The following is a 70,576-nucleotide window of genomic DNA, read 5'->3' on the forward strand; positions in this document are numbered from 1 at the left end:
AGAAACAGCCAAAAATGTTTTCCAGAGTGGTTGTACCAGTTTGCACCCCACCAGCAATGAAGAAGCGCTCCCCTTGCTCCACATCCTCACCAGCATCTGCTGTCACTTGAGTTTTTGATCGTAGCTATTCTGACTGGTGTAAGAGAGAATCTCAGCCAGGCAGTGGTGGCACATGCCTTTAATCCCAGCACTTGGGAGGCAGAGGCAGGCAGATTTCTGAGTTTGAGGCCAGCCTGGTCTACAGAGTGAGTTCCAGGACAGCCAGGCCTATACAGAGAAACCCTGTCTTGGAAAGAGAGAGAGAGGGAGAGGGAGAGGGAGAGGGAGAGGGAGAGGGAGAGGGAGAGGGAGAGGGAGAGGGAGAGGGAGAGGGAGAGGGAGAGGGAGAGGGAGAGGGAGAGGGAGAGGGAGAGGGAGAGGGAGAGGGAGAGGGAGAGGGAGAGGGAGAGAGGGAGAGGGAGAGAGGGAGAGAATCTCAGAGTAATTTTGATTTGCATTTCCCTGTTGAGAATTTTATTTAGCTTTGTACCCCATTTTTAAATTGGGTTATTTGAGTTGTTGGTGTCTAACTTAAGTAAGTTCTTTATATATTTTGGATATTAGCCCTCTGTCAAATTCAGGGTTGGTGAAGATCTTTACCATTCTCTAGACTGCCATTTTTGTCCTAGTGACAGTGTCCTTCGCCTTACAGAAGCTTTTCAGTTTCTTGAGGTCCCATTTATCAATTGTGCCTGAGCTATGGGTGTTCTGTTCAGGAAGTTGTCTCCTAGACCAATGACTTCAAGACAATTCCCCACTTTCAATTCTATAAGATTTATTGTATTTGGTTGAGGTCTTTGATCCACTTGGACTTGAGTTTTGTGCAGGGTGATAGATGTGAATCTATTTGCATTTTTCTACATGCAGACGTCCAGTTTGACCAGCACCATTTGTTGAAGATGTTTTCTTTTTTTTCCATTGTAGCTCAGCCATTTTAGAGCTGGGCTCACAACCAAAAATATAAGAATGTGTGTGTCCTTTATCCTTTCTTCAAGCACAAGAAATACTAAAAATTCAAACACAGAAAGCTTTGGCCTAAAGTGGCACTGGGGAAAGTGTTTCTATCAGCAAAGACATCTCCTCTTGAGCAGGGACTGTCTCTAACTCTATTTCCTGTCTTTGGGACCCTTTCCTCTTTCTGAGCTGCCTCATCTCACCTTAATAGGAGAGCATACATCTAGTCTTACTGCATCTTGATATGCCAGGGCTGGTTGACATCCACGGGGGGCCACCCCTTTTCAAAATGAGAAAAAGAGGAGGAGTGAATGGGGAGAGGAGAGGTGGGGAGGAAGGACTGGAAAGAAAGAGGGAGGTGAAACTGCGCTCGGGATGTAAAGTAAATAAACAAATGATAATAATAATATAGTAATATGTTACTATGAATAAAGTAAATAAATATAAAATAGTAATAATGTATAAATAGTAAATAAATTAATAAAAACAACTAAATATATAAAGTAAATTTTAATTACTTCAGTCTCACTCTGCTAGTTAGCTCCAAAATTAGAAAACAGTAGCCTTTCATGTCCGCATGCCCAGATTCTCCTTTTTCTTGGGCTGTGCATCCATTTCAGCCTTGAGCCCTAACGAGCAACTTAGAGTCCACTTTTATGTGCAAGAGAACATGATGTACCCAGGAGACATGATTTCATGAGATGAATGCTGCTGCTGCTATTGGAATTTGACAAACTATCCACAGCAAACATTTTTTATAATTAAAACTACTCTTCTAAAATAACAGTAAGCATTACAGCATAAGTACATTAACCAGTAGCATACTCGTCTATATCAGTATAGATAGTGTGCACTATGTGTAATTGTGTGTTCTGTACTCTCTGGTGATTCCTATTATAGCACCAAGCATTTATTAATCCTGATTCTGTACTTTCAGAGGCTCTACGTTTCTTAGAAACAAGGCGGTTCTAGCTTTGTGAACTGCATCAGAGGTTGTTCTTGAGTGTCCAGCCTGCTCCATGGCACAAGCAGGGACTCGTCAGCCTTCATAACCAGATGATCACCTGAGCTAGTTCCGTATTTCAAACACACACACACACACACACACACACACACACACACACACATTGGTTCTGTTTATCTGGAGAACCCTGACTAACACACAACACCAAAATCTCAGCCATTTATAAAGATTGAGTAAAATACGTTCAGACATATAAGGTCTTCAATATACTTTTCTCAAGAAGCTATTCAAGAATGTGTTCCACCAGAAAAGATAAAGCACTAAATGGGAAGATAGTTAAAAGACAGGAATCTAGTCTATGACCCAGGGTGAGGGGCCTGTAGGACTCTGAAAGCAGACACACAGGTAAGGCAAACCAGCCTTGGCACTCCAGAAACAGGTCTCTGTGGGGCTCTGTTCTCCAGACCCTGCTGCCTTCTACAGAGCCTGCTGTCTGGGGTGATCAACTTGAAGTCCAGTGCCCCAGGCAGCCCAGCCCCCAGCCTTCTCACTGTAAGCATGCGCTCACTCAGCTCCTCCCCTCGCTCTGCCCCACTGATGGACTTGCTGAGGGTCCCACTCTACCCACACAGCACTCTGCCCTCATCACCTCTAGGAGGGAATCAAAGAGAGCCCTGGGAAGCAGCAAACATGAAACGAGCCTCTCCTCTACTGCTCTTCCCAACCACATGTCTGGTCCCTTGTTACACTGGAACCTTGCCTGGTTTACCCAGAAAGGGCTAGCAAAACCCTGAATTTACTGTGTGAGTTTTCCCTCACACAGAAGCAAGCATGCCCCTTTTTGTAGAAGGCTGAGTTTGCAACCCTTACTTCATTTCTCAATGGAACAATTCATTTACGTTGATCTTTTTGCAGGTGGTAGAGCCATGAAAGGAATCAAGAACAGGTTATTATTCTCCCTTGGCTGCAATACGAATGACACTAAGTTAACAGCTTAAAACAATCCCCAACTATTATCTCATAGTTCTATACGTGAGACGTCTGAGTAAGAGTGGTTGAGGGCTAGGAAATAAAGGAGGGACGAGAGAGAGAGAGAGAGAGAGAGAGAGAGAGAGAGAGAGAGAGAGAGAGAGAGAGAGAGAGAGAGAGAGAGAGAGAGAAGAAGGAGGAGGAGGAGGAGGAGGAGGAGGAGGAGGAGGAGGAGGAGGAGGAGGAGAATGAGGAGGAGGAGGAGGAGGAGGAAAGAGAGAGGGGGAGGGAGGGCAAGCTCATTTAGACTTTTGGCGGAACTCGGGTTCTCTTGTTGGTAGTCTGTGGTCTTTGATGACTGTTCCAAGGGCCAGTCTCTGCTCCTCGTGGTTGCACTTTGGCATGTAGAATCCTTTCCATTCAGTAAATATGGTTCCTCACCTAATCACACCAGATTCAACTGGATAATCTTAAGGTCAAGCACCACAGGGCTTTAATGACCTGGGAAAGAGCACTTCATAATACCTGGGCGCTGTTGGCTCCCAGGCGGGCAGGGAATCATGGGACTCTGCCCAGAAGTAACTCCTACAAAAGTCAGTAGTCATCACTCTCAAAGAAATAGAAGGAAGTCTATTTCAGGAGGGAGATGAGGCGTTCCCAAAGTCCTGGAGTGAGGAGGCAGAGCAAGATGGAGGTTTCATCATGTACTGGAAAATTCTAGTTTATAGTTTTCATCCTGAGTAAGGCACACATAATGTGATTTTTATTTTTTCTCAAACAGTATATATTTGCTATTCTTCTTAAGTTATAATTGCATGTGTTTACTTAATGTGTATATAGGTCCAGGTTTGTGTCACTGCACATGTATACCACATGTAAGGTCAGGGAATGGCTTGCAGGACTTCAGTTCTCTCCTACCATGTGAGCCCTGGGGCTCAAACTCAGGTCATCAGGTTTGGCAGGCTTGGTGGCAAGTGTCAAGAATCATGGTCAGATTTACTTATGGCCCTTCTAACACCCTTTATGCCTGGACTGTGGCAGGAGCTTGCAATTTCTGGGGTTGGGTCCAGGAACCCTTGAGGTGTCTTGCTTCTGTAAAGTACTGAGCTCTTGAATTTGCAAATAGCCGAGCATCTGAAGCCACAAGGATTTCCCTTTTGCAATGTGTGGGTCTCACAATCTCCCCAGATTAGTATAGTATTAGTATAGTATAGACACTGTGTGTCTGTGCTGAGAGTTCTTATCAGCCTCTATTGCAACAGGGCCAGGATGACCCTTCTTCTCCAGTGCTTGTCAACAACTCGGGCAGAAACAAAGTATTTCTGGAGGGATTTCAGAATAATTGGATCATGGGGATGTGGTCCCAGGAGGACAGAAACTTTCTTAACTTTGTCACTTCAGTTTTGTAACTTCAAATCACGTCAGGGACTGGATTAATCCCAAAAGCAAAGTGGGTTTAAATGACTTTGTGTATGTCTCCAAAGGTCCTTTGTGGTTTTATCCAAACAGAGAGCAAAACAAGAAAACAAAACGTGAGCTAAGGGTCCCACTCCTTGGCTGATGCCTAAGCCAGATGAGCTATTTCTGACTGAAGGGTTATTTCCAGACCTTAAATAAGCGATTTTTATCAGCATACTTATCAAAAAGGTAAGATAGCACAGTGTGTGTGTGTGTGTGTGTGTGTGTGTGTGTGTCTGTTTGTCTGTGTGTAGCCCAAGTCCAAAGGCAATCACTCTACCACTGAGTTAGCTCCCTAGACCTTAAGAAACACTTTTTAAAGTTACATTTGTATTTGTGTGGGGGCGTGTGCACACCAAGGCACGCTCAGGGAGGTCAGAGGATGATTGTGGAAGTCAGTTTTCTCTTGCTACCATGTAGATCCTGGGGAGTCAAACTGACGTTGCCAAGCGAACACTTTTAAAAGAATAAAGAAACTCTTGTGGGCCAGCCACATTCCTGGCTTCCTTCCTCATGTTAAGTGCCATGGGGAATCCAACAGTGAGAGGAAAGAGCAGAGCAGGGATGTGTACAGAAGCCACAGAGAGCAATTCACAGCATCCAGAATTCCTCACGTGGATGAGTGACTCAGTAACTGAGGTCCAAGGTGAGCGTCTCCACAGAGGAGGAAGGGCTTAGCAATTCCCATACCCTGGCCAATGACAGGGATTGTCAGTGACAGTTCTTTTAATGCACGTTCCAGAAGAACTTGGTATTTGTGTGAATATACTAATGGACAAGCAAGTGGCCCAGGACCGTGTACATCATGAAGTCGCAAAAGGAAAGAAGAAGAAGAAGGCAGCCCACAGAAGTACTCACATGGGGGATGCACAGGAATTGAGGACAAACAGTAGCAGGGCTTTCAACCAAACAGAGGCTTCCTGGGTGAAATTTTTCAAGTAAAATATAATATTTCTTGCCACAGCTGAGTCAAATGAACTGCCCACACGTGGTCCAACCTCGGCTAAATGTGTGATACCTGTTTTAAATGTGATGAACAAAATTAAATTTACTCAGGTGACATTTCAAACATCTCTGCAAGGGTTAGATACCACCAAGCAGGTGTTGTTCATTCAGGGTCCCTGCCTTTGACTCAGAACAACACGGACGACCGATTCCCACAGATCATCAGAGCTCTGAGCCAATTGCTCCTCAAGGAGTTCTTTCTCACAGGTTCCCTTGGCATTATAGGCATCAGAGAAGCCTGAAAGTGACCTTCTGAGTTTCTGCAACATAGGAGGAAACATGGAAAGATCCAACAAGACCGCCCCTGTGTCCAGCTTCATTCTCCTGGGCCTCTCTGCCCACCCAAGGCTGGAGAAAACCTTCTTTGTGCTCGTCCTGCTGATGTACCTGGTGATCCTGCTGGGCAACGGCATCCTCATCCTGGTGAGCATCCTCGACTCCCACCTGCACACGCCCATGTACTTCTTCCTGGGGAACCTCTCCTTCCTGGACATCTGCTACACCACCTCTTCCGTCCCCCTCCTTCTGGACAGCTTCCTGACCCCCAGGAAGACCATCTCCTTCTCAGGCTGTGCCGTGCAGATGTTTCTCTCCTTCGCCATGGGAGCCACAGAATGTGTGCTCCTGGGCATGATGGCGTTTGATCGTTATGTGGCCATCTGCAACCCCCTTAGATACCCTGTGGTCATGAGCAAGGCTGCCTATGTGCCCATGGCTGCCGGCTCCTGGGTATCTGGAAGCATCACTGCCACAGTTCAGATATCTTTAGCAATGACACTGCCCTTCTGTGGGGACAATGTCATCAATCACTTTACCTGTGAGATCCTGGCAGTCCTGAAACTGGCCTGCGCTGACATCTCCATCAATGTCATTAGCATGGCAGTGGCTAATGCAATGTTTTTGGGGGTCCCTGTCCTCTTCATCTTTGTCTCCTACATCTTCATACTCTCCACCATCCTGAGGATCCCCTCTGCTGAGGGGAGGAAGAAGGCCTTCTCCACCTGCTCTGCCCACCTCACCGTGGTGATCGTCTTCTATGGGACCATCCTCTTCATGTACGGGAAGCCCAAGTCCAAGGACCCACTGGGGGCAGACAAGCAGGACCTTGCAGACAAGCTCATCTCCCTCTTCTATGGGGTGTTGACTCCCATGCTGAACCCCATCATCTACAGCCTGAGGAACAAGGACGTGAGGGCCGCTGTGACAAACCTGGTGGGCCAGAAACACTTCAAGTGGTGATGTTGCATGGACCTTCATGGTCTTTGTTTCCCTGTATAATATTTATTAAAGATTATACAATAAATCTCAATGCTCAGAAGAGCTCTGTATGAATAGGTAATTCTCCTACCTCATTCTAGAAGGAATTCCTCAAATTTTCATAGTCATTTCATTGAACACTCTGGATCTTATACATTGTTTTTAAAGACTTTTTAAAAAATTATTGATGTGTTTCTGTGTGAGTTCATGTGTACCATATGAATGCAGGGATCTATAGAGGCCAGCAGAGGGCATCAGGTCCCCCAGAAGTTACAGGAGTCACAGGTGGCTATGACTGCCCTGTGGGTGCTGGGAACTGAAGCGGGTGCTCTACAAGTTAACCACTGAATTTCTCTCCAGCCCCGGGTCTCACACTTGTTCATGGATACTCACCTCACAGGCCAAGAAATAATGGCCAGGGAGAAGCTATGGCTCAGGTCTTCCCTTCACTGGCGCCTCAGGTTTTCTACAAACATTCAACCATAGTTAATGAGTAGCCACTCTCCTCTCCCTCCCTCCTTCCCTCCCTCCCTCCCTCCCTCCCTCCCTCCCTCCCTCCCTCCCTCCCTCCCTCCCTCCCTCCCTCCCTCCTTCCCTTCCTCCTTCCTAGGGAACAGGGTCTCAGTGTGAAGCTGAGGCTAGCCTCAGACTCAGGATCCTCCTGCCTCTACCTGTCTCTATTTTTACATTAAGGTGTACTTTGATATACCATATAGCTCAGTATCTGGTAATATTTACCTTTTCCCATGTCTAATGCAAATGCTTAATACATGTCTTCGGCATTGCTCTCTTCCTGTGTGTTCATAACCAGTCTCTGGTCCTATATCAAGATCCTTGCCAGAAGTCATTGAGCCATTTGTTTCCTCAGTGCGTGAAGGAGAGTGAGAAAATTCTGACAAAACCAATGCCCAGTTAACATACTCATTCTTTTTCCTCTTTCAAGCCTTTTACTCATTCCTAGTTTTGTCCCTAGATGGCAGTGAGCATCCATTATGAGTCACTAAAATAATATGTAAACTGAGATAATCGGAATATTGACATCAACCCAAACAGGAAGGAACTAACAACCAAATAATTGTTCTACAGGAGAGGTGTGTGCACACACGTGGACACCCACACAGAGACACAGAGACAGACAGAGACAGATAAACATGCACACACAGAGAGACAGACAGACAGACAGAGACACAGACAGACAGACAAATAGAAAGAGAATTTGAGGAATAAAGAGGCTATGACTTAAGATCAGTCTATAGGAAGAGTGGCGGAATTTAGGTGTGGGACACAGGCCTGTAATTCCAGCTCTCAGGAGACAGAGACGGAAGGAACACAGCAAGGTTAAAGTCAAGGTCAGCCTGGGCTACTTAGCAAGACTCTGTTAACAACTAGAAAATAACAAAAAAAGCCTACAAGGATATAGGAATGGACACTGTGAGCATTTACCTGGAAGTAAAAGGGCCTTATTTACCAAATGAAAGCCTATAGTACTCTGTAGAAAAGTAGAGAGGACAATACCGAGATAAATTCTTGTTTTTGTAACAAAGTGTTCCTCATTTCAGAACCCCAACCCCCCAGAACTGGAGTTCCAGGTGGTTGTGAGCCACCCAAGGAAGGAGCTGGGAGCTGAACTCCTCTACAATAACAGCAAGCTCTCCTAACCACTGAGCCACCCCTCTAGCCCAATAATCCTTAAATTTAAGCTGCCAGCTAGACTACATGTGTGTGGAGTTCCTCCTGTTTGTAGTCAAAATGAAAAGACTGCAAACATGCTAGTTCTAGCAACCGCTCTGCTTAGGGGCCTTTCTTCTCTGAAAGGTCAAAGAGATCCCAGACTAAATGAGTGTTGTATGCATTTGCTTTAGCAGGATCCCCGGGGGAGGCATCTTTCTTGGTTTGTCTTGTGCTGGTGACCCTTTCCTGCATGTGGCAGGAACAGTGTCCTCCTATGCATGTGACATTTGTTCACTCCCTCGCTGTCAGACAACTGAAGGTAATTAATGAGCAGAGCTGCCTATGTGCTCAGGTCTGCTGAGCTCTATGCTCCTGCTGCCACTTATCCATTAACAACTACTGCATCTGTAAGACCCGGACATCAGCCGACATCTCCATCAATGTGATCAGCATGGGGGGAGCTGGGAGTTCCAGTCCTTTTCATCTTTATCTCCTACATCTTCATACTCTCCACCATCCTGAGGATCCCCTCTGCCGAGGGGAGGAAGAAGGCCTTCTCCACCTGCTCTGCCCACCTCACCGTGGTGATCATTTTGTATGGGACCATCCTGTTCATGTACGGAAAGCCCAAGTCCAAGGACCCACTTGGGGCAGACAAGCAGGACCTTGCAGACCAGCTCATCTCCCTCTTCTATGGGGTGGTGACCCCCATGCTGAACCTCAGGACAACAGTGAGGGACTTCATATTTAGGAAATATTTCTCCCAGTGATGGTGGCAAGGTATGTTATGACTGTCACCCACAGAACAGAAAAGATCACACCATCTGCCATTCAAATGCCAAGACAGGCTAGTCAGAATTATTTCTCACCCTTACGTCAATGTTTAACTTTTCAAGGGTAATCTTCTGAGTCTTAGATGTTTAACAACTTAATCGGGTGTCAGACTTAAAAAAAAATACCCTAATTTAATTCACTAAAGGTATTCTAAATCTACACTAAAGCCATTTAGACAGCAGCCATTAGAGAGATCTGAGTGGCCCCAATTGTTCTTAAGCTATAAACCTATTAGGGGGAGTGAGATGGCTCTCCTAGCCACAAGCTCATCCCTACTCACACAAGGAACGAGAAGAACCAGAGGACACAGAAATTCCCCTAGGACTCTCACCTGCCAGGTCTTATTTTCCTGAAGAGCTAAGAAGAGAAAGAGAGAAGCCTCTACCCAGAGGTCTTCTGGGTAAAGATAGTCTAACAACTTAATGTCATTTTAACGCGGCTAAACTAAGCTACTCTTTGACAATTTATGGCAGCTTATGGAATTAATTATACTAATAAATTAATTAATTATATTAATAAATTATATTAATTATACTAATAAATTAAAGTTAAGTCAAGTGTGGTAGTGCACACCTGGAATCCCTGTACTCTGGAGGCTGAGGCAGGAGGATTGCAATCTGGAGCCAGCCTGGGCTCATAGTGGGACTCTATCTTAAAACAACAAGAAGCTGAGGTGGGCAGATCAGAGGGAAAACCAACCAACATACAAACATGAAGACTGCAATTTGGATCCCCAGAACCCCAGGATGTCAGGTGGCTGTGGTGGTCTAGGAGACAGAGGGTCCCTAGTAAATCGATGTGCTCTAGGTTTGAGTGAGAGATCCTGACTCAAGTGGAAGATGGTGAGGAAGATGCGGGGGGAGGGGGCAGTTGAAGAAGACTCCCGGTGTCAACTTCTGGACTCACATACATGGATGCACAGATGTACACACATGCACATGCATGCACACCACACACATATACATGCAAGAAAAATAAAAAGAGAATATAGAATTTGGATTTGATATTGCCTGTATTCCAATAAATACTATGTTCTGAAAAAAGATTGATGAATGAGGAAGAAGAAAGGGGCAGAGAGAGAGAAAGGAAAAGGGAAGAGGGATGGAGAGAAGGATAGAGAGAGGACGGGAGGAGGGAGGAGAGCAGAATGGGTTGTGACTGAGTATGTCTGAGTGCTTTTCAGTGACACTTCTACAAGTTCTTTTTCAGAAATTCTCAGGATCTTTTGATAAGAGTCCACTGTGAATGTCCAAGAAGGTAAAAGCCAGTAACCGCCGTGGGTGCCGCCATTCAGCACTACCGACTCTGGAAAGCAACTTCTCACTGAGGGGCATGAGCAGATAGCTTGATCCCTCTCGGTTCATTTCTCCACATATACCATTACCCAGTGTCATAGTTGCTGTTCTGTTGCCGTGATAAAACACCACAACCAAGGCAACTTATAAAAGGAAGCGTTTAATTGGAGGTTTGCTTACAGTTTCAGAGAGAGAGTCCTTGAGTGTCATGGCAGGGAGTGTGGCAGCAGGCAGACATGGTGCTGGAGTAGCTGAGAGCTTATGTCCTGATCCACAGGCAGCAGGAAGAGACAGAGCAAGGGTGGGCAGGCTTTCTGAAACCTCAAAGCTCAAAACTCCGATATCGGTGACACAGCTCCTCCAACAAGGCCACACCTCCTAATCCTTCCCAAACAGTTCCACTAACTGGGGACCAAACCTATGATCCTATGGAGGCCACAGTCATTGGAATCACCCACACCTAGGCTACTATAAGTAGCTACATAAGTCGATCAGCTACTGTAAACAAGTGCGTGGCAGATAGCACAGCAGAACCAGGGATGTTACTAATGATGTAATTGTGTTGCTGCTAAGTGCCTCATGATCTGCAAAAGGGAGCGAGAATAGTCCCTGCCTATAACAGTAGACACAAGATGGATAAGAGGGTCTGAGATGCTGATGGGGGATATGTTAAATTCTGAGAATATCAGAAGAAGACACACACACACAAAAATTTAGAAAGTAAATCCAGTTGTAAGAATATATATTAAAATTTTTATTAAAATTATATTTAAATCCTCTGAAGTGTTGTAAGAATGAATTGCCTACAATAAGCATATGTACACACACACACACACACAGAGACACACAGACACACAGACACACTCACACACACACAGACACACACACAGACACACAGAGACACACACACAGAGACACACACACACACACTCACACTCACACAGAGAGAGTTTAGAGACAGGACTCATTGTAACCCAAAACTAGTTAAGGATACTTCAAAGCCCTGATCCTTCTGCTGACACCCCCAGAGTGTCATTATTATGGACATGTAACACCTGGGTCAGTTTTAGAATGTTCTCTCTCTCTCTCTCTCTCTCTCTCTCTCTCTCTCTCTCTCTCTCTCTCTCTCTCTTCTCTCTCCCTCCCTCCCTCCCTCCCTCCCTCCCTCCCTCCCTCCCTCCCTCCCTCCCTCCCTCCCTCCCTCCCTCCCTTCCTCCCTTCCTTCCACCTTATGTAGCCCTGGATAGTCTAGAATGTAAACCAGTCTAGCTTTGAACTTACAGAGATTTGCCTGCCTCTGCCTCCAAAGTTCTGGGATTGCCTGGGCTAGGATACATGCTTTTAAAGTAGAACTTCATTTTCTTAACATTAGTTTATTAAGCTCTGAGTTGTAGAGTCAGCCTATTAAACAATGTACCACAGCAGATGCACAAGCCTGACATCTAGTGGCCATTCTAGCCAAATTCAGGCATTTACAGAGTCCTGGCGTGAAATTCAGCAGAGTTCATGTATGTAACTAACTCATTAGAACTCTTTCCAACGGCCCTGACCTGCTCACCCTGCATCGCTTCACACCTCCAGCAAAGGGCAACTCAGTGTTTCTAAATTATAGCTGCTTCATTTACGCCACCCAGCAAATCTTCCTGGAGTTGTAAAGACGTGCTCTCCGGTAGCTCCAGCTTCCAGTCCTTAGGGGTCAGCTTTGTGCCTCTACACAGTAAACTCCGGATCTCTTTCCTTCTGCATATGAAGGCAGTCCCGCTGATTGCAAGTCTCTCCCTCTAGAGCCCCAGCACCTCCATCTGTGCTAAAATCTCCCGGTATCTGCTTAATGCCAGATGATAAACAGGACACACCAAAACCAACAAATACCTCCAATCAGGGTCAGTGGGTTTGTTTGTGTTGTTGTTTTCTCAGGGTGTTTCCTTGTTTTGTTTTTTCCTAGAAGCCAGTCTCCAGAGAAATGTTTTATGAACAATTCCAAATTTAAAGTTTCTCTCCTTTGGTTGAAACATGCAGTGCAGGGGCTGGGGACAGAATTTGGGGGTTTGGGGAGGTTCTCTGCTCAGCTGAGCCTTCATGCTCACCCCAGGTCTCTGTTTCACTACCAACCTCTAGTTAGGTACAAGTCACCACTGCAAAGGAAAAATTGAGAAGTTTTGTAAAAATAGTTGAGACATAAAATAGAAACTTTGGGAGAGCATAGTCTAGCAATAAGAACACGTCTAGTTAGCCAGTAAAGACATATGCCCTAAAAACTCAAATTAACTGAAAAGAAATTGAAAGTTTTTCCGAGTTCCCCATCTCAAGATATTCTAACTTCAGATGTTTCTACAGATTAACATCAATGGGGGAGGGGGGCATTCAGGGAGCAAAAAGCTTTAAGATTGTCCAAATTAGTTTAGAACACACAAAAAGGTGTCTTCCAAACTCCTTTAACCAAGTCAGCAGAGCACAGATACCAAACATGATAAAGAACGAACAAGAAAGGAAAGCCTGGGGACCTTCAGGAGTGTGTGCCCTAATGTGTGTGGCATGTCAATGAGGACACAGACAGGGTAGAATTCAGCAGCTCATTAAAAGAATAAAAACACTTATCCATGTTTGTGTGAGTGTGCGTGCATGCGTGTGTGTGTGTGTGTGTGTGTGTGTGTGTGTGTGTGTGTGTGTTGAAAGCACATGCAGGGCAGGTGTATGCAGAATCCAGAAGAGGATCAGGACATTGGGTGTCTACAGTTTCCCCTTGGGACTTCGGCTCTCACGGACGCTGGAGTTCACCTTTTTGCCTCAGTTGGCTGGCCAGAAATCTTCCAAGCTCTGCCTGTCTCTGTCCCACAACACTGGAGTCACAGGCTCCGGCAGCACGGCCCAACCTTTTCCATGGATGCTGGAGATTCAAACTTCCGGCTTCGTGTCTGTGGGGGCAGGTTCTCCTACTCAGCGAGCTTCTCCCTACCCTCCATTTATTTTCAGTGTAAAGTGCAGCTATTAAGGTCATCCGTGGCATAATTCTCTCCCAGGCAAAGGGAAGGAAGTCACCTCAATAGACTCCCAACGTTACTTGAAAAGATTAAAATCAACTTTTGAATTTTAGTTTTCATAAAATATTGATAATTTTAATAGAAATAACTGGATGTCTCTAATATGCTAGGTTAGGAATTATAGCCAGTGCTTGCTCAGAAAGTAAATCAGATTCATTAGAACTTAACAATAATGTGGCCACGTCTGCTGGTACAGCCCGGGGGTCTTGAAATGATCCCATCTTGACTGGGTTCATATTCTCTGAAGTTAAAGAATTAAAAGGCAGGAAAAAATCTGAGTCAGAACAGGTGACTGTGGAGAAACCAAGCATGCACGTAAGCACCCACACACGTGCACGCGCACAGACACACAAAAAGACAAAAAGACCCTCCGAGAAGCAGACAGCAGACCCCAAAAGTGGAAAAACCCAGTTTCTTCTCCAAGTCTGGAGCCTTAACGTCTCTGCAGTTTTCCTCCCTATTCTAGCCTTGGTTAGTTTGAAAGCAGATAGGATGGTTGATAGACCCAGAGATGCTGTGTGACTTGCCCTGGCCCAGCTTTGAACTTGTTGAGCCAGCTTGGCAGCATGCTGCTGGGATTTTTGTCTCAAGTCTGGAGGCTGAGGAAGAAGTTGGCCATCTCTGAAATTCCCCATCTTTATTACCTAGCCACGCCCCCTCCTTATCCAGCTGCCTACCTTGGAGTCCTTCTAACTCTTAATCTCTCATTTGAGGGCTCGCCCAGGACAACCAACACATTACAGACTGAAACCCAAACTAAAGAATAATTTTAATATTGATAGCTTACATATTAATGTGTTTATACTCAGTTAAAACTGGAAATAAGCCAAAAAAGAAAATTTTTATTTTATTTTTAATTATGTGTCTACTTGTCTGTCTGAGTGTGGGTTTGTCCATGAGTACAGTGCCTGATGAGGCCAAGAGAGGGCATCAGATCCCTTGGAGCTGGAGCAGAGTGGTGTGAGCCTAAAGTGTGGGCTGGGAACTGAACTTCTCTCCTTCGGAAGGTGATGTGTGCTCTTTGCTGCTAGGCTCTTTCTCCAGTCATTGCTCTGTGTTGTTTTTAAAGACAGTCTTATATAGCTCAGGCTAGCCTTAAACTTGCTATGTAGACAACGCTGTCTTTGAAGTCATTGTCCTGCCTTTACCCACAAAGCACTAGAATTACAAGTGTGCACTCCCACCTGTACCCCAAGCTTTCAAAAAGAGTTTTGTTTTGTTTTGTTGGATTGGGGATTGTTTTGTTTTTGTTTTTGTTTTTGTTTTTGTTTTTTCAAGACAGGGTTTCTCTGTGTAGCCCTGGCTGTCCTGGAACTCACTCTGTAGATCAGGCTGGCCTCGAACTCAGAAATCCGCCTGCCTCTTTTTCTCCGTATAGCCCCAAGTATCCCAGAACTCACTCTGTAGATCAGGCTGGCCTCAAACTCAGAGATTCACCTGTCTCTGCCTGCCAAGTGTTGGGGTTAAAGGTGAATGCTACCACAACCCCGACTCAAAAAGGGATTTTAAAAAGCCGCAGGGAACTGACAAGATGGCTCAGCAGGTAGAGGCTGCCACCCACCAACCTCAGCATCCGAGTTCAGTCCCAGGCACTGCACGGTGGAAGGAGAGAACCAACTCTTGAGAGTTGTTCTCTTACTTGCATTTGTGGACGTTGCATGCACACGCATGCTCTCACGCGCGCGCACGCGTACACACACATACACGCACACACTTAAAAATAAATCTTACAGAAAAAAAAAAAAGATTGAGGTCAAGAAAATGAAGAAATGAATTAATACGTGTAATCTGGGAGCCAGATGGGACTATCTTGCCACTGGGGGACAGGTTTGTGGCGCCCCCTAGTGTCAGAATTGTTGGAAGAGCTTTAGGCGCATGGCTCTCCTGTCTTCTAGAAGGAGCTGGGAACTCTGTGTCCCCATGAAAGGAATGCCTAGGCTTGCTTTACCAGCCTTTGCTGGTATTAAAGGACCCAAACTGGGTAGTGGCTCACATCCCAGTTCCCACTGGGCAGAGTTCAGGACCTGTCCCTGTCCCAGGATGACAGCTGACCAAAGAAACCACGCAGCAAAGACCCAGTGGTAAGACAGAACAGCAAACAGAACCCCAAGAAAGAAGCCTCCTGAAGAACACCCAAGGAGACTGAAGTCCAGCACAAAAATGCCTTTGGGATAAAATCGTGGGTTGAACATCTGCACACAGTTAGCTAAACAGAGAAAGCCTGCTTCGACCGACGCCTTCCCCGGGGAATACAAGGTCAGAAGGTTCTGTGGTTTCCTTCCCATGGAGGGTGGATAATAAAAAAGACCCAACGTGTTTAGAAAAGGAAGTGCGGGGATTTGAACCAGCTCCGTCTCGCCTCACAGCTCTCAGCTCCAGTAGTATTTGCTCTGCTACAGCCTCTGTGACTAAGAACAAAACCAAACCGTCTCTCAAGAGATTTTAGAACAAAGTGGGAGAGGTGGTGTGAGCAGGGACTGGTGAATTCCCCCATTCTTCCTCCCGGCAGTGGCGGCGGTGGCAGCGGCAGCGAGCCTTTGACCACCAGCAAGACTTAGTTCTTCAACCAAACAAAACTATGTGTGCCCAGGCTGGCTGAAGCATGCCAAGTCCTGTCTCTTTAAAAGTCGCCAAGTGTTTGGAAACTCCCACCCTGCTTCCCAGAAACACTAAAACTCACAGGCCTCACACAGGCCAGGTCTGGTTGAAGGAAAACAGAGCGCTTGGAAGTGTGAGGGCCCTGGCAGAGGCTGTGTGAGCCAGAGGTTGGTCCGCAGCCTCCTGGCTTGACCACAGTTGAGCGCACTGGAGAACCTGGAGAAAGAGTTGGAGCTGCCTCTTGCTCAGCTCTCTCCAGTTACATACTTACCTGCAGGTCAGCAAGCCCGTCAAGAACCCCCATCACTCCAGCCTCGGCAGCTTCTCCCACTTTGCACACAACGACACCCCCACCCCTAGCTATCGTAACGATGTTTTAACTCAAGGAAAGATCCTACACAAAGTAACAGTTCAACTTTATATTCCAGACAAAGATATATTTATGAGCTGACTTTGGGGCACACCATAGTCTAGAAGGAGGCTGTCCTAAGGAACAAATGGGGTTGCTTGTCACAGAGGAATGAGTCTGGAACATATTGCCAAGCCGGACTGATAGACACACAGACTAGCTGTGTCTTCTGAAAACTTCCATGGGTTCTGCACATGTGTCCCTTTAAAAAACAAACAAACCAAAAATAACATGTTTGAGACGCTCATGTGTCTTGTATATATTTGTCCCTAAAAGCACTTCCTGTGGTTGCATTCTTTTAGTGAACGATCACCTTTACTGGCCTGACGTGTGGGAAAACTGTTGAAGAAAACCCTGTAAAGGAGTCTGCTTCTTAGGGGCCAGAGAACTGGCTCACTGGGAGAAGGTGACTGCCAATACCTCTGGTGACATGAGTGTGGTCCCTGGGAACTCAGTCGGTAGGTAGAAAGATAGAACCAAACCCTGCAGGCTGTCCTCTGATTCCCACACAGACATCAGGACTCATGGACATCAAGACACACGGACATCAGGACACGCACATGGCTGCCCAACCCCTACACAGTAAATAGACAGTTTTTTAAAGAAGGGTGCTCTTTAAAAAGAGTGGGTTCCTCAGAGCCCTTCTTCAGAGCTCTCCACAGTAAGTAATGGACGCGATGCCTTGCTCTCTACGTACAAATGTGATCGACTTTCTAACGTTTCTTATGCATTGTGTCCGGGCCATTCGGAGGCTGTGCTTTCCTACTCGTGTCACTGAGACCTCATGGGTCAGAATAACATGTGTAACTTTCCCCATTAAAATAAATGTGTTTGATGCTGGTGATATAGCTCAATTGATAAGAGTGCTTGCCTAACATGCAGAAAACTGGGGGGTTCAGTCTCTGAACGCTGTACAATAACCAACTACGATGGCAAGTGCCTATAGTCTCCAAACTAAGAGGGTAGAGGCAGGAGAATCAGGAGTTCAAGGTCACACTTAGCTACAGAGCAAGCTTTTATCCAGCTTGTAACAACAGGAGGCCCTGTCTCAGGGGCGGGTGTGTGTGTGTCTGTGTGTGTGTGTATCTGCGTGTGTGTGTCTGTCTGTGTGTGTGTGTCTGTGTGTGTGTGTCTCTGTGTGTGTGTCTCTGTGTGTGTCTGTGTGTGTGTGAAGGGCCTGGATTTTTAAAGCCAGTCATACATGGTAGTATATACCTGCCATCTCGGCACTTAACAGGCAAAGGCCCGAATATCACAAGTCTGAGGGCCAGCCAGGGCTACACTGTGAGACACTTTCTAAAACAAAGAGGCAGAGAGGGCTGAAGAGATGGCTCAGTGGTTAAGAGCACTGGAGGCTCTTCCAGAGGACTGGAATTTGATTTCCAGCACACACATGGTGGCTCACAACCATCGATGCTCCAGTCCCAGGATATCTGGTGCTCTCTTCTGGCCTCTCTGGGTACCAGGCAGGCACATATACATACAGAACAACCATATATTGCTATGAGGTTCAGATGCCCATCACAGGCACCAGTTGTGGCTTGTGCCTCTGACCAATAGTCTACATATGCAGTAGTTCCCATGACCCTTTTGTCAGTTTGCAGCTGCAAGACCTACCCAGCACTGCAGCCAACAGCCTGGGGTAGGAAGAGCTCCCATATATGGAAATTAGAGGTTGTGCAAGCTCTGAGTTGTGAGTGGAGAGTGGGAAATATTTGACTTTCCTAGATCCTTACAGTGTGCCACCCATTTTCTGTCAGAATCTCCAGGGATACTATAAGCTTTACCAGAAGAGACTGCAGAAAGTAGGTCCTCAAAGTGGATCCCAATCCTGGGATTGGTTGCTTTTATATATGAGTACACAGATAATCTCTCTGTGTGGAGAGAGAGGATCCAGGACATCAGGAGGTTGCACAATTGTCATAGTCACTCAGAACATCACTAGTGACACACACAGGATGGGACTTGACACCAGGATCTCAGTTGGACACTTTCCCTTCTACCTGGTCCGCGTACTCTCTCTTGAAGTCCCAGGAGACACAGACAGAGAATAGCGGATAGGCAGAGGTTATTACCAAGTAGAGTATAGGCTCAATGGGGAGAGCAGACTGTGGCCAAAGACACTGTTGCTCCTATCTATGTTCTAGGCAGATCTTACACTATTTTCTAAGGTCTCTGTAATAAACTAGCTTTCCTAAGGGCCTTGGCCCTATCTGCATGACTGAAAGACCTGCTTGGTTCTTTATCAGAAAGCCTCTTGCCATCTTAAAAGGTTTAGGGTTTCTAGAGCCTGGTTTGGATATTTTTCCATTGGCAATCTTTTAATCAGCTCAGGAGGTCACATCTTGTCCTAGGGCCAGAGCTATGACTTTGTCTAGTTCTTCTCAATGACACCTAAAGTCCTGCTATCTCGGTCCTTGGTTTCATGGACTATAAAGAAAGAAGCAGACTGAATGGGGCTGTAGAGATGGCTTCCTGGTCAAGAGTGCATGCTGCCGTTGCAGAGGACCTGGTTTTGGTTCCCTGTAAACACACAGGGAGGCTCACAACCACCAGTAACCTAAGCTCCAGGGGAACTGATGCCCTCTTCTGGCCTCTGAAGCACACACACACACACACACACACACACACACACACACACACACACACACAAACAAGCGGGGAAAAAAAAACAAGCAAAAAAACAAGCAAAAACCAAAAACCAAGCCTGACAAAATCCAAACAAATCAAGTCAAACCAAACAGCTCTTTGCCCCAGGACCCTGGTAGGAAACTTGGACTGTAGTTCCCCAGTGACAATGTGACCTAAGGGTGTTGTCTATATTACAGCACCACCCCTAAATGGATGTGCTCACGACATGCACATGTGAGAGAACAGGCCTTAGATGTTTTGGAAGTCAAGGAGGAAAGCACAGGAAGGTAGCTTAGCCTTTAATTTGTTAGGTTTGCTTTTTTCTTTGATCTCAAGCTTCATGGAGACATTCTCTAGGGTTGAAAAAATAGGGGAAGTGAATGGTCTTCATTTTCAGGTGGGCCTCTTAAGATATACCGGCACCGGAAGGAACTGGCTGCCTCCAGCTGCAGGAGCAGCCTTCGGGATGATGAAGACGTGAAGTCCTTTCAATGCGTAGAATTTTCAGGCAGCACATTTAGTGTCTACTTTGTCTAGCAGAGAAGGCCCAGAGTTTGAAGCTATGCTAGTTTATGCGCAGTGGCTGGCTGCCCTCACCTCTGTAAAAGGTGCAGCCATACGTCCCTTCTTACTAAGCCTTTTTGAGTTTGCCTTTGCCTCTTGCCAAGGCCCTAGTCACACAACAGTATAGTGCAAAGCTCATGTGACTTTCAAGTATTTCGTTACCCTCTGCCTTGAGTGCCTGTTGGGAATGATCCCAAGAATCAGCAGGAAAGAGTGCAATAATGAGGAAACAGTGTACCGGGAGGGCATCTGTGTCACATCTGCATCACACTCATTAGTGAGTATGGATTGAGTCCTCCTCTATGCCCGGCTGTCCCCAACACTGGGGGACAGTAGCTAACAAAGCAGAAACTTCCTGTTGTTGCAGAGTTTCTATTTCAGTGAAGGAGACAGACAGTAAGCAAACAACAAAATCTACAGTCAGATGGCAACAACTGCCACAAAGAAAAATAGAGAAGTCAAGAGTGGGTAACAGGAGGGATGGCCCAGCAGTTAAGAGCACTTGCTGTTCTCCCAGAGGACCAGAAGTCTGGGCCCAACACATGCATCAGGTGGCTTACAACTGCCTATAACTCCAGCTCCGGGGGCTCTGACTCCCTCTTCTGGCTTCCCTAGGTAACTTCACATGCATGCACATACACATATGCAGACATTCAAATAAAACTTTAAATTATTTTTAAAAAGAAGGCAAGAGGCAAGATGTGGTGACACATGCTTTTAATCCCAGCACTTTAATCCCAGTAGGAAGAGCCAAGGGTACCTAGTTCCTGGGCAGCCAGGGCTGCATGGTGAGACCTCATTCCCCATCCCCTCAAAGGCAAAAGTGGTAGGGATGCAAGGTGTGTGTTATTTTAAATCAGGCAGTCAGAGGAGTCTTTAGTGATATAAAAACAGAGAGTTGACACAAAGAAAGGAAGATTAAAAAGAGAGAGAGAGAAAGAGAGAGAGAGAGAGAGAGAGAGAGGAAGAAAGAAAGAGCCACACAGAGACCTGAGAGAAACATTCTTGTTAGAAAACAACAGATTCGAAGGCCAAGAAGCAAGAATGTGAGGAACAGCCTAGAGTCCAAAAGAGCAGAGCATAGGACACAGACAATAAGAAATGACAGTGCACGTCTGTCAGCCACTGTAGGTGTCTACTTCACTGAGTGTCTTGAGCCCTTAGCCGGACGAGCAGAACGCTGACATATCTGAATTAATGTTTAAAAGATTCCATATAGCTGTTAAATGTAGACTAAACCAAAGGAGTGTGGTGCAAGGAGTTGTGGATGAAGGCTATTGCAGTAATTCAGAGGACACAGGCAGTGTTTGGAGCTACTGAGACGTGTTCAGATCTGGAAAGATTGTAGAGCCAGTGGACTGGGGCTCAGCAGAGGATGTGAGAGAAAGCAGAGGCAAGAAGAAGTCAGTGGATGGGACAGTTATCAAGATGTGGAGGGCTGGAAGAAAGTGGGTTTGTGGGGGTCCAGGAGCTCAGTTCTGATTGGTTGCATTGAAGCTGCACCCTGGATACATAAATGGGAATGTTAAGTAGGTAGCTGGCATGCCTGGAGCTCAGGGGAAAGATGCTATCTGAAGATACATATTTGGAAGCGTACGGGTGGTATTTAAGGCCTGAAGACAATGAGATCACTAAGAGAGGGAGCGTAGGTAGAAGAGGTCCTAAGTTCCAAGTCTTGAGCCTTGCCAACATTAGAAGACCAGGGGTGGGGGGAGCTCGTGAGATGATGCAGCTGGGAAAGTGCTTGCTGTACCCGCACAAAGACATATGTTTGCACACCCCGCTCCCACGCAAAAGCCAGGTACGGTGCCGTAGGCCCAGCACTGGGAAGGCAGAGACAGGTGAATCCTCTTGTGCTTGCTAGCTAGTCAGCCTAGCCTAGTCAGTAAATTGCAGGGTTAGTGGGAGATCCTGTTTTAGAAAATAAGATGGTAGCTTAATGGTTATGAACGTTTGCTGCTGATATAGAGGACTGGAGTTCAGTTCTCAGCACTCACATTAGTTGGATCACAACTGTCTGTAACTCCAGATCTGGGGTACCTGACAGCCTCTTCTAGCTTCCCCGAGTCCTTACACACTCTGTCTCTGTCTCTGTTTCTCTGTCTCTCTGTCTCTCTTACACACACACACACACACACACACACACAATTGGCTTCTGGCTTCCACACACACATATACAAGTGACACACACCCACATACACATGTGCAAATGCCCACATACAATTAGAGAGGTAAAGAGGAATCAGGGAAGGAGGGAGCGAGTAGGGGTGAGAAGAAACTGACCACTGTTGTCAGAGAGGGAAAGGACACAGGCACTGTGAGTGACAGTTCATATTGACTGGATGTGGAATCTACTTTGAGATAAGCCTCTGTGTATACCTATGAGAGGTTTTCTTGGTCAGACCTATCGAACCGAAAAGACCCACTCTACCTGTGGGCAGGATGGCGTCTTCTGTCGGTGGGCCAGATCTGAAGAGGACCACTTGCCTATGTGACACACTGCTGGGTTATCTGTCTTATTGCTGCCATATTTTCCTGTGGCCAAATAACTCAGCTTCTTCAGGCGTCCTCCAGTATGGCGGCTCTCTAGGAATCCCCCACCCCTCATTGCCAGCCAGAGGCTGCAGAAGCACCCAACCTGGTCCACTGAGCAGCCGGCTGGTTTTCAGTCTCCCCAGTGTGAAGACAGTATTGGTGGCCTCCCCCGATGATCTTATGCAAACCGATCTAAAGATTCTTCTTCTAACATATTAGCTGCTTTCAGTCATCCACATCCAGCCATTGGTTTAGATTTCACTTAGAGCAAGGGCGTGGGTGGGGCGGGGTGGGGGGTGGGGGTGGAGGTCGGCAGATCAGGTAGGTTTGAAATGTTTCCGATTCTCTGCGTGGAGCCTGTGGACTGCCACCTCACTCAGTTCAGATTCGGCTAAGCCAAGTTGCCTTTGTAAGGCATCCTGGTTCAGGATGAGTCCTGGGAAGATTGTCCCAGGTTAGGATTCCTCAGCGGGGTTTAGCTCAGCTTGGCTTCCTACTCACCAAGGAACCTGCATCGTCTTCATGCATCCTAGTCTGACCAAATCCTTGTACCAGAACAGGGAGAATTGAAAGAGGGGCCCTTTGCATTTGGGATAAGGAACTCTCCACTCATACTTGAGTCTGGGAAGTCAATAATGTTTGTCGTGGAACTAGGGATGCAAGGGAGTGAACGGGAGAGGATGCAGGCTGGATGTTTGAATGAGTGCATGTCCTGGAGTTGTGACACTGTGTGCTCTTAGGTCTTCGCGGGGTGGTTTAAGTTGGCTGATGTAAACAACGTCTCTACTCTCCGGCCTGCAGGGGGCGCGCCGAGCCTGGAGAGGATGGCTTTAGACTTCTGGGTCCAGGCGGATTAGCTCTGAGGCTGCGCAGGCATTAGCATCTGGAATCACCAAGTCTCCAAAGTCATCTGTCGCCTTCCAGCTCCTCACCAAGGGCTCACTGAACGCAGAGGACTGGAAGAGGGTGAAGCAGGGGGTGGGGCTCGCATGCGTGGGCTCCTGTCCCGAAAGTCCTAGTGCCAGATCCCCCATCCAGGCCTTTGAGTCTACCGGTACTCAACTAGGCGAGAGCTTGGCGGTGAATAGAAGGCGTTTGCCTCCATGGTACCCATCCAAACACCCTGATGTTCCCGAATCCATGGCACCAAATTTTGACGACACGAAATAACTAATATTTGACTTAAAGGCTGAAGGAAGTTCACATCACTTCTAGCGTCCTCAATTACTTAGCAGCAGAACCCACTCTAAGCAAAAGTCTCTTTATTCCCTAGAGGCTTCTCGAGAGACGAAATGCTGTTCTGTGCCTGATGAAAGGCTTGAAACTGACGAGCGGAAAAGAAATTTGTTCTATTCTTAAATGGGGACAAATAAATGATAAATATCTTTTCTAACACGATACACAATTAATAAAAACAAATCCGTTTCACAAAGATGAGGCACGCAAGCCAGGGCTGTTTCTTTAGTTGACATAGGACCGCGGCGATGCTGCTGCCCCCTGGTGGCGGAGCCAGTGGCGCGTCCCTCCTCTCGCCCGTGGCAGGGAGTGTCAAGATAGAAACCAATAGCTCTGTATGATTTTGAACCATACGGAGGTTCAAAGGAGGTATGTCTGCTTAGTCTCTTAGTATTGAATTGATTTATGTTATTGCGCTATTATCACAACCAATGTATCTAAAGCAAAAATTAACAGCACCAACAGAGTTCCGGGGTGTTCCAGTTTGCCACTAGATCCTAGTAACAAAGCTGGGCACCTCATGTGTATCTGCGACCCCAGCTCTAAGGGAGAGGGAGGCAGGAATTTGTTGGGGGTGGCTTCCAGCCTGGCCAAGAAAACATGCGCGCCAGGTACAGGGAGAAACCTTACCTCAAAGAAACAAGTGGAGATTGATTAAAAAAACAAAACCAAAAATGGACACTTGATGTCCCGTTTCTTCCCTCACTGAGGCTCATGCACCTGTTGTGTACACACACACACACACACACAGGTACTCACTCAAATTAATTTAAAAAATAAAAAAAGCATTAGACGTCTTCTTCAGCTAAGTATGGTGACTCATGCCTATTATCCTAACGAACAGGCAGAAGACTGTATCAGTGGGGTGGTAGGGAGCTTACGGCCAGCTTAGACTTCGTGCTGAGTTTAAGCCCAGTCTGTGCTACATAGGCAAATCTCGGCTAAAATTAACAGCAACAAATGGGCCTGCAGGACGGACCATTAGGGAAAGGGTTTTACTGTCAACCTTGGTGACCTGGGTTTGACACCTGCAACCTGTGTAGCAGAGAGAACTTTCTGTCCTTCACATCCATGTCATGGTATCCATATTCAAGTGCATGTGTGTGCACATGCACACACGCGCGCGCGCACACACACACACAATGTATAAATAAACCAACAAATAAGGTAGTTTAATACTTCAGAGCTAAAAGGAAAACACAAGATTCCAGAGATGTTCTCATGGAATTCTGTAAAGTTTAGAATTGTTTAGCAATTGTTTTAGCAATTGTTTAGCAATTGTTTTCCCTTTTACAGTTTCTGTTGCCCATTAGCACAGTGTTCAGTGAAGTACATACAGTGGTTGTGTACAGGTAGAAGCCATGAGAAGTTCTTCAGACTTATAATTTCCGTTCATTGTTGGTGAGTAGGTCTTTGCTGAAGTGTTTCCTTTTCTAACCAGCCGTTTAGTGTTACCCGTAAAAATAACTTTTATTCTCTTGGATAATAACTGTCCTCTCTGAGGCTTACTGCCTCCATCTGCTAGCCTAGCCTTAGCCCTGGAAGTGTCTAGCCTCTGTACAATCTAATCTAGACCTAAATGGTTTCAGCCTCTGAGACTTACTGCTGAGTAAGCTCACCCTTTCCTAGTTCTTTCTGAACTCTAACTGGCTGGTTCAACTCAGCTGTTCTGGCTCAAACTCCTCTCCAAGCTGGCTGACTCAGTCTGGCTTCTCTCTCAGCCTCTCTTGAATTGCTCTGCTTGGCCTCAAACTAACTCTAGCAATCTGTTCTAATCTTCCCTCTCTTTCTCATCTCTGGTTCATTTCTATCTTTACCTGTGTCTAGCCTGTTCTCTCTCTACACCCTCTCTCTGTATAACCATCCCAGTAAAACTGCCTCTTCACCCCTCTCTGTGCTGTTCTACTCTCTCTCTCTCAACTCTACTGCATGGTCTCCACGAATATGCTCTTTCTGTACTGTCTGTTTCTCCCTTAAGTAGCTTCCCTTTCCTCTCTCTTCTCCTGAAAGTTGGGTGTATCCTGTTCTGTCAGATCTTTCTCTGATTCATCACTTTGTCTGCCACTCAATTAGACAACACTTTCAAACATGGCTGCTTCCTTCTACAAACTAACATTACCTTCATTGTTTGTAACTAAAGGTGTGTGCTAAGAGTGTGTCTGTATTCCAGCCAGAGGGATGAAAGGTGTATGCTAAGGGCTGAGCCACACCACAACTAGAAACAGGTTCAAATATTCTGTAACACTTATCTTTTTTTGTTTGTTTGTTTTTGTTTTTTTGTTTTTTTTTCGAGACGGGGCTTCTCTTTATAGCCCTGGCTGTCCTGGAACTCACTTTGTAGACCAGTCTGGCCTCGAACTTGGAAATCCGCCTGCCTCTGCCTCCTGAGTGCTGGTATTAAAGGCGTGTGCCACTACTGCCTAGTGAAGATTTATTTTTTAATGCGTGTGTGTGTGTGTGTGTGTGTGTGTGTGTGAGTGTGTGAGTTATGCCTCACATGTGCCACCCATGGAGGCAGGAAGAGGGCTGGAAGAAGCTCACAACTGCCTGTAACTTCAGCTCAGGGGATCTAGTGCCCTCTTTTGGCCTCTGTATGCGTGTACACAAATGCACACACTAAATTGAAAAAAAAATTAAATCTTTTTAAAATGAGTACACACACACTGCAGCTGTCTTCAGACATACCATAAGAGGGCATCAGATCCCATTACAGATGGTTGTGAGCCACCATGTGGTTGTTGGGAATTGAACTCAGGACCTCTGGAAGAACAGTCAGTGCTCTTAACCTCTAAGCCATCTCTCCAGCCCCCCAAATTTAAATCTTAAGTAAAAGAAAAACAAAAAGCCAGAAGTGGGGCATGAAAGTATTTCACTAGAGCCCTTGGCCAGCATGTCTGAGGTCCTAGTTCAATCCCCAAAAGAGCTTAAAGAGAAGTCAAGAAAAGGGGAAAACTGAGCAACAGAGGAGGGGTAAGAAGTGTGCACACGTCACTCTGTGTTCCTCAGTGAACGGACGTCTGCACAATTCTGGTAATATAAATGGAGCATGGTGTGATACAGGAACTGTGGGCATTGCATGCAGAAGGCGGCATGGCAGGGGAAGTGGTGAGAGAGCTAAATCCTCACTTTTTATAGCAAGAGGTCTTCTATTGATGGCACTCAGCACGCTCAGTAGTTACAGGGATTTGCACATCTGCAGCAGAGCTCAGAAGAAATATCTTAGGAGTTAAAGGTCAGGGTGGGGGTGCTGCTGCGTAGAACAAAATTCTGGCACTTTCTTGCAAGAAAAAACAAACCATTAAACATTCTTTTTAAAGCCATGAATATGTTTGTGTGATTGAAGAAATATTTTATGAGAATAAGGAAGAACCGGACAAATTTGTTAAAGAAATGGACAAGTGGTCCCTCATTCACTGAAGACAAAAAGAAAAAGAGAAAAGGATTGCATGTTAACTGAGAGCAGGGCTTGAGGCAAGCGCTGGTCACATAGCCACAGTGAGATGTTTAGTGAACTTTTCTCCTTTGCTACTGGTTATTAAGTCCGGGGCCTCTCACATTCTAAACACGCATTCTACAACTCAGCTTTATCCTCAGCCACATTTTTTACCTAAAAGAATTCTTTTCAAAAGTTGGGCAGTGTTTCCTAGGCTAACCCTGAACTTCTCTTGCAGCCAGGCAGGCTGTTACTGTGTCATCCTCCTGTCTCAGTCTCCCAAGTAGCTGGGATTACAGTCCTGGACCAGCAGGCCTGGCTAGGCATTGCTTCTGCCTGATTTTCCTCTCACTTTAGAGCAGACTTGAGTTTGGGCAGGGCTGGGAATAGAGGGTTCTAGCTATGAAAGACTCCTTTGCCTTTTGTAAATGTCTGACTCTAAAGTAACAATGGGGAAGAGGGAGTGTGACCTGGAGGGCCAGGAGAGGGAGGGAGGGAGGGGCTTCTCCAGTCTGTGGAGGTGACTGTCCTGCAGATCCAGCTGTGGACACTGGGCTGTAATGCCTGGCAGTGAGGGAAGTGACAGGCAGATGGCTCCAAGGGTGTGGGGAGGCACTCAGGTCAAAAGTTCAGTGGCTCTAGTGTCAGAATTCCCACATCTCAAATTTGGCATGCATCTGAAGAGACGCAACCTGTGGGGATCCCAGGGGTCAGAGGTTTTTTTGGCTGCATCCCAAGATAGCATGGCTGTGGGGGTCAACAGGGGCAGGTAGAAGGTCTCACCTGGGGTCCAGTGTTCTCAGAACTGCACAGCCTTTGAGAAAGGGATTCCCTTATGAGTGAGAATCTGATGGCAAGTTTTTTTGCTAGCATTCTGGTATAGCGGCTTGGAGGAGGAACCACAGTAATTAAAAAGACACTTTATAATGTACAGCATCTTATAATGTGCTGTGCACATCTCAGTGTGTAGGCTAAGACCACCCCTGATTGACCAAAGACTAGGGTCACTTGTCTTCACCAGCCCATGAGAAGGGAGGGGCACGTGCAGATGCCTTGGTGATTTTGTAAGTGGTAAATGCTGCGGCCAGCTTGGGCTCTGTGCAAACTGCTACAGCCATCACTGGTTCCCTAGGTCCCTGCCTTTCTCGTCCATCCTCCATGATCTGTCCCCTGCTTTCCCACATAGTCATGGTTCCTCAGTGGTTTTCTTTACCCATGCCTGGGGATAGGCAGGTCTCCTCTCTAAGAAGAGGTAGAGGGGAGCCTGGCTGGAGCCCTCTTGAAGGAAAGATGGATTTATGTGTGAATCTTGAGCTTTCAAAGACCTGTCCTGAGAAACTTGTTCCTTGGCTTCAAGAAACTAGAAGAGAGGGTTGAGGGGATGATTAGGGATTCGAGCACTTGCTATGAAATCAAAAGAACCCGGGTTTGAACCCCCAAACACTCATGTAAAAGCCAAGCCTGGCTGCATGTTCCTGTAACCCTAGGATTGCAGGGTGGCAATGGGTGGACCCTAGCAGGTTACCCGGCTTATCGAGCTGTGTTTCAAAGGAGGGAAGTGGAGCTATAGGGGAAGACACCTGATGTCCTCCTCTGGCCTCGTCATGTCCCCCACAAGTGTGAATATAGAACCCACATGCACACAATACACATACACACAAATGAACACATGCGTGCGCACACACACACACATGCACACACACATACACACACATGCACACAAACATAAACACATACACACATGCACACAAACACACATACATACACATATACACATGCACACATATATACACACACATACACAAACATGCACATACACACATGCACACATACACTCATAAACACACACACAGACACAAACATGCACATACACACATGCACACATACACTCATAAACACACACACACAGACACACACACACACACACACATAAACACACATACAGACACACACATATATACACACAACCAGGAATTGAGGAATTCGGCCTGAGGCTGGATCACCTTTTTATTCAGTTAGGTATGAATCATAGGTGCAAGGACAAGGGGAGGGCGCCATGGAGAGCAGGTTCAGGTCTTGGGACCTGAGTGACCGCCTAGAGGGGACAGTCCTGCTGTCTCCTTCCTCATTCCCTGGGAAACACTCTTTCTTCTGACTCTCTAGGTCTACCCCAGGGAAGGCAGCTCCGCCAGGTAAGAAAGGGATGGCCATGCAGATGTGATGGTTGAAGCAGGGCAAGGGTGTGACGGAGGCCAGCATGAGGTGGCTGCTCTGGGCTCCTGAGTCTGTTTTCTAGCTCCCTCTTTGCCTGTGAGTTGGACTGTGAATCACCCAGCTTGAAGTTCGTGGGGGATCTCCTGGGCTCCAGGCTGGTTACTGGGCTATCCTCTTGAGGTCTGTGTCTGTTCAGTTCTGGCAGGGCAGAAAAGAAGTGTGAGAGGCAGGTGGAGGGAGGCTCCTCTTTGTTCCCCTTCCATCCCTTCAGCAGCCTCACCTCTTGCAGCCCTTGGAGCCCTTTCCTTTCTTTCCAGACTTAGAGGTTCCCCGGTTCGTCCTGCAGCTGGGGCTTTGTTTCCCTGGGACTGGAGGCTGGTCCAGGCGGCGCATCAGGTTCTGCACCCAGCCTTCCCGAGGGTTTGCACATAGCTCAGGCTTAGAGTGCTTCCGGGGTGAGAACCTGAGGGTTGGAGGGCAGCAAGCTTTCTTAGTCTGGCCCATCACACCTTCCCAACCCAACCACCAGCCTGTACCCACCCGATCAGCGCACTCACAGGATTGCCGGGATGGGACAGCCTAAACTTGGTTCTTGCTTCCTATAGCCTCGTACAATACTGTAGGGAATTTTCTTCTGGCTGTACTTAAGGCAGCAGTCCTGAGCCCCTCCATCACTGCCTGCAAGGTAGGTGCACAGACCCAGCTGCGGCTTATAAGGTGTCTCTATGGCCCCCTTCCCCAGCTAAAGCCTCTCCCTCCTTGGTACCTTGGGTCCAGGGGATGCAGAGAGCCAGGACCAGGCTAAGGAGGCTCAGAGTCATCATCTGAGCCATGATTGTGGTTGAGTTGAGGATGAGACCAGAGCTGTAGGTGAGATGGACAGCCGCAAGTTGGGGTCTGTGTGTGTGGGCTGCGACTGGCTTGCTGCCTATTTATGCAGTCTGAGACTTTCGCTTCCCTCGCTCCCCCTCCTTTTCCTGTGAGTTGGATCAGATGGCATTAGTGTGAGCATACGGTCAGCTCCTAGCTGTTCAGCTCCTCATCTCTCCCTGGTCCTTCCAGCCACTGTCCCCAAAGCACGATTGCTTCCTCCCTGCCCTTCAAGCCCCACACATCTCCTCTCCTTTCGGCAAGTAATAATCTATCTAATGACTAGGAGTTCTTTATAGATCCCTGACAATAGGCCTTATTTTAGACATATGATATACAAATGCATCCTCTCATTCTATATAGGCTTCCTGATAGTAGCGCACAAAATTTAAAAGTTTTGTGAAACCCAACTCCCCCCGTCTCCCCCTGCTAGATGTGATGTTATTAACACAACATCACATTGAACCGATCATTAACAGATCCAAGTCCATGAAACATTCCTCTGCTTTTTAAAACAATGTGTATTTCTGTGTGGCTGTGGGTGGAAGTGGTAGGTGAGGGTGCAGGGAACTGGACTCAGGTCCTCTAAGAGCAACACCCTTCCATCAGTGCTGAGCCATCTTTCTGCCCCTCCCTTATGTTTTATTTATTATTATTTCTTTTAGCTTTTGGGAATATACTATAATTACACAACTGTCCCCTTTCCATCCCTCTCTAGGGATTCTACTAGATATTGTACTAAATCTGAGGACCCCTTACGTTGTTATCACTGTCTTTGTAAAATTAGAATTCAATCCATGAATAAGGGGTAGCTTTTTATTCATTCAGGCCTCCTTTAATTAGAATGCTTTGTATTTTTCACAGTATAAGTCTTATACCTACTGGATTAAATTTATCTATAAATATTCTGTTTGGTGCTGTTATAAGTATAATTGTGTTCTTTATTTCCTTTTGGAATTTTGTTGTTGTTGTTGTTATTGTTGTTACTTTTTTGAGACACAATGTCACATGTAGCCTTGGCTGTTCTGGGATTCATAGACCAGGTTGGCCTTGAACTCACAGAGATCTACCTGCCTCTGCCTCTGAGTGGTGGAATTATTAATTGCTAATAGTTCTCTCTTTCTCTCTCTCTCTCTCTCTCTCTCTCTCTCTCTCTCTCTCTGTCTCTCTGTCTCTATCTCTCTCTCTCTGTCTCTCTCTCTCTTGCCCTCCCTCTCTCCACTATAGCTTGCACTGTTGGGTTGAAGTGAGCATCTTGTATGTTCCTGATCTGAAGAGAGCTCAGTCTTTCCTTATTGACGACAAGGTAGGATTCTCATAGTCCTTTATTATGTTGGGATGTTTCTTGCCATTTTCAGTTAATGGGCTATTATTTTCTCCTCCTGAAAGGGCACTGGATTCATTTTATTTTTAATAATGCGGTAAGATTGTATGGGTTTCCCCTTCATGTTAATGTGGTCTTGTTTTAACCTGAGAGCAGACCCCACTTAGTCGTAGTACATAATACTTCACTGTGCTGCTGAGTTTGTTTTTTTTTTTTTAAATATTTTGTGTTTTCATGTATAAGGGATGGGGGTTGGTCTGCTGTTTTCCTGTAGGCTCGTTTTCCAGCCTCAGGATCAGGTAACGCTGACCTCAGAGAATGTGTTAGGGAATGCCAGCTCTTCAGACTTTTGGAAACTTTGAGAACAATGGATGTTAAAACTGTTGTGATGTTGAAGAGAATTCCCACTGAAGCCATTGGACCTGGTATTTTATTAGTTTGGGTATTTTGCAATTGTTATTCCTTATTCAGTGTTCTCACGTGGTGCGAACCCACTCGGAAGGAAGGTGCGTTTCTTCTGTAGCTGATTTTGGTAGTTTTTGTGATTTTGGAATTTATCCGTTTCACCTAGGTTGGAACAGAGTCATACATAGCACACCCTTTTTGTTTGTTTTTTGTTTTGAGACAGGGTTTCTCTGTGTAGCCCTGGCTATCCTAGAACTTGCTCTGTAGAGCAGGCTGGCTTTGAACTCAGAGATCCACTTCCCTCTGCCTCCCGAGTCTGGGATTAAAAGCAAGCACCACCACACCCAGTTTATTGGATCTTTTTTATTTATGTCAAATTATACTGATGTCCCTACTTTCACTTTTGACTTCAATGACTTGATCTTTTAAATTAAAAAAAATGATTTTATTTCATGTGTGTGGATGTTCTTTCCTACATGTGTATATATATATATATACATACATTTATATGTGCGTGTGTATGTGTATATATATATATATATATATATATATATATATATATATATATAGCTTCTGTGCACGTGTGCGCATGCACTTGGGGGCAGAAGAGGGCATCCGGTCCCTCAGAACTGCAGTTACAGATGGTTGTGAGCCACCATGTAGGTTTCGATAACTGAGGCTGGATCCTCTGGAAGAGAAGCCAGTGCTTTTAACCACTAAGCTGTCTCCCTTGACATTTTATATATATATATAATATTCAAAGCCAGCCTAGTCCAGGGCATCCAGGGTGACATTCAATGACCCTTTATCTTATTTTATATATGATATCTATCTATATCTATCTATCTATCTATCTATCTATCTATCTATCTATCTATCTATCTATATATATATATATATACACACACACAAGATCCACCAACCTCTGCCTTCTAATGATTTTTATTTTTATCATCTTTTGATTCTTTATTTATTTCTGCTTTCATCTGTATCATTTCCTTGTGTGTACTGATTTTTTTTGTTTGCTCCTCTTCTTTTGTCCTCTTAAGAACCTTACAGTCTGTCCTGACAGCTGAGACAGACCTGAGTCCCATCCTCACCCCTGGGTGCTTGTCTTACCTGGCATCTCCTTGCAGAATTTGGGCTCAGCCTCTTTCTGTAGTGCAGACTGACCTTGAGCTCGGATGGTCCTGCCTCTGCCTCCTAAATAGTGCATCAAGGCTGTGAGATGCTGCTTCTGCCTGTCCTCCGCAGTTCCATACACTGCTTTCTAAACCTCCTCTTCTCACGGATGTACAGTTCCCAGATTTCCTTTACTTTTCTGCCCAGAGTTCCCTTCAGCCACCTGAAGGTTGTTAAGTAACAATAACATAACTTTTGGTAGTGTGCCGGATGTCTGGGCTTTCTCAGTAATGTTTCTCCTCTCAGTGTTTGTTTGTTTGTTGTTTTTCTGTTGAGTGAGCTATATTTTGAGTATTTGTAGCTTCTTGACGACTACTGGAAACTCAGACCATCTAGTGTGGGATCTTTGGACATCAGTTCTTATGCTTCTCAGAGGCTGATAACACTCTTAGCTTCAAACTTAGATGTAACCATCCTCTGTCTCCTGAGGCCTGAGGTTAAAGGAGTATGCCACTATGCCTGGCTGACGGCCCTTATTGAGGACAGTGCCATCATCTACTTGTGACTTCCCCAAAGAGATGTTTCTAAGTGTGTTGTCTTTGCTGTACAGGGTGGTATTTGGGGTTCCTTCTGTGGGGGAAACGGGTACTGTTGGGATGGTTCACAGGGAAGAAGAATTGGTCACAAGGGCTGGGGAACTGAGGTTGCTAGCAGGCTGAGACACTATGCAGGGCAGGGAGCATCCTTGCTAGCAAGAAGGTGGTTTTCCTGGAAAATGGCTGGGAAAAATAAGAGATAATATGTCCTGAAGCAGAAGACATAAACTTGTAATCCCAGCGCTCGGGTGGCAGAGGCAATTCGATCTCTGTGAGTTTGAGGCCGGCCTGGTCTACAAATGGAGTTCTATGACAGCCAGTGAGACATTGTCTCAAATAAAACAACACAAGATGTCTTAGATTTTTTTTTTTTTTACCTAGATCTTGGCACTAGAAAAATTTAAATTTCCATCTATTTTTCTCCTCTGTGGAGGTGACACAGAAGGTAGTGAGTAGCTCTGGTTATTATCTTTTCTTTCTTCCTTCCTTCCTTTTCTTTTCTTTTCTTTTCTTTTCTTTTCTTTTCTTTTCTTTTCTTTTCTTTTCTTTTCTTTTCTTTTCTTTCTTTCTTTCTTTCTTTCTTTCTTTCTTTCTTTCTTTCTTTCTTTCTTTCTTTCTTTCCTTCCTTCTTTCCTTCCTTCCTTCCTTCCTTCTTTCTTTCTTTCTTTCCTTCTTTCTTTCTTTCTTTCTTTCTTTCTTTCTTTCTTTCTTTCTTTCTTTCTTTCTTTCTTCTCTCTTTCTCTTCCTTTTAAAACAGAGTCTCACAATGTAGGGTTGGCCTGGTCTGTAACTCATTACGTAGATCAGGCAGGCTGGCCTCAAACTCACAGAGATCCGCTTGTCTCTGCCTCCTGAGTGCTAGGACTAAAGGTGTGTACAGCCACGTTGGAGCTGTGTTTTATTTGTTGTGTGTATGGATCTGTGCGACGTGGGTGTTCTAGAGCTGGAGTCAGTTCTAGGCAGCGTAAGTCACCCCGAGCAGGGGCGGGGAAGTGAACCCCCGTCCTCTAGGAGAGCTCTCCGTCGCCTCTCTGGTGGTAAGTTTTAATTGTCAACCTGAGTGGGTCTGGAATTAGGAGATAAATCTCTGGTCACACCTGTGAGGGGTATCTAGAATAAGGTTAGCCTCTGAGAATATCTAGGAAGGTTTTTGTTTTCTTTTAAAATTAACTAGTCTGTGTGTGTGTGTGTGTGTGAGAGAGAGAGAGAGAGAGAGAGAGAGAGAGAGAGAGAGAGAGAGAGAGTATGCATGCATGCATCTGAGCTTGCATGTGCCATAGCTCAATTATGGAGGTCGGAGGACAACTCTGGGGTGACAGTTCTTGCCTTCCATCTCACTGAGGCAAAGGTTTGTCTTTACCTCCATTTTTACTATGGGAATGCCGGGTCTACAGATGCATGCAGCTGCACCTGCCTTTTTCTCATGGGTTCTGGGCTTGACCTCAGGCTATCAGGCTTTCAAGAGAAATGTTTTCACTCATCAAGCCATTTCTCCAGCCCTGGGGTTTTCCTGGCTACAGTGGGTAGACATCACAGAGCCAGGACTACCCACTTGAAGTGGGTAAGCACATCATAGACACAGGACTACCCACTTGATGTGGGTAGTTCCTTCCAGTAACTGTCCAGCTATAAGAAGGTCAGAGGGACAACATACTTTTGCATTTTGCCTGCTCGCCTTGAGTCTTGCTGGTGAGTTTATCTACTCTGTTGCTGCCACTGCCTTTCCTTGCTGATGTCAGAACCCTGATTCTTCTGGCTTCCAACCTTAAGACCAGTGGCTTTCAGGGACTCTGCTAGGCCATCAGTGCCAGTCTGGCATGCTAAGGTATTCAGCCTTGTGGACAGCAGCTGCCAGGCTCTTAGCTTCTCCAGTGTGAAGATCATCATTGTTGAGTAGCCTGGATGCTACTGTATAAGCCAGGCTAATAAATATCCTTTTGAGCATGTACCTGTTCCATCTGTTTGGCTCCCCTAGAGAACCCTAAAGCAGTAACTTGTCTCTGAGTTTTCTAAAAAAGGAAGATCGCAGGGCTTAGAGCTAGGTATGTAGATGACAGCCATCCTGAATTTGACTCTTTCCCAAACTGGCTGCACTAAGAATCCCCTGGAAAGCTTGTTAAAAATAAACGCATCTGCCATTATCCCAGATCAACTTAAATAGACTCTCAGAACAGAGCCAAGTAATCTGTATTTTTACCAGGTTGTCCAGGTAATTCCAAGCATTTGATGGGTGACGCTGAAAGAGCCACCTGGGCCGGTTCTGCTCCCATCCCACACTCCAGATGGGCAAAAAGCTCGTGGGAAGGAACAAAGGTGACCAGAGGAAATGATGTCCCAGTTGCCTCTCTGGAGGAAGGTTACTTTCCAGCCTAGCACAGGAAATAAAGGTGGGGGAGGGGGTATAAAGAGTGAAAAGGGGGCCGTGTGGATTTGACTTCTAAAATATCTAGGCGCTTCTCTCTCACCTAAGATCCTGCCTTGTCTTTATTTGTGGTTTCCCCTCAGGTCCCATCATTGCCCACATTCCTGGATCCTGAAAACTCTTCCTAGCACAGACCAGGAACCTCTCCTGCTGAACGTGAGCCTGTAGAGATAGAACAGCCTAAAGAGATGATGCATCCTGGGGTTGTGGGGTCAGGGGTCAGGTGGTCTTCCTGCTTGCTTCTGGGCTTAGAGTCCAAATGAAGGAAGGCCCTTGTGGGTAACTGAAGGTTTGATGGGACTGGAAACCTTGGTGGGAAAAAGTTAGGGAAGGAAACATCTGTCTTGAAAACAAAGGAAGCCGGGCGTGGTGGCGCACGCCTTTAGTCCCAGCACTCGGGAGGCAGAGGCAGGCGGATTTCTGAGTTCGAGACCAGCCTGGTCTACAAAGTGAGTGCCAGGACAGCCAGGGCTACACAGAGAAACCCTGTCTCGAAAAAACCAAAAAAAAAAAAAAAAAAAAAAAGAAAACAAAGGAGATGAATGGGACCTGCCCCTACCTGGTCTGTGACTAGAGACACTGAGGTAGCCTGGGAAGAAGCAAGGCTGGAGGGAAGTTAGATGAGGACCTTATTGTTTCTGTTCTCAGGACTCCAGAGAGCCACGCCCACCTAGTCTTCTGCCTTTACTGCTGGCTTCATCCTAGTCCACAGTCCCACCTGAACCCTAACACAAACACGGAGGTCTAGGGGATTACATCCTTGGGTCCCTGAGCCAGACTGCATGTAAATAGTGCAGAAAGGACACAGAGACCAATGGGTGTCCGTCTGAGATTTGAGTGTCTGCTTAAGTATTCCAGTCCTTAGTGTGAAAGTCTTGACTCCTCAGGAAGCCTGGTTACTGTTTGACAGGCCCATGGAGGCTCAGAAGCAGAGGGTTTCTACACTGGTACCTGGGTGTAAGGAGTCCCCACTCCTTACAGAGAGCGTGACTGATGCTAACGCTAACAACGAGACAGACCAAGTCCCTAGAGCGAGCGAGAGAGGAGCCGTGTGCATTGCTACCTCTCTCAGCCTCACTTCCAGCAGGTCCACTACCTGTCTGGGGCTGGTACCTGGGGCCATTCTGGGGTAGACATCTTAGGTGTCGCAAGAGTCTGGAAAGCCCCGTATTGGAATAGCCACATTCTCTTCAGCTCTGTGCCTGCCTACTCCTGTCTCCTCGGGGCCTCCAGGGCAGCAGATGCTCCCTCTGAGTTTGGCAGACAAGAGCCAAGGGGAGGGTATGGTGGGAATTTCAGCTCAAGGGTTGAGCTAATCCTGGAAGAGGCTCTGGGGTATGCCAGGACCCATGGGTCTGCATATTCCACCAGGGTCAAAAGGCCTGGGTGCTTTGGTGCTCCTGGGTTCCCGGCAGAGCACTGAGTGAGCCATCCCAGGAATAAGGTACCTCATGGACAAAAGCCGATGGTGACTGTGCCAGCGAGAGCCACTGAGTCCCTGAAGCTGTGAAAGTCGTATTCCCAGCTTAGAGGTGTATGTTACCCAGTGTGCAACTGTTCAGGGTTGGGTTTGGAATTAGATGGATGCCCAGAATGGTGTTGATCTGGGATCAGATTAGAATAGGGTTATAGCCAGCACAGGGAAGGATCCTGCTGTTAGTGTGGAGTTTTGAACTGGGTTGTGATTCTTGCTGTTAAAGGCTGGTATATGTTGGATTGGTCTTTTAAAGACAGAATGGAGTCAGGCACTGAATTTGGGTTTGAGGTTAGGATCATCCAAGGAGTTTACATTGTATGTTGGAGGTTGGTTCTGAACTTCTAAGATAATTCAGGGAGGGATATATGGTTATGTGCAATTCTGCTCTGATATGGGGAGAGTCTGCTGGGCTGCTTTCTAGGTTCCCTGTGTGAGGCTGTAAGTCTCTCTAGAGCTATCCAAGTAGGGCGGGTGGCCATCCAGGTCCAAGGGAGAAGGAGCACCAAAGCCTTCTGTGACAGGCTCATTTGGCCATTCAAGCACCTTGTTGGCATTTACCACACCACCCTTCTCTTTCTGGGAATGAGACTGGAGTTTGGTTAGGAGTATGGCTGTAAGGCTGGGCTTGTAGTGGGATTGCAGCTAACATTAAAGCTTGCCATAGAGCTATAAAAGGAACCATGCCTGTGCCAGGGCCCCCTTCTGGGGCACCTGGGACTTTGATGGTTCCCTAAGGGTGACCTGGATCAGGCATGTCTGCCTAGTTTGTTCTTCCCTTGTACCTGCTGTGTCAGACTGTAGGGGGTCAGTAGTCTGCAGGCATGGGACCCTGGGTAAACTGAGGCTTTTCATGGTGATGTGTGGTAGGTGGGATTCTAAAGAGGGTCGTGAACTCACACCTGACTTTGGTAGATCTTAAAAGAGAGTCTGTCCCTGAGAACAGTTTCTGGCATGCACCTATCTTTGCCATCATTAACTACTGAACATTCTCAAGTATTGGGGTCACTGGTGTTCTGAATTTTTCCCTATAGAACTCAAGAGCAAATCAAAAACCTTCATATGTGAGGCTAGTGCTCTGCCACTGGGCAAGACCCTCCTTTTGTGGATATTTAAGACATGACCATCAAGTTGTTGAGATCAGGATATACACATGAATCCAAGGCTATCCCATTAAGGACAGGCAATAGGATAGAAGTTACAAATCAGATTTAAAGGAGGGAGAAGGGCCAGCATGATGGTATGCCATTAATTCCAGTTCTCTGGAGGTAGAGCCAGGTAGATCTCTTTGAGTTAGAGGTTGACCTGCCTACAGAGTTAGTTCCAAGTCAGCTAGGGCTACATAGTGAGACCTGGTCTCAGCAGAAAGGAAGGAGGGATCAGAAGAAAGCTAGAGGCTTACTGGGGGAGAGGTGCTTAAAGGATGGAGTTGGACAGCATTTGGATCCGTGTGACTGGCTACATAGTTTTGTATGTAAGCCCGTCTTTCTGTCTGCATGACTGTCTTGCCTGTGTCTGCTCCAGCATGTCAGATTTGGGGTATTGTCTATGGAGGTGCATTTTCTAGACAAGATTTTTCACGGTCTGGTTCAGTTTTGAGTGGCGTGGTTGACTTTGTCATATGAACCTGTGTGATTGGGTCTCTGTTTCCATGTGAGTTTGCTTCAGCCTCTCCTTTTGACACCCCACGCCCATCCCCCCTGACACACCCCAGCTGCCAGCACGATTTACCGCAAATAATGGCTTCCCTTCCCGCTGTCTGGATTCCCACGGGTCAGGCTGCCTGCCCAGGCCCCCGGCCCTCTGGCCTCTGAAGCGGGCCTGACCTTGGAAGTGCTACACTCTGGAAATCCCCCATGCTCCTTGCCTGGGCAGGGGCTGAGAGATGTGTGGAGAGGGAGAAGGCAAGAAGGGCAGCAGTTGGCAGCGCCCACCCTCTGAAAACAAGAAGATCTTTCCCGATTCTTTCCCGGGCTTCCTTTCTCCCCATGCTCTTTTCCTAACCATGTGGTCAGGGCCCTGACTTCAATCTCTAGGTATGAGAAGAGACAGTGTTCTGCATGCCCAGACCTACTAGGCACAGTTCTGTCCTGTGTCCCGGCATCTGTGTGAGGTAAGAACTCTTGTTTACACATGCCTCAATGTTGTCTTCGTTTCTTTTTTCTTCTTGCGGTGGACAAAGGGACCATTTTTGTTCTTTGTCTGTCCAGTTGGAGATTAGGCCCTAGGGGGTTGGCATAGTAGGGACCCGAGCACAGCAGCCACTGAGTAGCAGTGTATTTATTGTAGCCACACCCACTGTTTCTCGTAACTCCTCCAAGACCCACCCAAGATCTGTACCCATCCCCACCCCCTCCCAACCTCGTGTCTCCTTTAAATCTATTTTATATCCCATTGAGTGCAATTTGTGCAGCCCATGAACTAAGGATTATGGAGGCACCCATTGGAATTTAGTTGACTTACCAAGGACCATACCCTCAAAGAAAACTCACTCTTCCCTTCCTAGGAGCCATCAACTGTCAATAACTCTTGAGCTAGGAGCGGGGCCTCATGTCTTCCAGGCTATTTTGAAATGTTCTTCTTGAGAGCCAAAAGGGAATGTTCTAGAAGGTCAGTGCCATTTATCATGTCAGGAAGTGCTAGAGTGACCTTCACAGTTCTAATCAAGCACTGATATATTCTTGCCATCTACCACTAAATCTAGGCTGTAAATTCTTTTTATTTTGTTTTGTTTTGTTTTGTTTTGTTTTGTTTTTCAAGATAGGGTTTCCTGGTTGTCCTGGAACTCACTCTGAAGACCAGGCTAGACTTGAACTCAGAAATCTGCCTGCCTCTGCCTTCCAAGTGCTGGGATTAAAGGCGTGAGCAACTTGAATTTGTGCCTGCATGAGGCTTTTGCTTCTTCAGAGTTTCCCTCCCTTAAGTCTGAGGGATGGGAATGGATGGGGCTGTGCTGGGATTGTGGGAAGGGATGGGGAGGCTCCATCCTCCATCGGCATCCTGCTGAATCATAGTCTCGGCCTCTGTCTTCTTGCTCACTTCTCTGACGAGAACTCAGGATCCCAAAAGTCTCTGTTGCAGTTCATCTCCCCAGCCCTTTGCTGTGGGAGGTGGGTCCGCAGCATGAGCCCATGATGGATTGTGACAGGCGGGAGCCTGTGGGGAGCCATCGGAAGGACCTGCTCCACCCTAAACCAGGATGTGTGCACAGTAACCCACCTTCCTACCTTGGGCCACCATGACATTTGAGTCAATTCCCTTTATTACTCTCTGTCCCCAGGCTCCTCCAGCTGTGGCTCTCTGCCCAGCTCCCACCAGGCAGAGGATGTGCCTGTCACAAGACTTCCTTTCCATTTTGAAGATGCTTCAGGAAAACACCTGGGAGAATGTTGGCTCAGCAGATGTGGTCTTGTGCTCTCTGCCCTCTGGACCAACTAAGGCCCGGGCTTCCTCCCTTTATGTGCAGGGTCATCTCCCACTCAAAGTAGGGACATGCCCATGTTTTTACCATGTGGGCTTTCTGCTGTGGACATGTCATACCAAACAAATGTGTTCTGCTGGAGTTAGTAAGCCTTGTGTCTGCTTCTTATTGGTTGGATGAGTTGGCTACTGAAGATAAATTTTCTTAAGATCAAGAGCATCCTCTTACCCCTGATACCATATCATCACTAAGCCCAGCATTAGAGTTCTTGGCCTCTCTGTGTCATGTTGGAAGGGTGAAGCAGCAGCTGCAGCAGCACATTCTGAGGGCTCTTTGGTGGCCACTAAGTGTCAATGAGAATATTTTGTGGTCCCCAAAACAAAAAGTCTCTCCCTTAGAGTATGGTCTATGGCCCTGAAGGATGAATGAGAACCTAGGGAGGCCTTACTCCCCTATTCCCTGGGTCTCTCCTCAGACAGCACTGCTCCCTGATCCTCTGCTGTGCACTCAGGTGCTCTTAGGCTCTGGGCACTCAGTACTGGATTCATTCTTGCAGCTCCTATGTTCCATGAACACCTGCTTCAGATGCACCAACAGCAACTTCAACTTACCTGGGCTCTTATGCTGCCACCAGATGTTTGTGCCAAATAGAAACTTCTACGCTAACTTAGAGAGCCCCTCTCTGCCTTCATTCTTTCCTTAGCTTGACTCTCCTGGGAAGCCATTGTCCCTTCCTAGATTCCTCCCCCTCCCAGCCCCCAGTCATTGTCCACACATTAACTGATGGAGAACTTTCTTCTTTTGACACACGAGGGGCTCCCATTAATTTTGTGTTCTATTTATGGGAGCAAAGCCTGTTCTTTCTCTTTTGTCTCTCTCTTCCCCTCCTGTCACTTCCTGCTCTCTCTCTCTCTCTCTCTCTCTCTCTCTCTCTCTCTCTCTCTCTCTCTCTCTCTCTCTCTCTCTCTCTCTCTCTCTCTGCCCCAGCTGCCCTTGAACTCACCATCTTCCTTTCTCAGCCCCCAAATATTGGACTTTTTAGGCATAACCCTCCATACCTGGCTCTACTTTTTTCCTCTTGATACTTTCCCATCATGTCCGTGTGGTTCACTCACCCAAGGCTGTTCTTCTCAAGGCTGTGAATAATCTTTCTGCAGCTAAATCAGATGTCTGCACCGCACACGGCAGACATGCCGTGCATCACTTTCTTCTTGAAAATCATCCTCTTTTCACTTCCAGGATGACAAAGTCTTCTGTTGTTTTTGCTACCACTGGGGCTACCATGTTTCAATGCTTTCTGTGTTTTAGCTTCTCCTCTGGTTTCAGGTTTATACCCCCACCCCACTTCTAGGGACCACATGCAAGGCCTGTCACAGGCAAGCTCTCTACTGCTGCACTGTACCCCAATCCTTCAGTTTCTTAAGGTAAAAGCATCTTAAGTCCCAGTCCTTCTATGTCTCCATTTTCACTCACTCCCCGGATAGCCTTGCCTGGAATCACTGTTCTGTTACTGAGATTACAGCACACAGTCTAGGTGACCTAGCTGAATTTCTACCTGCCTTACCCAGTCTTGTCTTTGAGGAATAAGGTGGGACATGATTGTGTTCCTACTGGAAGGTAACTTCTTGTGAGTATAAAGCTACCAACCATTGAAAGAAGGACTGTGTGTGTGTATGCGTGTATGTTTGTATATGTGTGTTTATATATGTATGTATATGTGTGTGTCTGTGTCTGTGTGTGTATATGTGTGTATGTGGGTGTAAGTGGGTGTGTATGTATGTGTGTATATGTGTATGTATGTATGTGTATGTTTGCGAGGGAAAAGGGGGTGGGTGTTGTTTTCTGCTGTTGTTTCTGGTACTCACTGTAAGGCAGGAATGCTTGACTGAGATGATGTAGTAGACCGTCTGATGGTGAGGAGGCTGAGAGATACCTTTGTTGTGAGAATCACCCCAGGTAGGTTGCAGGAAATCTAAGTTGTAAATCTGAGGCTTCAAGGGGAGAAGTGACGACTCTCAAGTACCTTTCTGGAATCTTTCTGACATCAGATGAGGACCTTCCTTTTTTGTTTTTTTTTGTTTTTGTTTTTGTTTTTTTCTTTTCTGGCATCAGAACCAGGATTTGGTAGCCTATACCTCTTGTTACCGGGTTAATCTACACAGCCTGTCTTAACCTTGGTGTTTTCTTTCATCTAAGTGTTTTTTCCCCGTCCCCCCCCCCCCCTTTCCTCTCTTGTACTGTGGATGACCGCATCTTGTATTCTAGGGCTCATCAATCCCAGAAACGGGGAGACAGGAGAGCGTTGGTTAGTGGGAGACAGGAGAGCGTTGGTTAGTGGGCCTTTGTGAGGTACAAGCCCATGGCTGATACTCAGGGCGGGAGAAATTGTTTTGGGGGAAAACAATTTCTTTGTTTGCTTTGTGCACCTGACCTACCAGGCTCTCCCATCCGTGTGATTTCCCTCTGACTCTGGCCTGATAGGACAGGGAGGACCTGCAGGTCACCCAGGCAGGCCCTTTGGTGGATGGGAGAGTACTCTTCCTCCACATTGAAGAGCTGGATCTGATTAGAATAGGAGTCACACTGAACTGTCACAGTTTACATCTGCCTAGACAGATCTCTAAAGTATGGCCACCTGCTGTTTTGGTTAGCCATTTAAAAGTTGACAGTAATGGAGAGATGACTCAGAGGTTAAGAGAACTGGCTGCTCTTCCAGAGCACCCCAATTCGGTCCCCAGCACTTACAAGGCAGCTCACAACTGTTTGTAACTCCTGTTCCAGGAGATCTGACACCCTCACACCAACACACATAAAATAAAACAAAATGAATATTAAAACAAAAAGAAAAATTCACAGCAAAAGACATTTCCCTTTGAAAGGGCATTGCTTGCTTATAATCTCAAATCAGGGGCAACACCCACTTATAAACTGTAAGACACTCCCACTTGTTGACCTGTTGATTTCCACTGTTTTTTTTTTAATTAATTAATTAATTAATTATATGTAAGTATACTGTAGCTGTCTTCAGACACTCCAGAAGAGGGCGTCAGATTTTGTTACGGATGGTTGTGAGCCACCATGTGGTTGCTGGGATTTGAACTCAGGACCTTTGGAAGAGCAGTCGGCACTCTTAACCACTGAGCCATCTCACCAGCTCCCTTCCACTGGGTTTTTATACAAGACTTTCTAAGAGATGTTTGGATAGTCTCAGTGTCTTTGAGTAAATTTCTACCAAGTCACATTGCATTTAGAAATGCAGATCTAACCACTGAGTGTGGTAGTTTAATGATTTTAATTCCAGTACTGGGGAGGCAGACCCAGGAAAAACTCTGAGTTTGAGGCCAGCCTATCGAGAGAGAGAGAGAGAGAGAGAGAGAGAGAGAGAGAGAGAGAGAGAGAGGAAAAATGGACAAAATGCTGTGTATAATGAAAGCAATCCAGCCTATGGGCTTTTATGAATGGCTGTGTACACACGTGTTCTGTATGCACGCCTACATTTATTGTATTATAGATCAGTGAGTGTCTGTGTAAGTTAAAACAATTAAATCAGCCCTAAATGGGGCCTGGAGAGATGGCTCAGTGGTTAAGGGCACTGGCTGTACTTCTAGAGGACCTGGGTTCTGTTCCCAGCACCTACACAGCAGCTTACAACTGACTGACTCCAGCTCCAGGGCCTCTGATGCCCAGTGTGGGAACCAGATACTCATATGGTACATATACATATATGTAATCTACATATACATATATGTAAGCAAACACATATACATATAAACTTTTTTTTTAAGTTAAAAAAAAATCAGCCCTAAGTGCTATTTGGTTCATATGATTTTGGTAAATTTTTGACAGTTAATTTAAATTTATTGGTAAAATAAAAATGAAAGATTGTGGCCTCCCTTCCCCCAGCCTGGAACTTGCTTGCTCAAGGGTGGAGCTACCGGCTCATTCATCCTGTCATGCCTACCTACTGCTGGAACCTGCCTTTGCTGCCTGGAGGCACACACGTGTTCGTCCTGCTACTGGACCCTGAGTTACTTGGCGGGAAGTTGGGTTCCCTCCCCCTTCCTTTATAACTGGGTGTCTGAAAATAGTAAAATTGAGCCTTGATCAGAACTTGTTGTCTTGGCTCCATTGTTTCTTCCGCCCCGTCTAGATTCCTCTCTTTTCAGCGAACTGCCATTCTCAGTTGAACCGTTCGTGTTGTGGACTGCGGGCAGGCCGCAACAGTTGGCGCCAGAACTGGGACCTGAAGAATGGCAGAGGGATGCTAAGAGAAACGACTGCTGTGTGGAGCTCCACAAGAAAGGAAAGGATCTTCGTATCGGAGGAGCATCGGAGCAACGGACAGGTACACATGCTAGCGCTAGCCTAAAATTTCAGTTTTGTAAAGTGTTGCTGAGGATGCGGTAGGATACGAATCAAGTTTGAATCAGTGCTGACCCAACACTGTTTCTGCTTGGGGTCAGTAGTTCGTTAATTGGAACTAGATACGGAGACAGGCGGTGTGCCGCAGTTTTTTAGAAAGCTGCTTAGGTGGAAGAAGGAAGGGTTCAAAGTCAGAAATTTTTTAGATAAGATAGATAGCTGTTGTCCATGGTTCAAAGAAGAAGAAACGATAGATTGTGGAACCTGGGAGAAAGTTGGTGAGGCCCTGAAGCGAGTTAGAGTTTGAGATTAAGCTTCAGAGGCTGAGTCTCTTTAGATATTTCTAGTTTAGATAATGATTAATGTGGTTCCTATCCTAAATAGTAAAATTTAAGATAAGATATAAAGCAATGCCTCTTTATTAAAGCGTTAAAGCTTGCTTTAATAGGTATTCATAGGTATTAATTGATATCCAAACTTCGTAATATGATAGTAATGCTTCTAATATTGATTTTAACAGTGATAAATTGTTTTAAACATAGGTTTTGCTTTCCCAAAGTTGTAGGTATTATCCTAACCTTGCACAAAAACTTAAAAATTATGGTTAAAACTGCCATTGTTCCATTGACTGAAGCTTGCAGTTTGATTGCAAATTTAAGATTGATGCTCAAATTAAAAAGTATTTTACCTTTGAGTCAATACAGGGCTCTGGGCAACCCCAGAGCGGCTTGTGGCCTTTTCTTTTGTTTTGCAAACAATGCCTAAAAAAGTTTTTCCCTGTGTTCAAGAAAATTTCTTTTTAACAGTGTTACAGATCTATTCAGATGTTTAAAATAATGCTTAAATTCAAAGATTTTTGCTTCTAGTAAAATGGTAATCACTAGAAAATTTTGCCTCTACGTATGGCTAATATAGCTTTACATTATGTAAGAAAAATGTTTATTGTTTCTGCTTCTTTACAAGAAGCCAAAAGTTTTAATCTTTCAGTATATATTGTTTCCTAAGTGGAAAGTATTTTATTAACTAATGCTTCTCAAGGGAAGTTTACCTTAAATCCTTGCTTGTCATTTTTCTAGTTTGGACTAGCTTCTAGCCTTTTAACTTTATGGCAATAGTACATCAGAGACTGTATATTCAGACTTAGTAAAATTAGTCATTTAATAGAGTCATAATGATTTTTCACTCTTCTTCAGTGTGACCAGCCATTCTAACTCAATCTTAGACTGGTCTAATATTCAGTTCAATTATTAGAGATTCCTATATTCTAAATTACCTAGCAAAGTTAATTCAGAGCATTTCCCCCAAAGTCACCAAAGGCTCATCTTGCCTTCACCTTATTTGTCCTAAACTTTTTGCAAACTGACATTAAAGGTCAGTCTGCAGTGCAGCTGGCACCCAGTTACTTCTAATTTGAAACTAGCTTTAGCTTTACAATTTGCATCTAAATAAAGTACCTTGACTTCTCCAAACAGAAAATTTACATTGCTACACTCTCATTGTTTAGAATTCTTCCTTTTCTCAAGCAGGTCAATCTACATTCTCCGGTTCTCCGCCCCTAAGAGCAAACAGGTGGTACTGCTAATCTCCCTTCCAAGGACATCCCAGCATGTGGCTTTTTAGTCTAAGATAAGATTTAGATTTACCAGGAGAGCTAGGGAAGTAGAAATTTCATATATATTTACAGAGATTAGTTCTTATTTTGATAGAGATGGGCTTAGTCCCTTAGCTGGCCTCTGGCTTTCCACCCTTGCTGTTACTGCAAGGTGTCCTTAGTTCCTCAGGCTAGGGAATAACAGGTATGAAGAGGAAAGACTTTCAGCTCCTATTTTAACCAAAATTAATGGTGTTAATACTGACATAATTCTTGTCTAGGCCTTGCTAAATCTGAGGTTGACAAGTCTCATATAGAGACCGCGCATTAACTCAGAACTGCGATACTGATTCATAATCATATGAATACAGTATGGGTACCGCTTGGCACAGGAGATTACTGCGGAGGGAAGGTCCAGATTGACCGTTTCTGAGTTCCCTGTGCGACACACCTGATTTGAAAGAGGTTGGTATCTGACTCCAGCTAAAAACCAAAAATACTTAAGGCTCTGCCTCCCCTCCCCAAAAGATACCAAGAGCCACAGATGTGAGTTGTTATAATGCTCACGGGAGGAATCAGGTCAATGTCCACCCAAGTCAAGGTTAAAGGCCCACTCATCTATGGATGAAAAAAATCATTTGATCACCTCTGTTAAGCATTGCCTATTAAAACTTAATTAATAGGGGGGAGAGAGGTTGGAGACCTTGCTGTCATAAGGGCAGGCCCTTCACTGCCTCCCACCCAAATAAAAAAGCCAACTGGCCTTGTACTAAAGAGCTGGTCTTAACCACTTCTCACTGTTTCCCCTGCCTATCATCCAAAATTGCCGAGGATTATCAGCTCAGTGTTATTCTAAAATTGTTTAGTTAAACTCAGCCAGGGTTCCAATGCCCTACTTAAAATGCAAACAGGTAGCTACCTATTCAGCACTAATTAGCATTATAAAGTCAGAGCCTACAGCCCAGCGCTGCTATTCAGTCAGTGCTTTAAAGACAGTCTTAGCCAGATACAGTTTACCATTAGAAAAGTTAGGGAATCCCACGGAAACAGGTTTTTTCTTTAGCCCTAAAAAACTCAGGCAGAACTATTGAACATAGATAATTTTTCTGCCTCAGGCCACCCCCTTTTTTATTTTTGTTTTGTTAACTAATGGGAGGAAATGTGGCCTCCCTTCCCCCAGCCTGGAACTTGCTTGCTCAAGGGTGGAGCTACCGGCTCATTCATCCTGTCACGCCTACCTACTGCTGGAACCTGCCTTTGCTGCCTGGAGGCCCACATGTGTTCGTCCTGCTACTGGACCCTGAGTTACTTGGCGGGAAGTTGGGTTCCCTCCCCCTTCCTTTATAACTGGGTGTCTGAAAATAGTAAAATTGAGCCTTGATCAGAACTTGTTGTCTTGGCTCCATTGTTTCTTCCGCCCCGTCTAGATTCCTCTCTTTTCAGCGAACTGCCATTCTCAGTTGAACCGTTTGTGTTGTGGACTGTGGGCAGGCCGCAACAAAAGATGTTCTGAAAATTAATATGTCTCCACTTCAGTTGCTAAGCCAATAAAGATATTTGTTTTCTTTACTGAGTCTCAAAAGAATGTTTATTTGTTTAAAATCATCATTTTCTAGCTCTGGCTAAATACACACTTTCTATTTTAGGTTATTATACTATATTTTATATTCCTTATCTAGTATCTAGATATGCATATACATCTGCAGGCTTCATATGCTATGTATCTGAGCTTCATCCAGACGTTACACAAAACTCTGAATAGAAGATTTGGCTCTGCAAGGAAATCAGTAAGTGCTGTACTTTGTATGGTGTGCATGGCACTTAAAGCTCAAATACAGAATCACCAATAAAACTCTTGGCATTTCTGTTGCTTGTGTTTGGCACCATTCAGAAACAGAACACATTCGTTAGAAGATCCTGCTTTATCTGGTTAAAACCTGATCTTTGTTTTTTCTCTTTTAAAATTTTTTTTGGAGATTATTTAGTACATGTGTGTGTTTTGTTGGCGTGGATGGTTGCATACCACGTGCACGCTGATGTCCCTGGAGGCCAGAAAAGGGCACCGGATTCTCTGAAACCGAAGTTATAGATGGCTGTGAGGCAACATGTGGGTTGTGGGAACTGCACCCAAGTCCTCTGGAAGGGCAAGCTGGTACTTTCAACCACTAAACCCTGAAACCGTCTCCCCAGCCCTGAAACCTGGCCTTTATCTGCTTGCTCTAATCATTTTTGCCACAGTGTGTATGCATGAGATGAAGCTGTGTATCAGGCGAATATACTATGACCATTCCTACTCTTTTCTACACGTATGTTTAAAGATAATCTACATAGACCCACCAGAGGAAAAAATCCCTAAAGGATCTCTGGACCAGGATTCTAAACTCTACATTAAAGGTAAAAACTAAGTTTATATAAGACCTATGAATCTTCGATACTTCTGGTTACTAGAGTCCTTTTATGTAGAGTGAATTTATGTCCACAAGCCTCCTAAAATGGTGGTTAGGGAAATACCGAGCCAGTGGCCTCCAGACTGAAATTGTATTAGAATCTTTTTCAGGCTTATGTTTGTGTGCTCTGGGTTGGGTTATGCTCATCTCTGAGTGTGCTACTGCAGTGATGAGCAGCAGAGGGCATGCAAATAGGCTCAAGTCTGCGTGCATCCCTGATGGTAGAGACAACAGGATTGGCTGGTGAGTTGGATGTGAACTCTCAGGTGAAAAAGTCAAGGATGGCACTACTGTCTATGGCCAAACTACTGGAGAGACGGGGCAGCCATTGGACTTTAAGAAACACTGACTGGAGTTGTTACAGGTGAGCATTGGGGTGGGGGACTCAGGAGTTCATCTCTGCAGAGTCGAAGGTGAATAATGGGATTGACTAGGCAATCTGGATATATAAGAAGGACTATAACCAGAGTTCAGAAGGTCTGTCATGGCAAAGCCCATGTCTTGTGTTTAGCATAGTCTCTGACATAAGAGACAAGCACCCGGCCCACAGTTAACATATTTGTTGAGTACAAGGTCTTTCTCAAAGCCATGCTTCCGGAGACCTCACCCTCATCCGAGTACTTCGTCCTGTGTCAGGGCTCCGTACTCTATGGCTTTGATGGTCCTAAAGCGAAGCGATGGCTGGACTGTGTCACTAATGACATCATGATGCACTGGCAGCCATCATCCCAAACAAGAAACAAAGGAATCTCTGAAGTTAAAAAAAATCCACGGAGCCGTTAGATGCCAGCCAGGAGGAATCCGTTCCCTGGACGTTGTCGTACTTTTCGGCCTCAGCCGGCGCACGTGACAGTTGGGAAATAGTCACCGTCAGAGCTGAGTACGTTTGGCCTCATGCTGGTATAGATGAGAAGGTAGGATCATGGGTGGAGGCAGTGTTTTGAGGAAGGAGGAGGAGGATAGTCTCTGTGAACCTTTGTTGTTGAGACAGGACCTTACTGTGCAGCCCTGGCTGGCCTTGAACTCATTAGGTAGGCCAGGTGGGCCTCAAACTCACCCATCAGCCTGTGTTGCCTTGCAAGTGCTGGAATTAAAGGCCCATACTACTACACTGGGCACCTAGTTTCTTCTAGATTGATTGGTGCTAACCATTTGGAATGTTCATGCATAAATAGGGCTCAGTAATCCTGGTGGTGATGGGATGTAGGTAAAGGTCCCAAACCGTGAAGAATCTTTTTTGATGGTTCTCTGCCATCACTAACTAATTTCTTTTGTTTCTTTTTCATTCCAGCCCTTGACTTTCATAATTAAATTGAGAGCATCACAATTTTTCCCTTATCACTTTACCTTTGGCCCCAAAATATGAGACAGGCAGAGTTTGGTGAAGGAACTCAAGCCTGACCTTTACCTTTAATGTATATTACACAAGAGACTTCCTTTCTGTGTTTTAATTCACATTGTTTTAATTCACAAGTGTTTTAATTCACATTCTAGGTTGGGCTAAGGAAAACTGACTTGTCTGAAGTAAGTTCAAGTCTCCTTCCCGGGATGAGGGCATTTTTATTTCCTTCATACCTTCTCTTAATAATATACAGCAGAGACAAAGACGACAGACAACTCATTCGGAGATAGAAAATACATTTTGGGTAGTGCAGTCCCTACCTGTTCATCAAAGAACATGACAATGGTATGCTCTTAAAGGGATACAGAGGTTGGGGAGCCTAGAAACTGTCACCATGCAGCGCGGTCTCCATTATCAGAAGAGCATTTCTGAAGTAAACCCTGGGAGCTAGGGTAGGTTTCTGTGGTGAGTGGCATAAGCCAACCTAGGACAGTGCCGAGGGCAATGGCGGGAGTTGCCTAATATTGAGACAGAGCCAAGCTGCCGGGAACGAGGCCGGAGCTTACTGTCTAGAATATGGGGAGCAGTTAATAAGGAGGCCATCACTGACTTCTCAGAGGACGAAAACTGGGCCTTGGGCCCTCTGGAGTCCTCTGGCTTAGTTTTCTTGGTGGGGCTCTTAGCTTGAGACAGACCCCTTTCAACATTTTCTTTACTGGTTTTGGCCACCTTTCCAGGTGTAGAGACCGTGGATGGCTCCATGTGTGCTTTGCTCTTCATCTTGGGGTTAATAGCATGAAAAAAGAATTTAATCAGGCCTCGTGTAGGGAGAGGCTGGCGTCGCGTGCCCTGGTGGGAAGTGACCTTGACCAGGTTGGCCCTGAGAAGCTTTCTCTGAGTTGGTGAGCGTGGGAAAGGAAGGCTCTGGGAAGCCCGGGAAAGCACAGGCTGGGGGGCTTCAGCAGTCCTCGCAGGTTCTGGGACAATGGATTCCTCACTTTGACTGTCTTCCGTGTCCTGCTCAGAGTCTGTCTCCATGAAGACTTCTGGAGGTGGATCTGGGAACTGGAGCTCAGGGGACTCCCAGGGGCCGTGTGAACAGGCACCCTCAAGATGAAAGGTATGGCCCTGTTGTGAGGAGCCCTGGAGTGGTCTGTGCAGGAGCCTCTTCTCCTGCTCTCCATCCTGGCGTGTCTTTTGACTGACCAGGGAAAACCCAAGACCTGCGTCCCCTTCTCCAAGGTCCCCCACAACTTTGGGTTTCTCTAGGTTGAACTTTTTCCTTCCAGCTTCCATGTCAACACAGACTTGGGTCTTATCCCTTTGGGATTGCGAGGCCTTGGAGCTCTGCTGGGCAGAACTGTGGGGCACTGCTTTGGAAGGAGGAGGCCTTTGCTCCTGGCACACATCCTGTACTGCAGAAACTGGCTGGTTTTTAGGGTGGACCCCTTTTGCATTTGGGGCTGGTGAAGATGGGCATGCAATGGTCTGTTCCTGTAGCAGTGTGCTCTCTGACATGTGTAGACTCCTGAGAAATCCCTGGATGGATTCACTCTCTAGGTCAGCTGTACTTAGCTCCTTGTATTCCCTCTTTTCCTTTTCAGAAATCCCAAACTGCATTGCTAGGATCTTTTTTTTCAGGTGGAAATTCAGTTTGGCCAAGATATATGTGTTTATTGGGTAGGGTCTGCATGGGGGAGGCTGACTCTCTGCAGGCACCTTCTCTGTCCTTCCGTCCGCCTCTGCTCCAGGCTGGAACTCTTCTGCAGTGTCCGCAGACACCTCACTGTCATCCTGAGCGCAGGGCTCAAGTGGGGTAATTTGAGTCAGAGCTCTTGATGGGCTTTTGACAGCTTTGGGCATCTTCTCTCTGAGTCTAGGTTGGCTAGTGACTGCTGGGGATGCATGCCTAGAGAGAGCTACACAGTAAAGGGCAGGCAGGCCTGACAGGAAGGCCAGATACTTTTGATGTAAAGTTGTCTCCAGTTTCTTAATGGTTTCCTTAGGCAGGGATTGGGGCTTCTTACAGTGTTCAAGGAGAGTACCAGATAAGGTCTGTGTCTCCTGCCTGAGGGTCTTTGGTTTCCAGGGAACAACTTTGTGAAGTAAGTCAGGGTCACTTTTATTTTCTGCCTGTAACTTCCTGCATTGGCCTTGTGGAATCCAAGGGAAGGGAGCCATTGTTGCTAAGCTTCCAGGAATTTTGCATTCCCAAGAGCTCCAGACTTGGGCCGGGACCTTGCCTTCCTGGATCTGTTCACATTTGGAATCAACATGGCTTTTCAACATTTCCCTTGTCTTGGCAAACAAGTGTGGCATGGGGATTGTCCCTTTGCCCCCTGTGAGTGAGAACACGTCACCAGGCCCATCGGCCTCTGGTTTCCCCGGATGTGAGATGCTCACATTGGGTAGCCTACTGCTGCCGCAGGGCAGGGACTGAGGGTCTGTCGAGGAGAGCAGCATATTCATGGAGCGCTGGATCCTCTGGGGCAGCCCCCAGTGGAGGTGAATCAGCCGCTTCTGCAGGTGGAATTCCAGCAGCCTGCGCTTGTGCTCTGGGAAGATGTCCCTGGTGGGATGTAAGAAGGGCTTCCTTGCCAAGGAAGTTTTTACTGTCTTAGCCTCACCGGGTGCTTCACATGGCATTCGGCGCTGGTTTTGGAGGAGGAGACCTGGCAGGCCCCACTGAAGCTTGCTGAGTTGTTTCTCTAGGAGGTGGCGTTCCAGTGCTTCACACTCAGCCAGCGTCAGGAATGGGACAGTGATCTGTGCTCCTTCATGCTCATAGGGAGTCTTGCCATTCAGAGAAGTCGGGGAAGAGGGCAAGACTGACTTACATGGTGTTTTGGGTAAGAAAAGGTCCGAGAGTACCCCTGAGGGCTAAACATCTGTGGAGGGCTTGGACATATCCTTTTTCTTGCAGGTACCTTGAGAGCTCAAGGAAGTCACATCCAAGGACTCACTGTGAAGAGATGGAAGGCCACAGAATAACTGGCTATAATATTCACTCTGAAGATTGTCCCCTGAGTCATTAGCTTTTGCCTTGGGGAGTAGATAGAAATTCCTTAGGTGTTCACCTTCATGAGAGGGCAAGCAAGTATGAATTTGGTGCCAGGGCCTTCCTTGTTGCAGGTTTATAACAGGCCATTTGGAAACCCAGAAGGTCTGGACAGGCTGGCCTGCCGAATACAAGCTGTTGATCTTGTGGGAAACGATCCCAGTTCTGTCCTCAGTGACCTTAGAATTGCTGCTCAGAGTGCAGGAAGATGGTTTTTCTCGAGATCGACGCAATAATGTTGGGTCTGGCATGAGCTGCCTCAGGGACTCCTCCACACGTCTCGGAAGACCCCACTTCTGGAAATGTATCCATTTTTTTACATGTAGTTCAAGAAGCCCACGGACTTTAGGACTAAGTAATGGCAGATGGGAAGACAGCATTGAGTCCATATGTAAGGACATAGTCTGTGTCAAGTTTGGATCCAGGGATAGTAAAGACACAGAGGACTTCACATGATGAAGGTCTTGGCTTTCCTGGTCAAGCTTTGCTTTTCTTTGCACTATTGTTTCCTCAATCATTAAAACCATAGGTTCCTTGAGCCTTGAAGAAGTCACAGACTTTGAGACCATGGGCATGTTGGCGAGATGAAAATTTTGGTCTAGCTGGAGACGATCAGTCCAGCATTCTTGGACCCCGAATGTGTTGGTCAACTGTGTTAAGTGTCCCGTTAGTTGTGTTAGTGTTTGGTTTCCAGGCTCCGTATTCTGTTCAAAAGACATGGGCGACATCTCCAGGTGCGCAGAGTGATCAGAGCCCTGTGGCAGTCCCAACAAAGCAGGGGAGAGCTGGCTTTTCTCACTCTGCACTAACTGCTGAATCTCTTCAGTCGCAGCCTCACAGATTTGGCAGCTGGGATCTAAACACAGGAGCTGCCGCACATTTCCCTGCTTGGGGACCCAGCTTTGGCTTGGAAGAGAAAAATAAGACAACCATTAATGAACGAACTTGGTCTGCCTCTTTGGAAGACTGTGTCTGGAGATTTCTGGGCCCTTTTCTCCAGTCCCAAAGTTCTAACCCTACACTGTAGGAAATGAGGTCCTCACTCAAAGCATAGGGTGCTGCTGTATCCAGAAACTCTTGGGAATCATCCGTGCTCTCCAAAAATGAAGTAGAGGGTAAGATGATGGGAAGATGGAATCCCAACAACTGCTCCCCCACCCTGAGGACAGACAGGAGGTAATAGCAGCAGGGTCAAAGCCAGGGCTCTCCCTTTGGAAAGGAACAGCAGGAAGACCGAATGACATGGTGACCTCTTTATGCTGAATTCCCTCTCTTGACAGGTTGATGTCTGGGTGCAACCCTAGCAATGTCCTTTACAGAGCATGGGCTAGTCCATTCTGAAATTCAGACCTGCTGAGACCCTAACATACAGATTGGGTGTGGGGTGGCTCTTCCCTGCTGAGATGTGACCCATCTCTGCCCTGGCAGCCCTCTCAGCTGGCGAACCTGCCTGCCCGTGTTTGTCCTTCCGTCAGTTATCCCTTTCCTCACCCCTGGCCTGAATCAGGCCAAGAAATCATCAGAGTTTAGACCACAGGAGGTCAAGAGGTCACCTTTTCATGATAGAGAGCAGCTCCCATGGCTTCTCGGCTTCTTCTTGGGAAAGTCTCCGGGCTGAGGAATCGGGACAAAGAGTTATGTGGCAAATGAGCATATTAGGGGGATCCTACAGGAATCACAGACTCAGTGCTCTATGGCATGTCTGTGTAGAGCATAACCATTTACAATTTGCTCTCCTTGCCCAGTTTCATTTGGGCATCACAGGCAAGTGAGAATTAACAGTGTTATACCTACTTTGTGGATGACTGAGTAAGTTACACTTTGCAACCCATTATCAGCCCCTCCTTCCAGTACCCCATCACACAAGTCCTCCCTCCATCCCACCTTCCCCTTCTTTTTTTGAGAAGAGGAAGTCTCCTTTTTGGGTATCACCACCCCCCACTAACTCTCACTCCATAAAACTAGTTCTTCATCCAATTTTCTCTCTCCTGTGACAAAATACCTAGCATTTTGTCAAGTAGTTTAAGGGAGAAGACGCTTGTTTGGGCACATAGTTCCATCCATCATGGGTCGAAAGGCATGGCGACCAGATGCCTGTGAGTGAAGCTGTGAGAGAGGCCATGTTATCATGGAGGTCCTAGGATGGCAGAGATGGATGCCAGAGATACGGAAAGTTGGACAAGGAATGCTGTCTGTACTGAGCATAGCCAGTTATAGTCAGTTAGCGAGAGCCCAGAGAGAGCTTTGCAAGCGGAGGACCCTATAGGAGTGGATCTTGAAGGATTACAGTCCACCTTCTGTTCTGCCTGCAGCTCTGCTTCCAGATGTGCCCTGATGTGAACAAGCCACGTTGCAAGCGCTTGCTGTTATGAGACAAGCCACTCAGTCGCTATGCCTTTCCCACTGTGATGGATGGATAAGCTCTGAAGCTGTAGGCCAAACTTCCATTGCTCTGCTAGGCACATCATCCCAGTGAGGAAGTAGTGACTGCTAAGTGTGCATCCCTTGCTGCACAGCAGTCTTCATCACGTTCTTAACTGCTTAGTATCAGGGAAATTAGGTAGAGCTTTTCGGAACACTCCCAGTTCCCACCCACCGCAGTCTTCTGTGTAAATCCCAGGCTGTAGAACTCATAACTTCATGAGTTAGAACACCTGGCTCTCGGCAACAGGGGCTCTGAGGGACAGAGGAGGTGGGAACTCTCCCAGCGGTGGGAGTCAGGGGACATAGGAACTTTACCTCTTGACGCTGCATCTCTAGCCCTTTGCCTGACCTTTCGATGATGCTTAAAGAGAAAAATATTACAGTGTAAAGCCAGGGCTCATTTTCTTCTTCATGTCCAAAATGAGAGACAGATCATAGACATTTTCCTATGTTTCCTAAGCTCTCATGTCTCTGCCTTTCTTCCCACCTGAGCATTTCCCCCTCTCTGCCTATCTTCGATTCACATGAGGCTCTCCACCGTCCTTCTTCATGTCTCTACTCTCAAACTTCTGTAGGAAGGATGGCACGGGGGAGGGAGGGGAGGCCCAACAGACTCAAAGACACTTCTGACGGCCCGAGGACATCAGCTCACAAAGTCCTGCAAGTGGAGCCCCTCGCCCCAGCAGGTTGGGAGGTCTTCTGAGATCCAGGGCAGTAGTTTTTCTATTACCTAATTCTCAACTCAAGACCAACAGGGAGACTGGTGTGGCCTTTCAATCGGAGTACATTGCAGGCAGCACTGAGGTGGTGGTGGTAAGGAATTATTTATAGGTCCTTTGTAACCACTTACTTTTCTAAGTCCTTTGGCACAAAATGGGGGCAATCTGGAATAGCATTTAAAGGTTACTTATCTAGGCTTAAAGCATTTCAATCAGTCAGTGTTTTCCTACCCGGTAGCAGCTCTCTTTAGGTTCCAAGCTCAATCCCTGGTAACTCCGTCTTACTTGCCAGGCAATTAGGGAAATGATGAAGATGGAGGTGCAGGTACATAAAAGATAATCTATGTCCCAGAAAGAACATGCAGGGATTAACATGGCCTAAACCTCATTAGCATGAGGAGACCAGTCATTTCTGTATTAGTCGTTCAAGGACCTATGTGCCTAATGACTCGCTGCACTGGGCATTGGCTGCCTCACAGAGGATGGAATTAGAGCACCAGACTGCATCACAAAGCCCTCGGTTCCACAGAGGTTGCTCCAGTGGTGTTTCATTGGTCATCTGCAAAAGTAAATCTTTCTATCTATCTCTATCTATCCATCAATCTATCATCTAGCTATCTATACACACACACATTCCCCGCCCCCAACTTTACTTCCTCTGTCTCCCATCCCATCCCAACCTCTTTGTTCAGCTTCCTCTTCCAGAACTGTCCAGTCACTTATCTTCAGAATCTTGAGTTATTTGGCATACATGGCACCTTGTGTGAGAGAGTGACTGGGAGAGAGAGTAACCCACACTAACTCTACACCCGACCTGGGGACACACAGGAGCTTAGAGAGGGCACAGCATGGGGGTGGCTTGAAAATGGAGTGCTTTGTCGTGGAGGAGTGTGATGCTTACAGATGCTTTCCACCCACAGGCAGGACTGTCAACTGGGTACCAAGTCTTCAAGTACGGGAGCCTATGGGGGACATTTCTTGTTCAAACACCATGTATCTTTCAACAAAATATTACTATGCGGTAATATTTCTGATTGAATGGGTAATTTCAACACAGAGATAGGATCAAGTAGACATACTGAAAATAGAAAGTATGCTAACAGTGATTGCTTGTCAAGATAGTCGACACCGGAGGAAAAAAATCAGTAGCCTAATGATAATTCAGTAGACATTATCCAGGGTGAAATACAAGTGAAAAACAAAACAAAACAACAAAACCAAAACCAAAACCAAGCATCCAAGAGTTGTGACATGTATCAAAAAGTCTATTATAAATGCAACAGACATCCTAGAAACAGACAGACAGACAGACAGACGACAGACAGACAGACGACAGACACACACACACAGAGACAGAGAGACAGAGAGAAACAGAAAAATTAGAAGAAATAGCCAATGATTTTTATAAATTAATGAGAAATCAATTAAAAATCAAGAGGCTTCATGATTTTTTTGTGATACTATTAGATAGCATTCTAATTTAATAACCCAAATCTTCAAATGCTTTACATGATGAAAATGAACGGAGACCTAAGCTCACACATGCTTCCCTGTGTTGGAGAGAAAGAGTTTGCATTACAGAAATAATGCACTGTCATACACTGGGACTTTGAAAATCAGCTGTCAGAGGAGTAGAGGGGAAGGGGGCCGAGACCTGCTTCTCTGGGGAGCAGACCCCGAGGAGCTAGAGGTTAGGAGCACCGGCTGCTCTCCTGGAGGAGGCAGGTTTGATTCCTAGCACCCTCATGGTGGCTCACAAACATCTGTGACTCCAGTTCTTAGTTATCCAAGGGCCTTTTCTTTCCTTCCTGGGCAGAAGGCAGTGCGCAAACATGCATGCAGGGAGAACACCCATGCACATTTAAAAAAGAAAGAGCACATTTGGGGCTGGTGTGACAGCTCAGAGATTAAGGCAGTTGCCACCAAGCTTGATAAACCGACAAACTGACAAACCTGGTTGTCAGGATCCATGTGGTGGATGAAAGAAGAGGAGAATCCACTTTTGAAAGTTCTCTCTCTCTCTCTCTCTCTCTCTCTCTCTCTCTCTCTCTCACACACACACACACACACACACTCACACACACACACACACACACACACACACACACACACTGATCCTGCCAAGATTAGGTCATCTTTGGCAGCAGGACATTCACAGGAGGTGGAGGAGGGATATCTGTTATGACTTTGGAAGGTTTGTTTTTATCCAGATCCATGACAAACTCATTAATCACTTACTCCGCCAGCCAGGTGTTTAACAGGAATTTAGGGGTTAGTTACAACTTGAAAGGAATACATTAGGACCAGAGAGAAGAGATAGAGTTACCTCCTACTCATCAGCCTTGGGCAGACACTGCCAAGACTGCTGATGTCGGTGCTAATAGAGCATCAGGGTGTACTGAACACACAGAAATAGAGCAGAGAGTGGCTATCTGGTAGACCATCCCCTTGACCCAGGAGCCTGATGTTTCAGATGCGGGCTGATATCAGGTTCTTGAACTGAGGAAGCTCTGAGTCTGTTCCTACATTCCCTTCCTGCTCCCCCATACCTGTTTTTTGTTTGTTTGCTTGTTTGGTTTGTTTTGTTTTATTCTGTTTTTGGCATGGAAAACTTTATGTGCCAAGATTGTTAGCCACACTAAGAGCAGCAGAGAGGATGACTCTGCTTCCTCTCATCTGTCACCTTCACTGCATAGGTAACGAGTTCACTGGAGAGAGCAAAGTAGCTGCAGGTCTCTTGGGAGAAAAACAAGAATTTCATAGCCTTTTGGAAGAAAATGATATTTATAGTAAGATGTAGCTAAGTGTCCTGGCTAATTTACTGTCAATTTAACACAAGCTAGAGTCATCTGGGAAGAACCCTCAATTGGGAAAATGCCTCCATGCTAGTAAACAGCAGCCCTCCATGGCCTCTGCATCAGCTCCCGCTTCCAGGTCCCTTGAGTTCTTGACCCAACTTTCCGGGACGATGGACTACAAGCTACAGGATGAAATAAGTCCTTTCTTTCCCCAAGTTTCTCTTGGTTGTGTGGCTTTACCATAGCAACAGAGACCCTGTCTAAGATGCTAGGTAAAAATGCAAATTAGAATAAGGTTATGGGGAGAAGGGGCGGGGCAACATGTGAAACTAATTGAGTACTACAAGATCTTGAGAAAAGAGAACAGAAAGAAATATCCCACGCTGAACCAGAACTGGTTATGTGTGCTTTGACTCATTTTGGCAGAATACATGGTGAGATACAGTTTCTATCATGAGATGGGTCTTACTATGAGTCAGGACCACAAAATAAAGAGGGAAAAGAAGGAAGGGCCAGGCAGGGAGACAAGAGTAGCACATGGATATTAAAGGGTGACCATTTGGGACTGGACAGCCATTTGCTGTGAACTTCCCTGGGGAGGCCCTCCTCTCCCAGCTTCCCTCAGCTGCCTCTGGGTAGGGTTGGTGCCTTGTGGACTTTTCTATCCACTTTGGCGTGTCCATTGGTGAGCAGGTTCTATTTAGGAATGTATATGTACACACATGTATGTGCCTGCAGGAGCCGAAAAAGGAGGCCACGAATCTGAAGAAGAACAAGGAACGTCTATGGGAGGGTTTGGAGGGAGGAAGGGAGAAAAGTAGTTGTATATTAAATATATTGCATTATATTACAGTCTCAAGACCGTATAAAAATAAAAAGGGTGGTTGAGTTATGAAGGCTCAGTCCAAGTCAATTTATTAACCCACTCATGAATTAACATGTCAGTGGATTAATAAGTTGTTGCTTGCATGTTTTGTTATAGCCATGCTCCTTGTGCTCAGCTTGCTCTGTGTTACCATGGCCATCACAGACGCCAGGCAGATGCTGCCTCTAGGCTTCAGAACCTTGCAGAAATAGATGATTTCTTTATAAGTTTTCCTCATCAATTATGTCATCTGTGGCATTGTTATGGCAACAGAAAATGGACTATTCTATGATTATAGGAAGGTCACAACAAATGATAAAGCTTCTGGAATATAACAGAGAATGTCTTCATTATGACTTAAGAAAAGCTGTGCCACAGATCTAGCCCAGGGATCCCGCATACCAGGCAAACATTCTCCCATGGAGTAGCATCTCCAACCCTTTCAATTAGGAAATTCTCGATGGTAAACAAAATTCCTTTAAGAATTACAAAGCACTAATCCTAAAATGAGATTGATACATTGGTGCATTTTAAACATCAAGGTTTCCTTTTAAAGAGTGGTGTGATGGTTTGAAAAAGAGTGACACTCACCCCCCCACACACACACACACCACCACACACACACACACACAGATTTACACATTTGGATGTTTAGCCATCAGGGAGAGTTTCCAAAGGAATGACCTCCATAAACAAAGGTAGCCTGAGGGTTTTATTTGGGGGCTACCCACAGTGACGTAAGAAAGGACATTAGGAATGAGCATAGTCTATGGATGTTCAGCTAAGGACACGCTCCTGACTAGTTACAGTTTAGCGTCATTGTCTTTGTTAAGGTTTCTACTGCTGTGGTAAAGACCCCACCAAAGCAACTTAGGGAGGAAAAGGCTTCATTCAGCTTACCCTTCCGGTTAGTAGTCCATCCCTGAGGGATGTCAGGCCAAGAACTCCAACTGGACAGTGACCTGATACAGCAGGAACTGATCAGAAGCCATGAAGAGGTGCTGATAACTGCCTTGCTCTCCATGACTTGCTCAACCTGCTTTCTTATACCACCCAGGACCACCTGCCCAGGAGTGGCACCATCTACAATGGGCTGGTCCCTCCCACATCAATTACTAATTAAGGAAATGCCACACAAGATTGCCTATAGACCAACCTATGGAGTCATTTTCTTAGTTGTAATTTCCTTTTCTCAAATGACTTTAGCTTGTGTCAAGTTGATCAAAACAAAACAAAACCCAACCAGGACAGTTCATGAAAGGACAGTTTACTGGTTTTGGTCATGCTTAGCTCAACGTTCTGGGCCACAATTTTAAGAGGTTAAACAGGTAGACACGAGCATTTTAGGGGTATGCTCCGCTGGAGTCCTAGGGACGGCTGACAGGGGGGCCTCTCGGCAGGCGACTTAGGGTTTCTCTTGCTGTGAACAGACACCATGACCACTGCAACTCTTATAAAGGACAGCATTTAATTGGGGCTGGCTCACAGTCCCAGAGGTTTAGCCCATTGCCATCATGGTGGCTTGCAAGCAGAGAGGTAGATGAGAGTTCTCCATTTTGATCCACAGGCATCAGGAAGAGAAGTGGTTGAGCTTCTGAGACCTCAAAGCCCATCCCCTACTCACATACTTCCTTCCTCCAACAAAGCCACACCTCCTCCAACAAAGCCACACCTCCTCCAACAAAGCCACACCTCCGAATAGTGGCCCCACCCCCACTACCCTTGGGTCTATGGGGGCCATTTTTATTCATGCCACCAGAAAGGGTCAAAATTTTTTTTAATCCTTTCACTTCTGCACCCTATTGCTCTGGTATAATAAATCCAGGAAACCATAATTTGACATATATTACAGATATATTATAGGATGGAAATGTTTATAATCTCTCAAACTTTAAATCTCTGGCAGAGATCTCTTTCAGTCTTTCAGGACCTCTCTGAAGTTTGTGTGTGTGTGTGTGTGTGTGCATAAGGGGCTGGAGGACAACTTTGACTGTCAATCTAATGATACTATCCACCTTGTTTTTTGAGACAGATTCCCTCACTGGCCTTGAGCTCACCAGCTAGGCTGGCTGGCTAGGAAGTCCAAATGTCTGTCTACCTTTGTCTCTCTGGTGCTGAGATTACAAGTATTTACCACCATGTCCTGCTTTTTAAAATGTGGGTTCTGGGCCTCAAACTCAGGTCCTCCTATTTTATGAGGCAAGGCAACTGCTTTATGGACTGAGCTATCATCTCAGCTCTCATCTGCCAGTCTTTATGGCCAGACATCCTTGACAAGGCTTCTTTTTAAAGCAGGGACTCCTTTAAATCTCCGGTACCTCTGGAATTAGCCAGGGCAGAGGTTATTTTCAACCTCTGCCAGACCTGGGGACCAGTATCAATCTCAGGCTTCAGACTAACCCCCTTGTGCTTGCTTTCTGATCCATCAAGTTCCTATTTATTTTGTTCTCAAGACTCTTGTGGACAACTCAGGGTCCAGGCTCATCCGCTGACTTTGTGAAGTCACTGGACTAGCTTCCAAGTTTGCCCAGAAGCACATGAGCAGTGTAGGGTTAGTGAGATGCTCTTGTGCAGGGGTCAAGCCAGGAAGGCTGCCTCTCTTCATTGACTCTGTGCCAAGTTTACATAAGACTATTCAGCACGGACTGGAAACAAGACAGATGGTGGGCTAAGAACCCCAGCATGCATTTCTTGGAAATTGGCCTCTGTCCTGACTGGTTTTATGTTAACTTGACACAAGCTAGAGTCATTAGAGAGGAGGGAGCCTCAATTGAGAAAATGCCTCCATTACATCAGGCTTGTAGGCAAGCCTGGGGGGCATTTTCTTGATTAGTAATTGATGGAGAAAGGCCCCACCCACTGTGGGTGGGGTCACCCCAGGCTGGTGGTTCTCATATCTACAAGAAAACAGGATGAGGGTAGGACCTGAAGAAGACAGGGACTCCACAGGAAGACCACAGAATCAACTAACCTGGACCCTTGGGGGCTCCAGAGACTGAGCCACCAACCAAAGAGAGAGCATGGGCTGGACCTAGGCCCCCTGCACATGTGTAGCAGATGTGCAGCTTGGTCTTCATGTGGGTCCCCTAACAACTGGAGTGGGGGCTGTCCCTGACTCTGTTGCCTGCCTATGGACTTTGTTCCCCTAACTGGGCTGCCTTGTCTGTCCTCAGTGGGAGAGAATGCAGTTAGTTGGTGTGTGTGAGTGATACCCAGGGAGGGGCTCCCCTTCTTAGAAGAGAAGGGGAGGAGAGGAGGGAGTAAGGGAAGAATCTGTGACTGGGGAGGGGGTCCTGATATTGGGATGTAGAGTGAATAAATTAATTAATTAATAAAAATTAAACACGGCTGGTGAGATGGCTCAGCAGGTAAGAGCACTGACTGTTCTTCTGAAGGTCCTGAGTTCAAATCCCAGCAATCACATGGTGGCTCACAACCATCTGTGATGAGATCTGACACCCTCTTCTGGCGTGTCTAAAGACAGCTACAGTGTACTTATGTATACTAAATAAATAAATGTTTGGGCCAGAGTGAGCAGGGACTGAGTGAGCAGAGTTGACCGGAGCGAGCAGAGGTCCTAAAAAATTCTATTCCCAACAAGCACATGAAGGCTCACAACCATCTGTACAGCTACAGTGTACTCACATACATAAAAATAAATTAAATATGTCTTAAAAAATAAAAAATAAATAAAAAATAAAAATTAAGCTATGGGGAAACCACAAAAAAAGAAAAAAGAAAAAAAGAAAGAAAGAGAGAGAGAGAGAGCAAGCAGGCTGAGCAAGCCATGAGGCGCAAACCAGTAAGGAGCACCCCTCCATGACCTCTGTACCAGCTCCTGTCGCTGAGTTCCTGCCCTGTTTGAATTCCCGTTCTGCCTTCCTTCAATGATGAACTATGGTGGGGAAGCACAAGCCAAATGAACCTTTTCCTCCCGAATTTGCTTTGTTCACAGCAATAGTAACCCAAACCAGGACAGCTTCTAAGCCAATAAAAAGGTTCTCAAACGCATAAGAAATCACAAATCCTGATAGCCGAGGCCACATGAAGTTACTACACAGGACTCCAGAAAAGGCAGGTGGCTGCCAGGGAGGAGCTGGCAGGGTCCTTAACAACCTCCCTGCGGCTGCTGCTCTTCTGTCTCCTGGCTAAGGAGTTGGAACCATGTGCAGACTACCCTGTGGTGTGGGCTTCTGTGCTGGTTTGTCACTTGCAGGCAGAAGATGTCAGTGTGGAGGGCGCAGAGGACACAGAGCTCCTGAAGAAAGGTGCCGTTCATACAGTGGACACAGCGAGGCCATTTTAGTAGTGTGTGTGTGTGTGTGTGTGTGTGTGTGTGATCACATCTGTTCTGCCTTCTGTCTGAACAGGAAACAGGGAAGATGAAGCCTATGACACGCCCCTGTTGACTCTGGCGGTGGGGGTGCAGTAAGAGACCCTTACTCATTTGTTTCTAGGAAAAAAGTTTAAGGCAGACCCTGCTTCCATTGTCACGCCCGGTGGCGGCCGAGGGTCACAAGCCTTGTAAAGAAAGCAGACAGAAGAGACAGGCAGTTCCTGCTGAGCATTTACAGGAGCCTTCCTATGTCTTCTGCTCATAAAATACTAATAAACACCTAGAATGCTTTAAAGTTCTGAGAACAGGGATTTTTTTTTTTAATATACGTGACTGTCTTTGTTAATAACCAAAGCCCAAAATTTCTGTAAGTTCGACAGGAAACCTCGGCGTGTTGTCAGACAGTGGGACTGCGTGAGCTTCAGGCCAATTAGTTCTGGTGCAGAGCGATCAGGAGACACAAGGCAGGAAGCGCTAGAGGGCGGCACCCGCACATCCTAGACTAGCTTGCCAGCTGCTGCCACCTCTCAATGGCTGGAATCTTTTGGGTCAGTTGCTCTGGTGTATCTCAAGCTTGGCTTTTCATCAGACTCACTCACCAACGGCTTGTTATAAACAGGGCTGTCTGTAGTATTTGCAGGGCCCAGGAGAAAATGAAAATGTTTATAACATTTCAAATGGGCAACTGGAAAGCCACTCAGGGGTACCTTGGGGAGCTCATGTAGCCTTGTTAGGTAGCTTAAATCTGAATCCTGCTGAAACTATGGACTGTGATTCAGGGATAGATGGGGTGTCTCTCAGTGCCAGAGCACCTGTTTAACATGCACAAAGCCTTGGATTCAGTTCCAAGAGGAAGGGAAGAGGAGGGGGAGAAGAAGAAGAGAGGGGAGGGGGGCAAGGGGAGGAAGTGAACGAAGGGGAAAGAGGAGTATTGTGGGAAGCCATCGCAAAGGGGAAAGAAATACACACATATAGGAGTCATTTTTCTATATATTACCAGAATTAAGTTAGAGTAGATCTAATCAGAGATATAAGAAAATATTATAAATATAATGAACAACATGAAAAAAATTAAAATTCTACTAGGATTATTCACTAAATGCAAAAGAAGGCACTAAAGAGGGACAACAAGAAAAATCAAGCCATGAGACTTACGTTTAACAGTAAAAACAGCACTGGAAGAATATGGGACAGATTGTTAATCAGATTGAAAATGAGGGCCTGGGGCTGGAGAGCTAGCTTCAGCAGGTAAGAGCTCTTCCAGAGGACTCAGGTTTAGTTCTCAGCACCATAGCTCACAATGGTCTGTAACTCCAGTTTCAGGGGACCTGATACCCTCTTCTGGCCTCCAAGGGCACCAGGCATGCACATGATATATATATATATATATCACACACCACACATACAGGCAAATCACCATACACATAAACATAAATCTTTAAAATGAGGGCCTAGGTGATGATTTAGTGGGTAATGTGTTTACTGTGCAAGTTGAGTTGGTTTTTTTTGGTTTTGGGTTTTTTTGTTTGTTTGTTTGTTTTTTGTTTTTTGTTCTTTGTTTTCCCGAGTGCTGGGATTAAAGACGTGCGCCACCACGCCCGGCTGCAAGCTGAGTTTTGTATCCCCAGTCCACATATATAAAACCAAGGCAGCCTTCTGGGGTCATGTGTGCCTGTATACCCAGTGCTTTGCAGATATGCTGGCTTTTGTCAACTTGGCATAAACTAGAGTCACTTGAGAAAAGGGAGCCTTATCTAAGTAACAACTTTCATCAGATCGGTCTGTACTCATGTCTCTAGGGCATTTCTTGATTAAGGATTGATGTGGGAGGGCCCAGCACCCACTGGGCAGGTATTCCTCAGTTAAACACACACACACACACACAAAGAGAAGCTGAGGTTCAAGCCACAGAGTGATCCAGGCAATAGTGTTTCTCCGTGGCCTCTGCCTCCAGGTTCCTGCCTTGAACCTGTGCCCTAGCCTCCCTCGGTGAGACGGACTGTTTCCTAGACGTTTCAGATGAACCCTTCTCTCCTGCGTGGGTTTTGTATTTTATTACAGCATCAGAAAGAACACTAGGAAAGGGTCTAAGGTCATCATTCTCTTTATCCAAAGACTTCTATTATAACCTTTCAAACTCTGTGTGTGTGTGTGTGTGTGTGTGTACATGTTTGTTTACACCAGAGGTTCACATCAGGTATCTTCCTCAGTTGCTCTGTTTTTCAAGACAGCTTCTCTAGTGCAGTATGAGCTTACCAGTTCTGCTAGGCTGGCTGATGATGGACTCCAGGGACCTGCCTGTCTACACACTACCCCTGGGATTACAGATGTGGGCCTCTATGTGGGTACTAAGAATATGAATTCAGGTCCTCATGCATGTGTGGAAAGAACTTACCAATTAAGGCATTTCCTCAGCTCTGTATACTTCTGCCTTTAATGAAAAGTCCTACACAAAGAATAAACAGGCTGAGAAAGAAATTAGGGAAACAACACCCTTCTCAATAGTCACAAATAATATTAAATATCTTGGCGTGACTCTAACTAAGGAAGTGAAAGATCTGTATAATAAAAACTTCAAGTCTCTGAAGAAAGAAATTATAGAAGATCTCAGAAGATGGAAAGATCTCCCATGCTCATGGATTGGCAGGATCAACATTGTAAAAATGGCTATCTTGCCAAAAGCAATCTACAGATTCAATGCAATCCCCATCAAAATTCCAAATCAATTCTTCAACGAATTAGAAAGTGCAATCTGCAAATTCATCTGGAATAACAAAAAACCTAGGATAGCAAAAACTCTTCTCAAGGATAAAAGAACCTCTGGTGGAATCACCATGCCGGACCTAAAGCTCTACTACAGAGCAATTGTGATAAAAACTGCATGGTACTGGTATAGTGACAGACAAATAGACCAATGGAATAGAATTGAAGACCCAGAAATGAACCCACACACCTATGGTCACTTGATCTTCGACAAGGGAGCTAAAAATATCCAGTGGAAGAAAGACAGCATTTTCAACAAATGGTGCTGGCACAACTGGTTGTTAACATGTAGAAGAATGCGAATCAATCCATTCCTATCTCCTTGTACTAAGGTCAAGTCTAAGTGGATCAAGGAACTTCACATAAAACCAGAGACACTGAAACTTATAGAGGAGAAAGTGGGGGAAAGCCTTGAAGATATGGGCACAGGGGAAAAATTCCTGATTAGAACAGTAATGGCTTGTGCTGTAAGATCGAGAATTGACAAGTGGGACCTCATGAAACTACAAAGCTTCTGCAAGGCTAAAGACACCATCAATAAGACAAAAAAACCACCAACAGATTGGGAAAGGATCTTCACCTATCCTAAATCAGATAAGGGACTAATATCCAATATATATAAAGAACTCAAGAAGGTGGACTCCAGAAAGTCAAATAACCCCATTAAAAAATGGGGCTCAGAACTGAACAAAGAATTCTCACCTGAGGAATACCGAATGGCAGAGAAACACCTGAAAAAATGTTCAACATCCTTAATCATCAGGGAAATGCAAATCAAAACAACCCTGAGATTCCACCTCACACCAGTCAGAATGGCTAAGATCAAAAATTCAGGTGACAGCAGATGCTGGCGAGGATGTGGAGAAAGAGGAACACTCCTCCATTGTTGGTGGGATTGCAAGCTTGTACAACCACTCTGGAAATCAGTCTGGCGGTTCCTCAGAAAATTGGACATAGTACTACCGGAGGATCCAGCAATACCTCTCCTGGGTATATATCCAGAAGATGTCCCAACCGGTAAAAAGGACACATGCTCCACTATGTTCATAGCAGCCCTATTTATAATAGCCAGAAGCTGGAAAGAACCCAGATGTCCCTCAACAGAGGAATGGATACAGAAATTATGGTACATTTACACAATGGAGTACTACTCAGCTATTAAAAAGAATGAATTTATGAAATTCCTAGCCAAATGGATGGACCTGGAGGGCATCATCTTGAGTCAAATAACACAATCACAAAAGAACTCACACAATATGTATTCACTGATAAGTGGATATTAGCCCAAAACTTAGGATACCCAAGATATAAGATACAATTTGATAAACGCATGAAACTCAAGAAGAATGAAGACCAAAGTGTGGACACTGTGCACCTTCTTAGAATTGGGAACAAAACACCCAGGGAAGGAGTTACAGAGACAAAGTTCGTAGCTGTGATGAAAGGATGGACCATTTAGAGACTGCCGTATCCAGGGATCCATCCCATAATCAGCTTCTAAACGCTGACACCATTGCATACACTAGCAAGATTTTGCTGAAAGGACCCAAATATAGCTGTCTCTTGTGAGACGATGCCGGGGCCTAGCAAACACAGGAGTGGATGTTCACAGTCAGCTATTGGATGTATCACAGGGCTCCCAATGGAGGAGCTAGAGAAAGTACCCAAGGAGCTAAAGGGATCTGCAACCCTATTGTTGGAACAACATGATGTACTAACCAGAACCCCGGAGCTCTTGTCTCTAGCTGCATATGTATCGAAAGATGGCCTAGTCGGCCATCAATGGAAAGAGAGGCCCATTGGACTTGCAAACTTTATATGCCCCAATATAGGGGAATGCCAGGGCCAAAAGAATGGGAATGGGTGGGTAGGGAAGTGGGGGGCGCTATGGGGGACTTTTGGGATAGCATTGGAAATGTAATTGAGGAAAATATGTAATAAAAATATTAAAAATCAAAAAAGAAAAAAAAGAAAAAAAAAAAAAAAAGAAAAGTCCTTCCTGTGTGGGGAGTGTTTCCGTTTGTCATCTGTCTCTTTAACAGATGTTTATCATTCTCCTTCTCTGGGACTATACTGGGGGAACGGATGGAGATGGTTTGGTAGGGGGAAATGATTGTGGAAGAGATGCCAAGAAAAATGTAGCTCAATTTACTATCAAAATATTAAAACAAGCCTGGGTGATGGTGATGCACGCCTTTAATCCCAGCACTCAGGAGGCAGAGGCAGAGGCAGGTGGACCTCTGAGTTGGAGTCTAGACCACTACAGAGTGAGTTCCAGGACAGCCAGGGCTACACAGAGAAACCCTGTCTTGAATAACGAAATGTGTGTGTGTGTGTGTGTGTGTGTATAATTAACTATTAATTTCTGTCTCTACTACAAGATGTAAGCTCTAAGAATTCTGAAGTCTCTTTATCTACTACTCTTTGGTCACCAATATCTAGTGCAGGACCAATTGTAGTCAATAATTGTAGAAAACCAATGAAGTAAAGAAATGAGAAAAGCAATGTATGTTTTTCTCGTGGTGCTGGGGTCCTTTGAAGGATCGGGTATGGAGGTTGTCATGTGTTTTCAAGCTGTCTCAGTCACTATAAGTAGAAGTCTGTATTATCCCAAGTAGCAACTGTTAACTACCAAGTGACATAGTACAGGGACAAGTCACTACTGTAAATATTAACTCCCGAGAGGAGTTAAGAAAGATTTATGAGGTGCAAATCACCCCAGGTCCCCTGGAATTATCACCCTCTTACCACTTTCCTCCTGAGCACTGGGCTCTTTAGTGAGCTGAACTAGGAAGGTAGGGATCCTGTCCCGGCTTAGGCTGAGATTGAGACACCCAGCCTGCTCTACTGTGATATTTGCATTTCATACTAAATTTGTCTATAACATTATAAATTTCACACTCCTACATTTCTGTTATAACATCATAATCATAAAATGACATTTTTGTCTTCTTTTTTGCAAGTCAAACGAGCACTTCCATATATAAACAGAGAAGAGAAATTGCTGGTCATCTCCTTAAATGGTTTGGGGGCTTGCTACAAGGCTGAGGTTTAAGTGTCTAGAAGGAGCCATGTCCTGTGTGGGTTCTCAGCTGTCCTCATGACTTCTGTGTTCCCCTGAGATGAGACA

The 70,576-nt window shown here is 45.8% G+C and overlaps 2 protein-coding genes, 3 long non-coding RNA genes and 1 pseudogene across 7 annotated transcripts; 4 read left to right on the forward strand and 2 right to left on the reverse strand.

The window, feature by feature from the left end:
• The first annotated feature begins 5,668 nt into the window (after positions 1–5,668).
• Positions 5,669–6,628, forward strand: LOC110292991 (olfactory receptor 13C7-like). Its single transcript, XM_085838459.1, has one exon. The coding sequence runs from the start codon at positions 5,669–5,671 to the stop codon at positions 6,626–6,628; it is 960 nt and encodes a 319-aa protein (XP_085694585.1).
• Positions 6,629–24,814: 18,186 nt separating this feature from the next.
• LOC147004335 (uncharacterized) lies at positions 24,815–35,651 on the forward strand. The gene is made up of 3 exons (XR_015047425.1): positions 24,815–24,861; positions 31,205–31,283; positions 35,625–35,651. It is a non-coding gene; the product is annotated as an uncharacterized LOC147004335 (long non-coding RNA).
• Positions 28,883–30,021, reverse strand: LOC147004336 (C-C motif chemokine 21a). Its single transcript, XM_085839358.1, has 4 exons — positions 29,874–30,021; positions 29,665–29,785; positions 29,388–29,570; positions 28,883–29,305 (listed from the first exon to the last, which is right to left on the reverse strand). Exons 1-4 carry the CDS (start codon positions 29,938–29,940, stop codon positions 29,275–29,277), a joined length of 402 nt encoding a protein of 133 aa, XP_085695484.1. The 5' UTR covers positions 29,941–30,021; the 3' UTR covers positions 28,883–29,274.
• A 58-nt stretch (positions 35,652–35,709) lies between the features above and the next one.
• LOC147004337 (uncharacterized) lies at positions 35,710–45,082 on the forward strand. 3 transcript variants are annotated; one of them, XR_015047422.1, is made up of 5 exons: positions 35,710–35,811; positions 35,930–36,002; positions 39,357–39,433; positions 39,827–39,930; positions 40,601–40,661. It is a non-coding gene; the product is annotated as an uncharacterized LOC147004337 (long non-coding RNA). The 3 variants fall into 3 exon arrangements; XR_015047424.1 differs by lacking the exons at positions 39,357–39,433; positions 39,827–39,930; positions 40,601–40,661 and adding an exon at positions 44,892–45,082; XR_015047423.1 differs by lacking the exons at positions 39,357–39,433; positions 39,827–39,930; positions 40,601–40,661 and adding an exon at positions 44,645–44,851.
• Positions 45,083–45,107: 25 nt separating this feature from the next.
• Positions 45,108–48,263, forward strand: LOC147004338 (uncharacterized). The gene is made up of 2 exons (XR_015047426.1): positions 45,108–47,159; positions 47,875–48,263. It is a non-coding gene; the product is annotated as an uncharacterized LOC147004338 (long non-coding RNA).
• A 2,499-nt stretch (positions 48,264–50,762) lies between these two features.
• Positions 50,763–57,143, reverse strand: LOC147004339 (spermatogenesis-associated protein 31F1B-like; annotated as a pseudogene).
• Between the last annotated feature and the right edge of the window lie 13,433 nt (positions 57,144–70,576).

Source organism: Mus caroli, unplaced genomic scaffold (assembly GCF_978045245.1).
Source record: "Mus caroli unplaced genomic scaffold, Mus_caroli_1 scaffold_6, whole genome shotgun sequence".
NCBI lineage: Eukaryota > Metazoa > Chordata > Mammalia > Rodentia > Muridae > Mus > Mus caroli.

Coding starts and splice junctions, on each gene's coding strand:
- LOC110292991 (XM_085838459.1), top strand. CDS start 5,669: ATGGAAAGATCCAACAAGACCGCCCCTGTGTCCAGCTTCATTCTCCTG.
- LOC147004336 (XM_085839358.1), bottom strand. CDS start 29,940: ATGGCTCAGATGATGACTCTGAGCCTCCTTAGCCTGGTCCTGGCTCTC. Junction 29,786..29,873: donor CTGCATCCCCTGGACCCAAG/GTACCAAGGAGG, acceptor CCTACCTTGCAG/GCAGTGATGGAGGGGCTCAG. Junction 29,306..29,387: donor GGCTCCAAGGGCTGCAAGAG/GTGAGGCTGCTG, acceptor CTGCCCTGCCAG/AACTGAACAGACACAGACCT.